Here is a 72,089-nt window from a genome sequence, read left to right as displayed (position 1 = left end):
TCAACCACATATTTGGAAGTAATCATTCCTCAGCAAATGCAAAAGAACAGAAATCATAACAACAGTCTCTCAGACCACAGTGCAATCAAATTAGAACTCAAGATTAAGAAGCAAACTCAAAACTGCAAAACTTCATGGAAAATGAGCAACTGGCTCCTGAATGTCAACTGGATTAAAAAATGAAATGAAGGCAGAAATAAAGATGTTCTTCAAAACCAACGAGAAAGAAGACACAACATAGCAGAATCTCTGGGACACATTTAAAGCAGTGTCTAGAGGGAAATTCATAGCAATAAATGCCCACATCAAGAGCAAAGAAAGGTCTAAAATCGACACTTTGTCATAAAAATTGAAAGAGTTAGAGGAGCAAGATCAAAACACTCAAAAGCTAGCAGAAGACAAGAAATAACTAAGACCAGAGCAGAACTGAAGGAGATACAGACACAAAAAACTCTTCAAAAAAAAAAATCAACAAACCCAGGAGCTGGTTTTTTGAAAATAGAAAGACAGCTAGCCAGACTAATAAAAAAGAAAAGGGAGAGGAATCAAATAAGTGCAATAAAAAACCACAAAGGGGATATCACCACCGATTCCACAGAAATACAAACTACCATCAGAAATAACTATAAACAACTCTATGTACACAAATCAGAAAATCTGGAAGAAATGGATAAATTCCTGGACACTTGCACTCTCCCAAGACTAAACCAAGAAGAAGTTGAAACCCTGAATAAACCAATAACAAGGGCTGAAATTGAGGCAGCAATTAATAGCCTACCAAATACAAAAAGCCCAGGTCCAGACAGGTTTACAGCTGAATTCTACCAGATGTACAAAGAGGAGCTGGTACCATTCCTTCTGAAACTATTCCAAACAATACATAAAGATGGAGTCCTCCCCAACTCATTTTATGAGACCAACATCATCCTAATACCAAAACCACACAGAGACGCAACTAATGAAGAAAACTTCCGGCCAATATCCATGATGAACATCTATGCAAAAATCTTTAATAAAATACCGGCAAACAGAATGCAACAGCAAATCATAAAGCTTATTCATCATGATCAAGTAGGCTTCATCCTGGGAATGCAAGGCTGGTTCAACATACACAAGTCTATAATGTAATCTATCACATAAGCAGAACCGAAGACAAAAACCGCATGACTATCTCAAGAGATGCAGAGAAGGCCTTTAACAAAATCGAGCAGCTCTTTATGCTAAAATCCCTCAATAAACTAGGTATCGAGGGAATTTATCACAAAATAATAAAATCTATTTATGACAAATGCAGAGCCAATATCATACTGAATGGGCAAAAACTGGAAGCATTCCCTTTGAAATATGGCACAAGACAAGGATGCCCTCTCTATTCAATATAGTATTGGAAGTTCTAGCCAGAGCAATCAGACAAGAAAAAGAAATAAAAGCTATTCAATTAGGAAAAGAGGAAGCCAAAATATCTCTGTTTGCAGATGACATGATTGCATATTTATAAGACCAGCAAAGTCTCAGGATACAAAATCAATGTGCAGAACATACAAGCATTTCTATGCACCAATAACAGACAAACAGAGAGCCAAATCAAAATTGAACTCCCGTTCACAATTGCTACAAAGAGAATAAAATACCTAGAATTACAACTCACAAAGGATGTAGAGGACCTCTTCAAGGAGAACTACAAACACTGCTCAATGAAATAAGATAGGACACAAACAAATGGAAAAACATTCCTTGCTCATGGTTGGGAAGAATTAACATCGTGAAAATGGGCATACTACCCAAATTAATTTATAGATTCAATGCTATTCCCATCAAGCTTCCAATGACCTTCACAGAACTGGAAAAACCACTTCAAACTTCATATGGAACCAAAAGAGCGCCTGCATAGCCACAACAATCCTAAGCAGAAAGAACAAAGCTGGAGGCATCATGCTGCCTGATTTTAAACTATACTACAAGGCTATAGTAATCACGACAGCATCGTACTGGTACCAAAACAGAGACAGAGACCAATGGAACAGAACAGAGGCCTCAGAAGCAACATCACACATCTACAATCATCTGATCTTTGACAAACCTGAGAAAAGCAATGGAGAAAGAATTCCCTATTTAATAAATGGTGTTGGGAAAACTGGCTAGCAATGTGCAGAAAGCAGAAACTGGACTGCTTCCTGACACCTTACACTAAAATTAACTCCAGATGGAGTAAAGATATAAACATAAAACCTAACACCATAAAAACCGTAGAAGAAAGCCTAGGCAAAACTGTTCAGGACATAGGCATAGTCAAGGACTTCATGGCTAAAACACCAAAAGCAATGACAACAAATGCCAAAATAGACAAATGGGATCTAATTAAACTCCAGAGCTTCTGTTAAGCAAAGGAAACAATCATGAGAGTGAACCCACAACCAACAGAATGGGAAAAAATGTTTGCAGTTTACCCATCTGACAAAGGGCTGATATCCAGAATCTATAAAGAACTAAAACAGATTTACAAGAAAAAAACAAACAAGCCTATCCAAAAGTGGGCAAAGGCTATGACACTTTATAAAAGAAGACATTGATGAGGCCAAGAAACATGAAAAAATACTCATCATCACTGGTCATTAGAGAAATGCAAATCAAAACCACATTGAGATACCATCTCACACCAGTTAGAATAGTGATCATTAAAAAATCTGGAGACCACAGATGCTGGAGAGGATGTGGAGAAATAGGAACACTTTTACACTGTTGGTGGGAGTGCAATTTAGTGAAACCATTGTGGAAGATAATGTGGCAATTCCTCAAGGACCTAGAAATATAAATACTATTTGACCCATCAATCCCATTACTGGGTAGAATACCTGAAGGATTATAAATTGTTCTATTATAAAGACACATACACACGTATGTTCATTGTGGCACTGTTTATAGTAAAAAAGACCTGGTACCAATCCAAATTTTCATCAACAATAGACTGGATAAAGAAAATGTGGCACATACACACCATGGAAAACTACACAGCCATGAAAAATGATGAGTTTGTGTCCTTCACAGGGACATGGATGAATCTGGAAACCATCATTCTCAGCAAATTGACACAAGAGTGGACACAGGGAGGGGAGCATCACACAGTGCGGACAGCAGGGGTGGGTAGGGTGGGGAGGGATAATATGGGGAGAAATACCAGATATAGTTGATGCGGGGAGGAAGGCAGCAAACCACCTTACCATGTATATACTTATGCAACAATCCTGCCTGATCTACATGTACCCCAGAATCTAAAGTACAATTAAAAAAAAAAAAACCTACTTCCCCAAAGATCTGATTTTAATGTCTTCTTTATACTTCAAGTGATTTTTTAGATAGATGGATGGATGAATGGATGAAATAGATAGATAAATAGATGAGAGATAGATAGATAGATAGATAGATAGACAGATAGATAAAATTTGTCATTTGTTTTTAACTTGGAGAACACATATATATAGTTGAATTGTATTCACCAGTATGTCCAAGTTCTAACATCTGGTATCTGTGAATAAGACCTGATGTAGACATAAGATCTTTAATATAAAAATCTCATTATGAGAGCATAGTGCATTATGGATAAGACTTTATTCTTATTACTGTTATCTTCTTATAAGAAAGGAGAGAGACATTTGAGACACAGAAACACAGGGAAGAAAGCTATCTGAAGATCCACGTGAAGAGAGAGACAGAGATTGGAGTTATACTGCCACAGGCCAGGAAATGCCAGGGGCTACCTGAAGGTGGAAGAAGCAAGAAATCATTCTTACTTAGGGATTTTGAAAGGAGTCTAGCCCTGCCAACAATTAAATTTTGAACTTCTGGCCTCCAGAATATGAAAAAAAATAATAAATTTCTATTTTAAGCCACTTTTTTACAGACATGTTACAGCAGCCCTAAGAAACTAATTACTTGCACGCGCGCATGCGCGCGCGCGCGCGCGCACACACACACACACACACTTTCTTAAAGCAAAGCTATAGAAAATATTTTCTGTTTTTCTCTGCTCATTAACAATAAATTATCAATTTCATTTGATTTTCAAAATTTACAATTATCTTTAATGCTGTATCTTTTAAATTCCTGCAGAGTAATGCCCTTTGATGATATGCCATATTTAAATAATCAGTGTTTTGTTTTTCTATAGGCTGTCAACAATGGCACATTGTTAAACATATAGAAATTTGCAAATATTATATGTGAAACATTACCCAAATGTAATAATTTGGATATATATAATTATGTATGAGATTAAATTTGCTAATTGCTGCTTTTCTTTATCTCTGAACTAATCCTTTCACATATTTTGGTCGATTTTAATTGAGTTATTTGACTTTTATGTTTTGATAGCTATAGATATTGTTAGTGAGAATAGTCAAAAACGTTTAATAGTTTTTCCTTTGCATTTTGAATCTCATTGGAGTGCTATGTTGCCCTATTAGTACTTTTAGTCTTTTTGTGGAAAAGTTATAAAATATTTACTTTATTAATATTGAATTTCATTTAAAAACAATCTCTTTTTTATTTTGTCATTTTTTTCCTTTGCAAGTTCTTTTAACATTTTTAACTAATATTCAATTAAAGATTATGAAATTTTTAAGGGCAGTATCCTTTTTCCAGTATTATTATTAAATTCCACTTTGTTGCTTGAAAATTTTAGATGCTTTGTGTTATTATATAGAAAGTTTCTATATGTACTGGACTATTTTCTGATTCATTAGTGTATATGTACACAAGCATAAACAATGTGCACACATACGTGTCCATGTAGACACACACATACATATTCATAAGCTAATGCCTCAATGTTTCACATAAAGATCTACTCTGGTGGATTTTGTGCTGTCAACTTTACACTAGGAACAATCCCTTATAATTTTGCTAACGTGTTTATTAGAATCTTTTTGACTTTTCTGTTTTTGGTTTAGAGTTGTTCAATGAGAGGAACTCTGAATGAACTTTGGAAGGCCAAAGTTAAATGTGCTTATTCTGCAATAGATGTGGTGGCCAGATATAGCAGCTTCAGAGACCTCTCTATGTTGGTGACAACAAGGCATGGGCAGTTTTCCAGAGTGTCTTAGAATTTCTCTCTGTGGTGACAGTTGCCACATGTGGATCCTGGTACTCAGCCTTCTCTATCAGCTCCAGTGATTCAAGCTGATTTATCAAGTCTTCTTTTCTCTATATGAATTCATTCGGTTATGCTCACATTTCAGTCAGTTTTTCTTTATGCATTAGACACCTTTATTTCTGTAATACATGTGGTGTATTGTAATGTCGTGTAACCCAAACACTTCCTAGTATGCTTTAGTATCCCAAGAGGCTGACCCGACTTTGTTGTTATTTTTTAGGGTTTGTTTTGTTTTGTTTTTTGGCAACTCATAGCTAGCATTTGTACATACAATTTTTAGGTAACATGCATGGCTTTAGAGAGAAATAATTTGAGATTTTATTTGGATTTAATTTAGTGTATAAAGTAATCTTGATAAAAGAGACATTTCCATGTTGTTGCATCTGGTATGAATTTTCCATCATTCAAGTGTACTTTTCTATGTATCATAGGTACTTTAAAGTTTTAGGTGTGTAGACTTTGAACTTTCTACTTCATTTTATTGCTAAAATTTTCACATTTTGTTATGTGCCTTATTTTATATTTTATGACATTATGTATATACATGCATACAATTCATTTCGGTATATAGATTTTATCCTATAACCTTAGTGAATCTTCCTATGGTAGTTAATATTTTGCTTACTGATTTTGTCGTTTTTTCCTGAACATTCTGTTTTGTCATACGTGAACAGAAATAGTTTTGCCTCCTTTTCTAAGCCTTATACCTCCAATGGCTGGTCTTACCTAATTGCATTCTCTAATGCTTCAGTATAGTACATAACATTAAGAATCATAATTTATATGCTTTCTTATCTTAAATATAGCAGAGAAAAATATGACTCCATTTTGGAGATTTTGTTTTGCAGAATGTTAGAGAAATAATAATTTAATTTTAATTAACTGAGAAGTTGACTTACAAAAGGTTTGAAATCTTATAAAATGCCTCTTTCTGAATCCATTAACAGATATATGCTATTTCTCCTGGATCTATTAATATAGTAAATATGATTTTCAATGCTGAACCATGCTTACATTATTGGAATTAGTGTCACTTGTGCAGAGGACATATTCTGCCATTTATGAAGATATATATTTTAGCTATCATAGTTAAAAATTAAACTATACCTATGTGGGCCAAGTATTTTTAAATTTTTTTTCTTAATGATTTGATTTTGATTTTTGAAGTTATTTTTTCTAAAATATTCACTTTTTCTTGTCATTGTCTTCTTAAATGTTAATGCATGTTCACTTCTTGTCACTTGTGGCTAGAGTTCCACAGTGCTCCACTTTAATAAGCCTGAACAATGTATGACCCATGTAAATATATAAGCAATACTTATCTCTGTATTAGGTCATTATATTCAACTACTTGATATCCTTTCTACTCACAGTGGTGAGCAGCAGGTGATAGCAAAACTTATTTTCAGAGCAGACTGTTATGCTCTGAAATGTCTCTCACACATTTTAATTTCTCCAAGCATGGATCTATTTCAGTCTTCATGTGTAGAACCAATTCTAGAGGGTGGTGGTGCAGACAAGGAAAAAATAGCTTTCCTCCAACCTCCTAAGTTATTTGGCTGATCTACAAGTTAAATAGACATAGGACAGATTAACAGGAGAACCCACAATTAATTACCTAAGTACACCTGACAGTCCCTCAAAATATGAGACTCAAAGAACAACCAGATGGTTGAAGCTTATGTAGCATCCTATGTTACAGAAAGGAAAAGGGGATTTGGGCTTCTGGGAGACACAGTGGAGAAAATGTATGAGGAATAAAGTTTATCTTGTTATACAGATAAGACGTCTATCAGGTAATAAAAGTTGTCTGGAGCAGCCTTCCTTCTGAAATAGATACAGTTATTTATGTAGATTTTCTTTATACAAGTAAATTCTCTTTATGAAAGGTGGCTTTTCAGAGCTACTCCTGTGTCTGTAGTTTCTCCATATAACATGCTGAAAATAAGCCTCAAATTTATATTTGGGGGTGCTATATCTGGTCTCCTGCAGTCGCACTTTGGTGTGAGCCCAATAATCGCAGCTTGCATCCAAGTCTCCTATAGGATCTTCCTAACAATAATACAAAGAGAAACTGACAAAAATTAAAACATACATAGATGTCAGAAGAAACTAAATGTCACAATTTATTTCATTCCATTTATTATTTTTGTCATCCTGGCAAATGTTGATGGAACCACAGAGAAAGCGGAGGATCCATGTCATTGAGAAGAAGCTGTAAGTCTTCACCGAGAGTCCATTCTCAAAAAGATAAGCCTCCAGACAGAGTGGAAATAGCTCACAGTACAAATAAGGCCTGAAGGTTAAGATCAGTAAGAAAGTGAAAGGAAGGGGGACTTGGAAAGAAAGCAAGGCAACAATTTGAAACAGAGTACTGTAGAAAGGAGAGAGGTGCTGGAGGCTAGGAGTTTGTGATCAGACAGAGCAAAATAGTGATATCTTCTCTTTAAGAAAAATAAAAATTAAAAAATATAGTTTATTTTTTTTTTAACATTTGAAGGCACTTTTAGAGATAGTCTAAAAGGAAAAGCTGAAGTGGTGTGGCGATAGTAATTTCCTTGTGAATGGGATTATAATTAAGCTCATAATCTGAGCATACATTTTGATTTGATTCATGGTTTTGGATAAAGATTATTTATTTAGAATAGTTTATATAAAAATTTCTTTAGAGTGGCATAGATTTAGAAATGTAGGTTAGTGTATATAAGTAAATATTACAGGTAAGAAATTTGAAAGCTACCTGGTATTATTACCAAGGTTACTAGAACTAAATCAATTCGAGATCATTTCGGACAATTGTTGAAAAGAATCAAAAAGAAAAGAAAAACTATAGTTTTTTTTAAATTGGATATTTTTTGCAATGTCAAGAGCCATAAGCATGTATATTAGTTAATCCCCGAGTATTTTTTATCTTGCTTTCCTCTTTAGGGAAATCTTGAATTAATTTAGTACCCTGTGAAATCAGCTTGCATTCGCTTGCATTCTCATTTTCCTAAAGGTGAAGAAATTCTTAATTTGAACTGGTCCAATTTATCAATCTTTTCTTCATATTAGTGACTTATCATCCTATTTATTAAAACTATTTCTGTTTTACAATGCAGATAATCTCTATAATCATCTATGTCTTTTTATATTTTGATTTACTATTGCATAAGATGAGATGTTTCACATTTTATTCCAAATAAGAAAGCATTATTTTTTTTAAAAAAAAATTCAAAACTTTCCATTGTTTACTGTTTACACCATTATATATATATAGAAGCAACATATGTACAATTCCATTTTTCACTATTCTGTCACAGTAGTGTGTCTCTTCATTTTTGATCAATAATATAATGTCTTAATGTGACTGCTATCCAGTATAGAAAACCCTCTGTCATTTATGGGAATATATGCAAATAAAATTCTGCAATATGTTAAAAGTATTTTTACTTTTGAATTAATTTAGTACTATGTAAAACAATGTTAAGATGCAGCTTTTATCCTCATTTCTTAAAGGTGAAGAAATTTACAACCATATTTTGTTTATTTGAGAGAAGCAAGATGGTCTAAAAATCTAAAATCAGCCAATTATTCAGCGCCTCTACAACTGCAGTTGTCTTCAGGTGGATAAAAGATGTGATAGAAAAATGCTAAATCATATATTCTCTCCCAATTTTTTTTTTTTTTTTTGAGAAAGGGTCTCGCTCTGTCACCCAGCCTGGAGTGCAGTGGCACAGTCTTGGATCACTGCAACCTCTGTCTCCTGAGTTTAAGCAGTTCTTCTGCCTCAGCCTCCTGAGTAGCTTGGACTACTGGCCTGTGCCACCCACCGTGCCTGGCTAATTTTTGTATTTTTAGTAGAGATGGGGTTTCACCATATTGGCTAGGCTGCTATCAAACTCCAGACCTCCTGATCCACCCACCTCAGCCTCCCAAAATTCTGGGATTAGAGGCGTGAGCCACTGCACTCGGCTGTCTCACATATTTTGATACCTAGATTTTTTTGTGATTTCCTAGTTATTTTCCCTGCAGGATCCTAACAGTCACCCAGTTCTTTGGCTACTTCCTGAGAGTCTGTATGTAGTCTCACCTTGATCCTCCATAGAAACAAACCTATGAAAGTGTGCATCACTTGAAGTTTTATCATCTACTGGAATAATTTTTCCTTTACGCTGTCCTTCAAGTCCATCCTGAATGTCACTGTATTGAAAGTACTATCCATCATGGTTAAGAGAATGGTTTTAACTGATAAAAGCTTTAGGTTCTGGGGCCCAGAGAAAATACTATTAACAGGTAATTCCCCTTTGATGTTCCCCAGAGAGAAACACCCAGCACAAAATTTACGTGAGTAAACAGATGTGGAGTAAGCAGATTTAAACTGGGAAGGCCTTTGATCCTAACTCTTTCCTTTGCTAATGTGAATGAGGCAGCTGCCTTCAGGGTGCCTCAATAAAATGTTTTGGCCTCCCAAAAGGTTTGAGATTACAATCTTTAATTTTTTTCTTTTTTTTTTTTTAATTGCGTTTTAGGGTTTGGGGTACATGTGCAGAACATGCAAGATAGTTGCATAGGTACACACGTGACAGTGTGATTTGCTGTCTTCCTCCCCTTCACCCACATCTGGCATTTTTAATTTTTTCTAATAGTTAATATCTTGCCAGCCACCCTGAGTGAACATCAACACCAAGGCACTAGGATTCCAGTTGTACACCACCATGCCCGTTTTCATTCCAGCCTTACCTTGCTAACTCCTTTGCCTCTTTTCATATTCAACTCACAAATATACTTCTTGCATTGAAATCTTTTTTGATGAAATTTAACAGGCTTATTCTAAACTTTAAATGGCAATTTTAGAGGCCACATGTAAATAAGACTCTCTGGAAGTATAGTAACAAGGTTATTTGGAAACTTACACTTGATTTTATTTCACCCAGTTGGATCATTGTCTTTGAAAAATTATTTGGAAAGCTTTCAAGTTTGGGACAAAGAGCTCAAAGAAGATTCCCTGAATCACACAGATTGTATGGATCCAGGCTCCAAATCCATGGGAGACAAATGCCTTTATCTCAGAGGCAGCTATTTCCTTTTATCTCGTTTCCCCTTAGTGAAAATTAATCTTTCTCTGCTCTTCTCTTTGGAAGGGTAAGAGCTAGTTTTTTTCAGATTCAGTTTTAACCTGAGCTAAAATTGTGATAATCTTCCTGTTAGATAAAAGATTCACAAAATTGACTTATCCTATGTTCCCCATCCCAGGGGATCAACAAAACTAAAGCTCAATGTTTGTAATACTAATTTAAAAGTTGCATAAAAAGCTGGTTTAGTGTTCCTATGCATCACTGATTTCTTTCTATTTCTCTTTAATGTAACCTGATTTGTATCTTCAATCTTATACGGTTTGTGCTTTAAAATTTTTAAAAATATTTTACAACATTTGAAGTTTTTTTGCCAGATTTTTCTGAATAATGTGGCCACTAACAGAAATAAAATGAAGAATGTGTACTTTTCTTTTTAATATTTATACATCATCCTTTCATTCTCTCTTCTCTGATGCAGAAAGCTGTACCATATGAACTACATTTTCCCTACTGCTTTTCCCAGAGGCTTCCTCTTGAGTTTGTACCATAGAGACTATCAGTAGAGAGTACGAAGAAAGAAAGAAGCGAAAGTATTTATCTTCCTCTTCTCTATTTCGAGTAGAATTTCTAATAAGTTATTACATTTCCTCCATGATTCCAGCCTCTGCTAGACACAGTAGCTCTCATGTGCCAATAATATAACAAAATGTTTTCTGATTCTTTAGTTCTAGGAGTACCAGTGCCCTCTTGATACTACAAATCTCAGAGTTAACTCACCTTTCTATTTCCCTTTAGCTTTCCAACACCTTTGTCACTTGTTTTCCATATTAAATTTCTGTATTTTACTACCAGGTTTGATAGCTTCCAAGGGTATGTCTTACTCACCTGGCCCTTATGCATTTCAGAAAATTTCCAGGTGGTAGATTTTTGTAATCATGTTGCAATAAGCTCTGAAAGTCATTCAGGTTTCAGAGTTACCAAAAAATTCCCAATACAATTCTTCAAATATTCTCCTAACAAAGTGAAAAGAAGAAACTAAAATCACTAAAAAACTAAGAGAGAGAAAAATGCAAGCAGTGATTGACTGAGCTTAAGATAGGTGCACATCTAAATAGCAGTTTTCATTTCTGCTGCTGTGCAGCAAACCCTTGAAACTAAATCAAAGCAGGAACTGTTATGTTAGCCCTTGTATCAATATTTGAGTTATTTTCTGGCTTTAGCATGCCTCAGTAAAATCTTCTGGCCTTCCCAAACTCTTAACATTGAAACTCTTAACAAAGCATTCTATAGAAAATAAGAATCTCCACATTTATTAAGCCCAGAATCCCCGTGTTCACTGAAAATTAAAATGTTACTATGGTTTATCTAATAATGATTCCTTGACTTCTACTAAATTGTATTGTTTACTTTGTAAGTCTGGTCTAGATGTGATATTATTAATTATCATTTTATTAAATAACTTTATATATCCTCTTGTTTTTAGCTTTGTTTATAATTTTCTTGGATAAATTTGAGCAAATCAACATTGATTGTTTTAGGAGAAAATATTGTTAAATCAAGTTTAGCCTAAAGCTGCCTCCTTACATATTTTAAGTTCAGCCTAAAGGTTTCTTTTTAGACAGTGAAATATAACCTAAATGGAGGTGTACACAGATTGTAGTCCGCTCTTGTGCCAAACACAAAGTTTTGGTCAAAGTTGACCAGTCGTTCAAACCGTGTTCAAATAAGGCAGATGCCAAGCTGTAACCAATCTGGCTGTTTCTGGATCTTGCTTCCATTGTGCGTCACTTTCCTTTTTCTGTAACAAATTCTCTCCCATCGCGTAACTGTGCTGGAATACTGCCCAATGTGTGAATCCTTCTTGGCTCAATTAAACTCTCTTGAAATTAATTTGGCTATAAGTTTTTCTTTTAATATGATGATATAAAGAGTAAACCTTTTATAAAAAATAACATGTTATTATTGATTTAATAAGGTTAAAAATTTCAGAGATGTTTTGCAATAATCAATAAGCCATTTTGATTTGTAGTTCCATAGCTATGGTTACAATGACCTTGTTGAACTACTGTTTTCTCAAGTAACTTATTTCTTTAAAAAATTTTTAACTTTTGTAAAGATTTCATAATAGAATATGCAGAAGTGCACTGTCACCCAAAATAAATTTCAAGACTTGAATTGAACAATTAATCTAATAATGTAGGCTTCATAATTAGATTAGATTAGATTAAAGGCCATAATATATTATTATATATAATATAGTTATATATTATATTAATATTAATATTGATATAATATTAATATATGATATGTTAATATATTAATATTTATTTCCTTTATATATTATAATATATATTTCCTTTAAGAATAATATATAATCACAAATTCTTACTGGGTCAAACTGTTGGATAAATGAATTATCAAGCATTATGTATCCTCCTCATCCATTTTCATTCAGTAGTGTGAAGATCCCAGGGGTTTTAAAGAGTGTGAAAGCCTCTAACAATGTTATTCTCTTCTTTGGTTTTGGGGGAGACCACTTATGATCTAGCTCACTGATCACTTTCAGAAGAGCAGGTTTAACTTTTCCTTGAGAGAAGAGAACAATTATACAAAGTTTTGTTTGTAGAATTAGAAGGCATTGGTGTGGTTGCTTTAAATAACAGTACTTTCTAGCATGGAATGACTATAGCCAAACTTTTTCTCTAATTTCAGTATTTTTTTTAACATTTTTTCAAATATATCAGCATTAAAAAAATACTACCTTTTATTCTTAAAATTGGGGGGGTACATTTTTGTGTACTTTGTGTAATTATAATATAGATTAGACATCTTACTCCTTTTTCTGTTTAAAGAATTTTGATGTCTTATGAAACTTTTGAGTTAACTTTTGTTTTTATCTTATATTTATTTTAGTTTCATTCTTCACTGATTTAAGATCTCATCTGTATTTTTACATACCTTAGGTTTATTCAGTTTTATCTTTCTAATTTTTAAGCTAAAGGTTTATTTTAAGTTAGAATAGTAAAATTAATATTAGAATATAAGTAGTTATTTTCTAATGTTTGCAATATTTTAAATTAAATTTTAATTTTACCAACCTGTTACACAACATGGAAGTAAGATACACTCAACTCTAAACTCCTTATAGCTATTTTGTCTCAGTTATAGAGGGGGCAAAGAAACAATTGCAAAAGTTACATTCCAGGCACATGGGACTACTAAAAGCCTGAGATTTAATCATAAGAAAATTGAATGCTGCTCACTCCCACACCCTGTCCTATCAATAGGGCTCTAGTATTATAACAAAGGACTTCAGTTGAAAGAGTTACAAGGTGCAATGTGTGCTTAAGCATGTATTGCTAATAAAGTATAATCACAAAAGTGGATTAAAAAGAAATAGGAATATCAGAAGAATCTGAAACCTCTGTACCTATAGCCACAGTAAAAAATTAAACCCAGCCTAACTCCTAGAAGATTAGCATAAAATCTGACATTAAAAATGAATTACTTCAATTTCTATTATGTAATCATGTCTGATTACCAACAGAAAAATATAAACTATGAAATAAGCAAGAAAAATATACTTTGAAGAAACAGACTCAGATGTGATACAGATTTTGGAATTATTAGACAAAGAATGTAACATATTATAATGAATCAGTTAAAGACTCTCATAGAACAAATAAACAACATGGCAAAAACAGGTGGTTAGTGAAACAAGAGACATTGGAACTCAAAGTAGCAAAATAAATTGCTAGAAATTTTTCAAAAAACTGCAACAACAACAATAACAAAAAATGTCTTTGATGAACAATTCAGTAAACTAGATATGGCCAAAGAAAGTATCATGAATTTGAAGATATGCCAATAGAAACTTTTCAAACTGAAATGAAAATAGACAAAAGAATTTAAAACACACAACCTAATCCTGAAGAAATTTGGGTCAATTTCCAAAGATATAGCACACAATCACAATTAATTGGAATATCAGAAGGAGGAGAGAGAGAGTGAGAGAGAATGAGAAGCAGAAAAAATATTTGAAGTAAATATGGTCTAATATTTTTTGTAATTAATGACTGACAACCATAGATCCAGGAAATTTAATGGACATCAAACACGATAAGTATGAAACATCTAAAATAATCTAGAAAGAAAAAAAGAAGTATAAAATAAAAATAATTATCATTACATCTGACTTCTCATCAGGAACCATGTAAGCAAGAATAAAATGGAGTAAAATAATCGTATTAAAGAAATAAAAAAAATGCACCAATACAAAATTCTACATCTCATTACGTTATTCTTCAACAGTGAAAAATAATAAAGACTTCCTCAGACAAACTCAAACCGAGAGAATTTTTATTGTGTCTTGACATTACAGAGAGAGAACTTTGGTGTCTCTTCCTATTTTTTTTTTCCTACCACTTTTATTTTCAGTTCAGGATTATAATTGCAGGTTTGTTACACAGGTAAAACTTGCATCATGAGAGTTGCCGTACTGATTATTTTATCATCCAGGTATTAAGCCTAGTACCCAATAGTTATTTTTTCCTGATCCTCTTCGTCCTCCCACCCTCCACCTTCCAAAAGGCCTCAGCGTTTGTTGTTCTCCATTATGTGTGCATGTGTTCTCATCATTTAGCTCCCACTTATAAGTGCAAACATGCAGTATTTGGTTCTCTGATCCTGTGTTAGTTTGCTAAGGATATAATCTTTTTATGACTATATAGTATTCTATGTATTTATATACCACATTTTCTTTATCCAGTCTATCATTGATGTTCATTAAGGTTGATTCCATGTATATGCTATTGTAAATAATGCTGCAATGAAAATACATGTCCGTTTGTATTTATAATAGAATGACTTGTATTCCTTTGGATATATACTCAGTAATGGGATTGTTGGGTTGAATGGTATTTCTCTCTTTTGAGAAATCACCCTACACTGTCTTCCACAATGGCTGAACTGATTTACACTCCCAGCAACAGTGCGTAACTATTTCATTTTCTCCACAAGCTGGCCAGTGTTTGACTTTTTAATAGGGCCATTCTAATTGGTGTTAGATGGTATCTCATTGTGGTTTTGATTTGCATTACTCTAATGATAAGTGAGGTTGAGTTTTTTTTTTATATATGATTGTTGGACATATGAATGTCTCTTTTGAAAGGTGTCTGTTCATGTCCTTTTCTTATTAGGACATCATCAGCTTTACCATATTGGGACCCCTTTTTTATGACTTCATTTAGTCTTTATCACCTCCTCACAGATCTGATCTTGAAATAGAAACACACTGGGGGTCAGCACTTAAACATATGAATTTTAGGGATCACAGTAATCAGTTCATAACAAATGTGAAATCAATAATGTAAAAAGTAATATTATATGTCATGTTCAGTTGTGATTTTTGCAGATATTCAAGGTTGCTTGACCTTTTGAAAAGCAATTGATCTAATCTACCGCATCAATAGGACATAGAAAAATAATCATCAGAATACATCAAGTGATACAAAAACATTGACAAAAATCAAGATAAAAAAATCACCTCAAGACAAAGTAATAGCAAAGAAAATTAAAGCAGAAATAAATTAAATGGAAAACATAAATCAACAGAGATAATCAATTAAAGTAAAGTTGGTTCTTTGAAAGATTAATAAAAATTTTAAGCCTCTAGCCATGCTAAGAAAAAAAAGAAAGACACAAAATACTAACATCAGATATAAAAGAGGGGATATTACTACAAATCACAAGGATAATAAAAGAATAGCAAAGGAATATTATGAGCAACTCTATGCCCCTAACTTGAATGAAATCGACACATTTCTTGAAAGACACAATATTCTAAAATACACACAAGAAGAAATAAACGACCAAAATAGGCATATAACTAATAAAGAAATTGAGTCAAGAAATAACTATTGGCAATTGTGCTCCTAGGTATTTACACAATTGCTTTGAAACCATATATCGGCTGGGCGCGGTGGCTCAAGCCTGTAATCCCAGCACTTTGGGAGGACGAGGCGGCTGGATCACAAGGTCAAGAGATCGAGACCATCCTGGTCAACATGGTGAAATGCCGTCTCTACTAAAAATACAAAAAATTAGCTGGGCATGCTGGCGCGTTCCTGTAATCTCAGTTACTCAGGAGGCTGAGGCAAGAGAATTGCCTGAACCCAGGAGGCAGAGGTTGCGGTGAGCCGAGATCACGCCATTGCACTCCAGCCTGGGTAACAAGAGCAAAACTCCATCTCAAAAAACAACAACAACAACAACAAAAAACATATATCAACAGAAAAACCTACACCTGGCAATTTATATCATCTTTATTCCTTAACCCCTAAAATTGGAAGCAATAGAGTGTCCTCTAATAGGTAAATAGATAAACAAAGTGCAGTCAATCTATACAAGGGTATTATTTGGTGATAAACCAGAAATGAGATGTTGAGTGATGAACATGTAGAAATTCTTATAATTTTGCAAGCCAAAATCAAGATGTTTGTAATCCTGTGCTCTTACCAGATTCTGTAGAGGGACAATTCATTTCTTTCCTCTTTCTCCTACTGAGCGATGTACACATTTCTAAGTTTGTGGTCATATCACTGCAATTCAATGTCAGAATCTTCAAATTTCTGTACTCTCTTTTTTCACATCACCTCTTTTGTGTGTTATTACATCTCACTTTGTCTGCCTCCTATAAGGATACATGTGATTGCATTTAACACCAACCATGATAATTCTGCTGATCTCAAGATCCTTAATTTAGAAACATCCTCAGTCTTTGTCGCATAAGTAATATTTACAGGTTCCAAAGATTGAGACTTTATCTCTTTGGGGACATTATTAACACTACTATAGTCCACTATTATTTAGCTATAATTTTGGACATGTGACATTATATAATTATAAACACCCATATAGGACTTTACAGCACAAAGGGTAAATCATATATATATGATAAATATATATGATATATATGTGTATATGTATATCTCTATAGACACACACATACACACACACACACACACACAATCAGACTGTTCTTAGAGAACCTAACTTATTACAAATGTAGGAATAAACCTTACTGAAAAGGTTGACAGGAAACTGTGCTGACCTAATTTCCTTTGGAAACAAGTGTGATTTATAAAATTAAATAATAAAGAAACTACACATAATCTCTATCATGCAATGTACTATCTTAATGTAAGATGTTTGTGATAGTGGAAACTGGGTGCAGATTTATGGCAACTCTCTAATATATCCTCAATTTTTATGTAAATCTAAAACTATTTTAAACTTAATGTCTTTAAAAAACCATCTACTACAATCAGTTAATTGCAGAATACGTAATGTTTTAAAATGCATTTGACATATGTGTAATAAAAATTTAGCATATTCTTGCCTATAAAATAAGTTTCAACAAATTTCAAATGACTCAACTCATATTTACCACTGAAAAATTATTTTGGAACTACGTGAAAAAAACAGATTAGAAATTCTCCAAAGGTTTCAAAATTAAGAAATGAATTGCTAAAAACCCATTGGCCAAAAATGACATCACAATAGAGAAATAGCTTGAGTTAAAGGTTAATAATAACAAAATAGCTGGAGTGAAAGGTTAATAATACTTCAACATATAAAACATGGACTCAGCTAGCATGTTGATAAAAAGGAAATTTATATCTTTAAAAAGAAAGCAAAATCAATTACCCTAGTTTATAAATGAAGAAGCTAAAAAGGAAAAACAAATGTAACCCAAAATATTTTTTAAGGAGAAAAATATTATCATATATGCAAGACAGGAAATATAGACAATCTACATATTTACACTATTAGAATATTTGAATGCATAATTCAAAACCTCACAAAAACAGATAAAATAAGGCTCAGAGGGCTTCACTGGTATATTATTTCAAACTCTTGAAGAAAATATAATTCCTATATTATGAGCATGTCTTTCAGAAAATAGGAAATAGATACTCTCACCTCTTTTAAAAATACCACAATAATATTCATATCAAAACCTACTTTGATAGCATGAGAGGCCAATATTTTGTCCTCAAGAGTAGACAGAAATGCAAAGAATCCTAAGTAAAATATTAAGAAACTGTGGGATTATTTTCTGAATTATAGGTTTATATAACATTGCAAAATAATTCGTTTAATCATGATACAAAATAAAGGAGAGAAAACTTTTAATAATATTCAACACCTGTCTCTGATAAAAACGCTCTGCCATCTGACACGTTAAGCTTCAGGCAATAATTCTGTGTGTGTGATATTACAGGCTCTGTGTGACAAGCAAATAGTCTCACAGTCTCTCCCCTTTCTTCCCCTTTTATTTAAACCAATTTTTATGCATCATGAATAAAAGTTTTTTACTTGCTTTTCAATCCTGGGACTATTTCTGGTTTCAAAAGGCTGTGATTTTGTTGGCATGTTGTTTGTTTATTGTATTTATCATTATCCCTGGGTTCACCTGGAGGGATTACCAGGATCACTGGCCTTGGGTCGGTGGAGTTCTTCCTGAATGTCAGAACTGAATCTTCTAGTAATTCTTGCTTGGGCTTCTAAGACGCTACTTTGGGAACATAGAAGAAAAGGATTTCACAGTTATAACTACAAATGTGATTAATAAAGTCAAAATATAAAAAAATCATAAACATCTTGAAAAAAATAAATGTTGATTTGATAACCAGGAAGAGATAGGAAGAGAAAGTCACATTATAGATAAAGCCATCACAGTGGCTTAGAACTCTAGATTTGACTTCATAAAAATGAAATGGCTGGACAGAGTGGCTCACACCTGTAATCCCAGCACTTTGGAAGGCCAAGGTGGGCAGATCACCTGAAGTCAATAGTTCGAGACCAGCCTAGTCAATATGGTGAAACTCCATCTCTACTAAAGATACAAAAATTAACCAGGCGTAGTCGTGGATGCCTGTTATCCCCACTACTCAGGAGGCTGAGGCGGGAGAATTGCTTGAATCCAGGAGGCAGAGATAGCAGTGAGCTGAGATCGTGCCACTGCACTCCAGCCTGGGCAACAGAGTGAGACTCCATCTCAAAACAAAACAAAACAAACAAAACTAAACAATGAGCTTCTCTGAAAATAATACAATTAAAAGACCACTGGGTAAACATAGTAGGAAAAATGTGTCAGACCAAGCACTGACTGGCTTAAGATAATAAATTGTGCTAAATTTTTAAAAAGATTATCTTTAATTTGCCACTTAAAAGATGGATAAACTGCTTGATCAGAATATTTAAATAAGAAACAAAAAGACTAGAAATTATATGAAGACATTCTTGACTTTCTTGTAATTTATTCACGCAGGGAAGATGACATAGGCTATATTAACGTTTGTCCCATGTTTTGCATTAATCACAGCTATTTATGTCGGGACCAAACAGAGACCAATGCCTTTCTGAGGAATGATTGAAGGAGATCCCTTAAATAAAATAGCAAATGGCTACGTAGGGATACAAATAAAAATTTTGGAAAAAAAAGAAAGGGTATGATGGTAAGAAATATAACAATAAGGACTACAGTCTTTATGGGTATAGGTATGTTTTCCCCAAATTTTGTAAAGTGCAAACAAAGCAGCCCAAATGCAGTGGAAAGTTATGGCAAACCCTAGGGATTCCAAAGCCGATCACGATTTTAATCCTAATGTGGTAGGAGTTACAATCAATCACCTAGTGAGCAGCAGGAAAGGTAGAAATTCATATTTTAAAAACTACTTTATAGTAGCTACTAGTAGTAAGGGAAAGATCACAATTGTGTAGAAAGAAGAAAGAGGTCTTGTCAGTTTTTGCTTAAAGAACTTAAATGCAAATGCCAATTAATTCTGTTGAAAAATTTAATTATATAAAAGCTTTTGAGAATGGTGTTATGTGCAAGACCATTTTTTTATAATATCTAAGAAAAATTAAAAATCATAGTCACTGTTAAAATAACAGTTAACCAACTGTAATTCTTGACTATCCATTTTGTGTCAACCTTTGCATACAGAAAATATTATTCAGTCTACACAATTTATAAGGCAAGTAATTTTATTATTAACATATAACCAAAAAGGTAATGAGAGATTAATTTGTATAATATTTCACAGATATCTGTTAATAAATCAATATAGTGAAACATTTTTTGATTATGCATTCTTAAACAATGAAGAAATACATTTGTTTTTCCGAAAAAAAAATGAGATGGTAATAATCGTTTTACTACATGATATATGTGACATTGAAGTCAGTTGGCGGTAAAGACAGAATATAAACCTGAGGAAACTAGCTGGGAGTTTAGGGAGCAAAAGAAAAGATAAAATCCTAGAACCTATTTTTCCAACTCATAACAATAAAATCCTGATTAATCTAGGTTAAGATAGCCACCAAGGAGCTTAAAACTGTTGAAAAGCATGTGATCACCCCACTGCCTTCCAATCTGGGTGACAGAGCAAGACTCTGTCTCAAAAAAAAGGCATAAGTAATTTCACTTGTATTCTTGATGTGGATCAAATATTTCTAATCATAACACAATATTTAAATACCCAAAATTAAAATATCTATATATCTAATAAAAAGGAAACCAAAATAACAACAAAAAGTAGATGTCTATAGAATAGTGACAAATGAAGGAATAGCAGTCCAAAAAATATCGTGTATAGTATATGAATAAGTAACTATAAAAAGGACACATATATGGTAATTAAACACATGAAGATCACTTCAACATTACTGATACATAAAATACTACAATAAAAATGTTTAAAAATGTTATATGAGTTAGGTGGTAGAAAAGATTTGAAAATATTCAATGTCATGTGTAAAGGTAAGGACCCTTACATATGATAATAGTGTATGAATATTTAGTTGTAATCTGTTTGGTATGAACTTAATAATAATTTTCAATATAAAAATGCATGAACAACTTTATATAGTCTTTATATTGATTGGAAGTGTCCTAAAAATGTGCAAAAATTTATTGCAGCATTTTTTGTGTGTTAAAAATAAAAAACAGCCCAAGTAAGTTTTAAGAAGAAATGAAATGAATACAGTATGTTCCATAAATAAAATGATATTGAAAAAGACACAGGTAGATATGCCTGTAGGATGTGAAAAATTTGTGATCTCAAATACTAAGCTACAAGCAATGTGGAGTAAAGAGGGTAGACCCTTATAGTTGGGGTATTTTCTAGAAGATTACAGAAAATACACACACTCTTTCTCTTTCTCTCTTTCTCTCTCTCTGTCATGAACTTCAGATGTCAGACACAAGTGGCAAGAAAGAGACAATTACATTTATTTTTAAACCTTTGTAATGTTTACATTTTGGTGATTAGATAACCTCTGTTAAATATGTAGATACAGAAAAATGCATTACCAATACCAACATGTAAAGAGCTTTCTTACAAAAATTCTAAAGCTATTTTTCTAAAAGTCCTTTTATCCATCTAATCTATCATCTACTTCACCTATTTCTTTTTTTTATTATTTTTTCTTGTAGCAGGACAGAAGTACAAGACAGTGCAAAGACTGATTTTGTATAGAGTTGGGGGGATGTGATGAAGTGAACATGCTTAGAAATCCCAGCATGAGCTCTTAGGGTATCATTAAGATGGGAAACTGCAAGAGAGGGAAGACAATGATGAGTTTGGTCTTAAGCAGGCCAGATTTGAGCTGTCGGTAGATATGAAGATAGAATTTTTTTTTTAAAGAAAGAAAAAAGGAGTGAAGGAGAGGAAGAAAGAGGAAGAAAAAGAAGGAGAGAAAGGAGGAATGTAACTTTATTCTAAAAATGGGTATTAATAATGGCCGATCAATATTTTGTATATTTAAGGTGGAGAATGTATATTTTGTGTATTTAAAATGGAGAGCTCTATAAATATTTATTGAGTTTACTTGTTCTGGATCTGAGTTCAAGTCCTGGATATCCTTATTAATTTTCTCTCTCGTTGAGTCTAAATCTCTTTATGAGTCTTATGTATCTCGGTGTTAGAATCGTTAGCTCTTATTTTTGCATTTATCCTTTTACCACTATATCTTTGTTGCTTTGAAATCTATTTTATCAGATGCGAGAATTGCAACTCCTGCTTTTTATTTATTTATTTATTTATTTTTGCTCTCCATTTGGTTGGTAAATCTTTCTCCATCCATTTGTTTTAAGTCTTTGGGTATCTTTGGATGTGAAATGGGTCTGGATGTAGCATATCGTTAGGTTTTGGCTATATCTTTTGATTGGGGGATTTAGTCAACTAAAATTTAAGGTTACTGACATTTGATGTTAACTGGCTATTTTATCCATTCATTGATGTAAATTCTTCTTTATGTTGATGCTCTTTACTTTTTGGTATATTTTCAGAAAGGCTAATACTGGTTGTTCCTTTCTATGTATAATGCTTCTTTCAGAAGCTCTTGTAAAGCCGGCCTGGTGGTAATAAAATCTCTGAGTACTTGTTTGTTCATAAAAGATTTTATTTTTCGTTCAATTGTGAAGCTTAGATTGGCAAGATATGAAATTCCGGGCTGAAAGTTCTGTTCTTTAAGGATGTTGAATATTGGCCCCCACTCTCTTCTGGCTTGTAGGGTTTCTGCTGAGAGATCTGCTGTAAGTCTAATAGGCTTCCCTTTGTGGGTAACCTGACCTTTCTCTCTGACTGCCCTTAGTATTTTCTCCTTTGTTTCAACCCTGATGAATCTAACAATTATGTGCCTTGGGGTTGCTCTTCTTGAGGAATATCTTTGTGGTGTTCTCTGTATTACCTGGGGTTGAATATTGTGCTGCTTTGCTAGATTCAGAAAGTTTTCCTGAATAATATTCTGAAAAGTATTTTCCAGCTTGGATTCATTCTCTTCATCGTATTCAGGTACACATCAAACATAAATTAGGTCTTTTCACATAGTCCCATATTTCTTGGAGACTTTGCTCATTCCTTTTTATCCTTTTTTCTTTATTCTTGTCTTCTCATTTTATTTCATTAAGTAGGTCTTCAACCTCTGATATCCTTTCTTCTACTTGATCAATTTGGCTATTCAAACTTGTGCATATTTCACTAAGTTTTTGTGTTGTGTCTTTTAACTCCATTGGTTCATTTATATTCCTCTCTATATTGTCTATTCTTGTTAGCATTTCATCAAACCTTTTTTCAAAGTTCTTAGTTTCTTTACATTGGGTTAGAACAAGTTCTTTTAACTCCCAGAAGTTTCTTATCATCCACCTTCTGAAGCCTATTTCTGTTAATAGCACACAGTCCTTTTCCATCAGGGCTTGTTCCATTGCTGATGAGGAACTGTAATCCCCTGTAGAGGGAGAGGGGTTCTGATTTTGAGCATTCTCAGCCTTTTTAGGCTGGTTTCTTCCCTTTATTATACATTTATCCATCTGTCGTCTTTACAATTACTGCCTTTCTAGTTGGGTTTCTGAGTGGACACCCAGTTTACTGATTCCCAGCACTGGAATCCGAGCAACCCACTGTGCTGGCCAAAACAGCAGCAATAAGACTGATGGTGCTCTTCTGCCTGGGAATCTCCTCCCGTTTACTCTGCATGAAGAGCTGCCGCACTGAAGCGCCAGCAAAACCACTGCGCCGGCCACAAGAGTCATGCTGGCGACCCGTTGGGCCCCTCCACTGGCAGTCTTCTGGTCCATGAGTGACAAATATTTGTCTGAAGGTGTGGCATCCTCTTGTTCTCTGCGCTTTCACTGGGAGCTACAATCTCGAACTATTAGCGATCAGCCATCTTGGATCTCTCTCCTCTACTTCACCTATTTCTTTTACCTTCCTACCTATCTATTTAAATGAATGTGTGACAATTTTAAAAATAAGTTACAAGTTATAAACAAAAAATTAAATCCTATAATTTATTTTTAAAACTTGTTTTCTATTTTATAATGTAGCTATTTTTAATAATTTTTCAAAACGTAAATATATGTTACATGTTGAAGTAAAATATTTTTTATAATTATCAATTTCATTAGTCTTCAATAAGTTTGATTAATTCCCAAATTTAAATTGATAGATAAACTATCAAATTCATGGCAATCTCTAAGCTAACATGTTGAATTCATTAAAATTTAATAAATATTAGAAATGAAAATCTATATCAGCTTTATGTCTGTGTACAATATAACAATGAAATCATAGAGCACCATTGATTTCTTCACCTGGATTCAGTAGACGTAAAAATATTTCTGCTTAATTACCCTTTTTTTTATTTTAACTGCATAGTACAAATTGTTGTATCTTCTCATGATAAAAATGGCAGAATAAATTCATACAATGTGTTAATTTCATGTTAAAGAATGTGTTTAAATCTGATAATTAAAAAGCTAATTAAATCCCTGAGTTTTGTGTTTATTATATGCAAGGCCATTCAGAATGCTTAGTTATTCTGTATCATATGTAAAAAACACTTTTGATTTCCCATTAAGATTTGCATTTTTAGGTATTTCATATAAATATATGATTTAAATATTTGATATCAGAAAGAATTAGAAGTTGCTTTAAAAATGTCTGGTAATAGTCATGTTGCTAAGTTACTATAAATTTAACTTAAAATTCATAGAAAAAATAAAAACCACATTTTTTATTGTATAACTTCTATGTTTTTGAAAATCCATTACTTAAATTTGTAAATACTTTTGGACAAAATGCCTAGAATTTAAATTTAATATTTTGTATTAAATATTGTTAATATGAAATAAAACAATGCCTATACTTTGCTAAATAAGGCTTATAAAATATAATAAATACTTCATTTATGCATATATTTACAGAGAGAGTATTACATCATGCTAGATAACATGATTTATGCAAATTTTTAATACTTCATGCAAATTGTAATACTCTTATAACTCTGGGACTGAATTGTTTAATAAGTGTTTAAATAAGGACATGCTCATTATCACTGTTCACTGTTATTTAGCCCTATCTTATTGTGAAACTAGTGATAGCACACGCTGGTAGCATAGATCCCCTAGTTCTTTCTGTTACCATGGAAGATTTAGCAATATTAATTCATTTTAACAATAAAAATTATTTTTTCTTTCAGCCTTTGGATGATGCAAAAGAAATATAGAATAGATAGGCCGGGTGCGGTGGCTCAAGCCTGTAATCCCAGCACTTTGGGAGGCCAAGGCGGGTGGATCACGAGGTCAACAGTTCAAGACCATCCTGGTCAACATGGTGAAACCCCGTCTCTACTAAAAATACAGAAAATTAGCTAGGCATGGTGGTGCGTGCCTGTAATCCCAGCTACTCGGGAGGCTGAGGCAGGAGAATTGCCTTAACCCAGGAGGCAGAGGTTGTGGTGAGCCGAGATCACGCCATTGCACTACAGCCTGGGTAACAAGAGTGAAACTCTGTCTCAAAAAAAAAAAAAAATAGATAAGGGAATGAGATAAAAATTGAATAAGCATATTCGCTGCTTGGATTCTAGAGAAATCAGCTTTTATAATTTTTCAAGTTATCTAATTTTAAAATTTTCTCTTTCATATTTGTTTAAAGACAGCCAAGTTTTTGACACACAGAACCATTACCAATCAATTGGCACTAAGAATCTCTACTCTTAGAATTGCTTACTATGCATGGCTTCTGCCTCCTGAGTTACTGGTGACAGTTTTACCATTTTGCCTTAAATGTATAAAGTGCATAAAATTAAATAAAAATCCGCCTTCCAGCTGAAGAAATTCATTGTTTTTTTTCTTTCTACCATCATCTGATTATTAGGTCACTACAAAACATTTTAAGTATTTCGTACGAAAACGTACCATCAAAGATACCACATAATGCTTTTTTTTTTTTTTCCCCAAAATAATGTTGCCCAGACTGGTCTTGAACTCCTCAGATCAAGTGATCCTCCTGCCTTGACCAGCTTATATTATGCATTTTTAAGACTGGAATGCAGAATTTGGGGGAACACTTTCTGTGAATTACCACAGCTACCATTTGCTTTTGTGTCTCTCTCACATGCTACACATTTCAGCAAACTTTTTATGACCAAATTATTCCAATGTGATATGGAAGTGTAGAAGAACAAGTATGCGTTCTATGAACAGTATATACCTCTATGACTTGAACCTTTGCTTCAAATACACATGAAGGGAATAAAAGTAGTGAATACAGGCCAGGCGTGGTGGCTAATCCCAGCACTTTGGGAGGCTGAGGTGAGTGGATCATGAGGTCAAGAGATTGAGACCATCCTGGTCAACATGGTGAAACCCCGTCTCTACTAAAAATACAAAAATTAGCTGGGCATGGTGGCACGTGCCTGTAATCCCAGCTACTCAGGAGGCTGAGGCAGGAGAATTGCCTGAACCCAGGAGGCAGAGGTTGCGGTGAGCTGAGATTGGGCCATTGCCCTCCAGCCTGGGTAACAAGAGAGAAACTCCGTCTCAAAAAAAAAAGTAGTGAATACAAGGAAGCCATGAGAGATAATTTATTTGGAGATAATTTCTGTAGTGCTGTAAAGTACTGAAGTTTGACTAGCATTGCACCTGTGTGTCAAGAAACATGATTTTAAGCAAAAAATACACAGTGCATGATTGGTGTCCCCTGATTTTGGAGGAACAGAGGAATGGAATTTGATGCTATAAAAAGTGAATGTCGAGAAGCTTTTGTTACTGACCAAACTTTGTGAAATTGAGACAAGCGTTCATGAAGAGTAAAATATGCTTTCATTAAATGAGGGAGCAAAGGTTACAGAAGTGTTTCACATGCATGACAGCTATCCATTTTATCCTCACTTTAAGTTATATTTTTCTAAGAAAATGTCCATTCATCCAAATTTTTAAAATTTATGTTTCTTTGTAATGTCTCTTATAGATCACTTTACTCAGCCTTCATTCTTGTTTTCCTTCCTAATATTTGATAATTATCTTTAAGAAAACATTTCAAATGGCAATTAAAACATAAACATTGTATGATTATGTCATTAAGATGACTTGGGACATAGTTATGTAGATATTATCTCTTAAAAATGTCAACTTTATGTTTCCTCTAAGATTTATTAAGAACTAATTTAATGTAGCTGTTTCTTCCAATTCTATCTGCAGAGTATATTTTGAAGTAAATACTGATTTATTAAATGCAGTTCTTATGGCTCATGAGGATACATTTCATTTTCAAATGTAATGAAAACATAATTTTAAATCAATTTTAATGTATATACTTGTGTAAAACACTGGATAAATAATTGGACTAGTGCTATTTCATTGCCGATTTTAATTGCTTTAAAAATCTATTTTCTGATAAATTTTTATTGAGACCAATAATGTGCATATGGCATTACTTTTTTGAGTGCATTGTTATTGAGCTTGACTATTAATCATTAGTTTAACATAACTAGCTTTCAACTATAATCATTTATTTTAATACATTATAAGTTTTCAGGTCTCCTAATTTTTTGAATTTGTCTTCTGGTTGGACCATTTAATGGTAGGAAAGTGTTTTCACTCATCACATGTCATTTTATTTATAACCAGGTTCTTAAGACCGTGGCGGCACACTAGGCAGCATTAATAAAGCATGTCTTGGAGCACTGTATTTGTTTTCACAGACTAGAATCAATTCACCTTGAAAGTGCTGCTCATATAGGATGAATAACTCTGCAGATAAGATCTATCCTACTAGCAATGAAAAAATAGCCGCAGACAGTTATAAATTTAAAAGAAAGTCTGTTTGTTAGAATTCAGTGCCTCTATACATCTTAAACTGGTTTGGCTATTAGTATATTACATGGAGAGTAAGATTTTTTTTTTAGTGCCAATGATGCATTTGTCCCTGCCAGACAGTAGTGCAAGAGAAGAGGAGTTAAATCTCCCAGGCCCACCAGTGTAGGTACACTGAAGGAAATAACATATGAAATTGTATACATAGGGATTAAGATGCAGAAAAGAGTTTTACATTCAGAAATAAATAATGTGCACATAAGATCCTATAAAAATAATATTTTATAGAAGTGAATAAGTGTTCAGGAGGTTTTCAGAGCAGTTAAGAATACTTTTCAATCCTTTTCATAGTCTGAATAGAACCATTAAGAATATAACAACATATTTAGTAAGCACAGTCTTACAGTTTTTAGCTGGAATGTTACTGTCTACATATGTACACATTGATCTTTCCTCCAAACTAATGTAATAATTTTCTTGATTCCTTTACTAATCTTAAGAATTTTCTTGGCCGGGCGCGGTGGGTCAAGCCTGTAAACCCAGCACTTTGGGAGGCTGAGGCGGGTGAATCACGAGGTCAAGACATCGAGACCATCCTGGAAAACATGGTGAAACCCCGTCTCTACTAAGGGTACAAAAAATTAGCTGGGCATGGTGGCGTGTGCCTGTAATCCCAGCTACTCAGGAGGCTGAGGCAGGAGAATTGCCTGAACCCAGGAGGCGGAGGTTGCGGTGAGCTGAGATTGTGCCATTGCACTCCAACCTGGGTAACAAGAATGAAACTCTGTCTCAAAAAAAAAAAATTTCTTAAAGGCAATACAATATTCTCTTCCGATAATTTAAAAATACATTGAATGAACTTAATATTCAAAGTGGAATTCTACCCTCAGCTTCACTATTAATTAAATAAGCTTATTAATAATGCCTTAGAAGTAAATTGTATTAGTCCGTTTTTCACAGTGCTATAAAGAACTTCCCGAGACTGGGTAATTTATAAAGAAAAGAGGTTTAATTGACTTACAGTTTCACATGGCTGAGGAGGCCTCAGGAAATTTACAATCATGGCAGAAGGCATCTCCTTATGGGGTAGCAGGAGAGAGAATGAGTGCCAACAGGGGAAATGGCAGATGTTTATAAAAGCAACAGATTTTGTAAGAACTCACTCACTATCATGAGAACAGCATGGGTGAACCACCCCCAAGATCTGATCACCTCCTACCAGGTCCCTCTCTTGACACATAGAGATTATGGGGCTTACAATTCCAGTTGAGATTTGGGTAGGGACACACAGCCAAAGTGTATCATAAATCAAATTGGAGATGAGAATTAAATTTTAGAGAAAATAAGCTTAATTATGTTCCACAGGAATTAGCCATAGAGCAATCTCAGCTACTGTGTTTCTAACCAAGTCAAATGTAGTTCCCATTTCCCACTGCCTCACTCGGAGGGAGCACCACAGCTGTGTAAGCCAAATTTGTACATTCAGAAGTGAGATGAAAATTATAATATATGATAATTTACATGAACATAAAAACATCTAGAAAAATTTATCATAGTCTATCTTCTAAAATTACAATAAATGATTCAAGACACCTACTTAAGTATATGTTTTAAGTACTTCTGATAGATACTGCTGAGCTACTGTTCTAAAGATTTACACAATCTTAGCAATATACTAGAATATATAACCTTTTAATTCTTTTTCACATTATTTGTTATAAAAGTTCTCATAGGCCAATGGGGAAATATTTTACAGTGAACCTTTAGTAACGACCTACAATATGTTACTATTATATTACTTTACTTGTTTTAGCACATATGCATCTATCTAATTTTTCCTTTCACATATTCATCAATATAACCTACTTTTTGCATTGAAAAGTAAATCACATATATATTTTCACTAAATACTTAATTCTGCACCTAATTCACTGAAACTCAAATTTTTTGTTTTATTGAATTATCTGCATGTAATTAAGTATACTGTACTTTTACTAATGCATACGCTAGTGTGCCAGGAAGAGTCCAGGCTCTGAGATTTTATCCTAATTGCAAAAGCACAGGATTATTGGATGCTGGTAGTAAATGTGAAAGTCATTGTTCAGACAAAAAATATCATTCATCACTCAAAGCAATAGCAATAGCCAGAGTAACACTGTGCTGGTTCCTTAAGCTAAAATTTCCAAATGGAAGAAGGTTAATTGATGCTTGCACAAACAGTGGGTTACATTACAGGAGAGAAACCCTGGTATGAATGGGATGTTTCTGTCCTCTCAAAATTTATATATTAAAAATCCAACCCCGAATATGATCATATTAAGACATGAGGCATTTGGGATGTAATTAAATCACAAAAGTAGAGCTCTCATGAGTGGGAGTAGTGCCCTTATAAAAGACTCAAGATAACTTACTTTCTCTCTCTTTGGTCTCCATCATGTGAGGGTGTAACAAAAAGACAGCTATCTGCAAACCAGAACATGTTCCCTCACTGGACACTGGATCTACGGCACCTTAATCTTATATTTCCAAGCCTCTGGAGCCCTGAGCCATAAATATTTGTTGTTTAAACCGCCCAGAATATGGTATATATGTTATAGCAGCCCAAAATGATCATAAAAATTCCTGAGCTTAGGAAATCTTAACTTTTAAAGGAATTACTAGCAAAACGTTGCCAACCTTTGCCACTTAATTTTGCTAGAGAGAAAACAAATCAGCTGTCTTCCCTAGAGAGAGGTACTATCTTTGTTCAGAACTGCTTGCTATACAAACATTATTTAAAAGATGGTATAGAATAAAAATATTATCCATGCCTTTGCTTAGAAAGCTTGTATACATAGACCTGATAATTGTTTCTCATTATACTTAATCCTTGTTTCTGTATGGAGTTGACTTCTAATAAATTTTCCTCTTTATATATCACTCATCAATCATTATGATTAACCTGAGCAACATGCTCTTAGTTAAAACCCTTAACAACAGTTAAAAACCTGAACTCTGTGTTTTCTACCATTTAATAAAATCTACTATCAACAGGTTTAAATTAACAGAATGGGTGCAAATTCCGGTTAGCCATGCCTCTTGAAGTCTAAGAGGAGACAAAAAAACTTCCAGAAACAATCAAAGTACGTCTTAGAAGGCTGGGTGATTTCTCCTTAAGTTTCTATGTGTAATTTTCCACTTTGCCCAAGTCAGTAATCCAGGTACAGCAGTATATGATAGTGATTACAGAGACTTCAAGTTGGCCCCCAGAATAAGTATAGGGCACTTCCATTATACACAACTACTTGAGTCAGTGAGTTAAAGCTGATCTTAGTGCCTTCCAGGGTGAGGTAGTTTTCTTTAAACATATTCAGTTCACTTATGGTGACCCCTTAAGTGTAAGTAATCTTGTTTGTGAGAGTAATACAAGTAAAATTTTAAATTCCAAGAAATAGGTACAATCCTAAAGATGTATGATATGATTTAGCATCCCCACCCAAATTACATGACAAATTGTAATACTCAGTGTTGGAGGAGAAGCCTAGAGGGAGGTGTCTGGCTCATAGGGGAAGACACTTTGCTGTTCTCATGATAGTGAATGAGTTATCATGAGATCTGGTTGTTTAAAAGTGTGTAGCACTTCCCCCTTCATTCTCTCTTCTGATCTACCAAGTGAAGATATGTCTGCTTCCCCTTCACCTTCCACCAATTTGTAAGTTTCCTGAGTCAACACCAGCTGTGCCTCCTGCACAGCCTGTGGATCTGTGCATCAATTAAATGTTGTTTCTTTATAAATTGCCCACTCTCAGGCAGTTCTTTTTAGCAGTGTAAGAACAAACTAATATAGGGAATTGGTACTGGCAGTGGGGCATTTCTGCAAAGGTAACAATATGTGGAGGCAGCTTTGTAAATGGCTAACAGGCAGAGATAGGAAGAGTTTGGAGGGATCAGAAGAGGACAGGAAGATGTGGGAAAGCTTGGAGCTTCCTACAGACTTGATAAGTTGTGACCAAAATGCCGATAGTGATATGGGCAATGAAGTCCAGGTTGAGATGGTCTTCTCTCAGATGGAGATGAGAAACTTTTGGGGACTGTAGTAAGGGTCACTTTTTCTATGCTTTAGCAAAGAGAGTGGCATCACTGTGCCCTTGCCCAAGAGATCTGTGGAAATTTGTACTTGAGAAAGTTGATTTAGGGTATCTGATGAAATAAATTTCTAAGCAGCAAAGTGTTCAAGATGATGTCTGGCTGCTTCTAACAGCATATTTTTGTATTTGGGAGCAAAGAGATGATCTGAAAGTGAAAGTTATATTTAAAAGGGAAGCAGGGAATAAAAGTTTTAAAGATTTGCAACCTGGCCATTTGGTAGAATACATATACCCCTTTTTAGGGGAGGAATTCAAGCTGGCTGCATAAATATGCAAAAGTAAAGAGGACCCCAATGTCAACAGCCAAGACAATGAGAACAATGCCTAGAAGGCATTTTAGAGACCATTCTTGAAGCCCCTCCCATTATAGGACCTGAGGACTCAGAGCGAAAAATGGTTTCCTGGTGAAGATCCACTGCCCTGCCTGACCTCAGGACACTGCTCTCTACATCCAAACTGCTCCAGCTCCAGCTGTGACTAAAAGAGCCCTAGACACATCTCAAGCTGCTGTTCCAGAGGCTCAAGCCAGAAGCCTTGGAAGCTTCCACATGGTGTTAAGTTTGAAGGTGTGCAGAGGATAAGAGTTGAGGATTGGGAGCCTCCCTCTATATTTCAGAAGATGTATGAAAACACCTAGATATCCAGGAAGAAGTCTGCTACAAGGGTGGAGCCCCCACAGAGAAACTATACTAGGGTAGTGTAGAGGGGAAATGTGAGGTTGGAGCCCTCACATAGAGACCCCACTGGGGCACTGCCTAGTGCAGGTGTGAGAAGAGATCCACAGTTCTTCAGACTTCAGAATGGTAGCTCCACCAACAGCTTGCATTGTACAGCTGAAAAAGCCACAGGCACTCAATGACAGCCCATAAAAGCAGCTGAGGGGGCTGTAGAACTACAAAAGTCGAGGCAGCCAAGGCCTTGGCAGCCCACAGCTTGCATTAGTGTGGCCTGGATGTAAGACAAGGATTCAAAGGATGTTATTTTGGAGCTGTAAGATGTCATGACTGTCCTGCTGGATTTTGGACTTAAACAGGGCCTATAGTCTCTTTCTTTTGACAAATTTCTCCTTTTTGGGGATGAGGACATTTACCCAATGCCTGTACCCCATTGTATCTTGGAGTAATTAACTCATTTTGAAGGCTCATAAGTGGATTAAACACACCTTGTCTCAGATGAGACTTTGGACTGAACACTTGAATTAATACTGGAATGGGTTAAAACTTCCAGAGATTGTTGGGAAGGCATGGTTGTATTTTGAAATGTGATACATGAAATTTGGGAGGGGTAAGAGGCAGAATAATATGGTTTGGCTCTCTGTCTCCACTAAAATCTCATTTTGACTTGTAATCCTCAGTGTTACAGGAAGAGACTACTGGGAGATAATTATATCATGGGGGCTAATGACAAATGTTCCCCTTTCAGTTTTCATGGTAGTGAATGAGTCTATAGGCTATGGTTATTTAAAAGTGTGTAGGAGGGGCGTGGTGGATCAAGCCTGTAATCCCAGCACTTTGGGAGGCCGAGGTGGGTGGATCATGAGGTCAAGAGATTGAGACCATCCTGGTCAACATGGTGAAACCCCATCTCTACTCAAAATTCAAAAAATTAGCTGGGCATGGTGGCGCTCACCTGTAATCCCAGCTCCTCAGGAGGCTGAGGCAGGGGAATTGCCTGAACCCAAGAGGCAGAGGTTGCGGTGAGCTGAGATCGCACCATTACACTCCAGCCTGGGTAACAAGAGCGAAACTCCGTCTCAAAACAAAACAAAACAAAAAAAGTGTGTAGCGCTTCCCATTTACTCCCTGTCTTTTGCTCTGGCATGTGAAAATGAGCATGCTTCCCCTTCCCCTTCCACCATGATTACATGTTTCCTGAGACTGCCCCAGCCATACTTCTTGTATAGCCTTTTAAACCGTGCATCAATTAAACCTCTTTTCTTTATAAATTAGTCTCAGGTAATTCTTTATAGAAATGTGAGAACAGACTAATACAATGTTGCCTAATGACTTTGGAAAGAACCTGTCTTCAATTTTTGGAGTCTGAAGTAGGACCTACAGCCAATAATACTATCCGATTTGTTAGCCATGTAGTTCATAGTCTAGTTCAAATAATTAACTGTAGTTCTTCCTTCCTGGAGGAGTTTCCTGAGGTAGCAGTCAATTTAGGGGGCTCTGTTTGTAAGCCAGATTACATTCCTTTGCCTCAAGTAAAGATTGAAAATAAGACTGGGAAATGCATTGAGAGGTGTTGACTGGTGTGCATGGGAGGTGCAGTTGCTGGCATCATTCTCTGTTACTTCAGATAGGCTTCTTCATAATGTTATTGAAAATACACAAATAGTAATTGAGTTCCTCTACAATTTGAAGTTTCCTAGCACACTAACCTTTCTATTCAAAGTGGCTGAGTTTGGAATATAGAGAGAACAAAGGTTAAGAGAATTTATATACATTACAAATAATCTGTTTTTTAAAAAGGAATTTTTCTGTTTTTACTTACCGATTTGTGAATAATAAAAAATCTCCCTATAAGCCAGTTTTCAAATATGAGGTTTACACATTTTTTTTAAGTGTATGCATCTTAGTCTTTCATTTTTTTAAAGAATGTATTTCAGAAAAATTTTTTAAATTTTTTGAATTAAATTTTACTACTTCTTTCTTTAATGATTCATTGATTTTTTAAGTCTTATTTAAGAGCCATTTGCATAATTATGTGATAAATATTTTTCCATATAGTTTATTCTAAAAGTTTGAGTTTTGGCCTTATGTTTATTTCTATGATCCACTTCAAGTTAATTTTTTTCTGTCATGTGTCTGGTAAGATTTAACTTACTTTTATTTTACCCCATACGACACACAGATATTTCACTATCACTTGTCGAAAAAATTGTCATTTCTCAATTGAATTACATTGACCACCATGTGGAAAATTCACCAAACAGCTGTGTATTTATTTCTGGGTGATTTTATCCTTTTTGTAGTGAACTTTTCCTGTTTCTGTTTTAGGAGATTTACATCCCTATAGATTTCCCTTTTCATTCAATAAGTGGAATCTTGTAACCTATTAATTTTCAAACTGGTTTACTAACTTAAGTAAAATAATTAAATTCATCCATGCTGTATGAATTAGTTGCTTGCTCTTTTCATATAACTAAATAGTAATCCATTGCATGGATATAAAACAGTTTGTTTATTTATTCACTTATTTAAGAACATCTTGGCTGCTTTCAGGTTTTGACACCTATGAATTAAGCTGCTATAAATATTTAAAAGCAAGTTTTCAATGAGAACATATGTTTTCAGTTCACTTGAATAAATGCCAGGAATTGGAATTATTGAGTCTGTGTTTAAGTTCATGAGAAGTCACCAAATTTTCTCCAAAGGGGCTTTATCATTTTTCAATTTCAAAGCAATAAATGAGACTCCCTGTTACTGTGAATTTTCACCAAAAAGTTTTGTCAATTTTCAATTTTCAGGATTTAATTTTTTTTTTTTTTTTTGAGACAGTCTTACTCTATTACCCAGGCTGGAATGCAGTGGCATGATCTTGACTCAGGGCAATCTCCACTTCCCAGGTTCAAGCGATTCTCCTGCCTCAGCCTCCCAAGTAGCTGGGACTACAGTCACCCACCACATCCGGCTAATTTTTGTATTTTTAGTAGATACAGGGTTTCACCATATTGGCCAGGTTGGCCTTAAACTCCTGATCTCAAGTGATCCACTCGCCATGGCCTCTCAATGTGCTGGGATTACAGGTGTGAGCCACTGTACCCCACCGTACTTTACTTTTATATGATGACCTTGTAGACTGATACAAAGTAAACTCACTTATTAGTTTTAGTTTTGGTTTTCCTTATTTTTTTGAATATTCTCCATAGATATTACATTGCTGCAAATAAAGTTTTATTTATTCCTTTGCACTTGAATGTGTATATTTTTTATTTCTGATTTTTCCTGATTGCGCTAACTTGTACTTCCAGTGTGACGTTGAATAGGAATGATAAGAGATAATCTCATCTTTGTCTTGTTCCTCCTAGTGTTAGGGAAGAAAACACAGTATTTTACCATTAATCACCTCCTGCTTACCCCTTCATTCTAAATACATGCCAACATTTTAGACTATCTACTTAATAGTAACACACTTTGTATTTGTTATTTACTGATGTATTACAAATATCTGAAAGCAATCCTAGGGCTTTAACAGATATATATTATCTCACAGGTTTTGTTGGTCAGGAATGCAGAGCTCACTTAGTTGCACATCTCTGACTCAAGGACTCCAAAAGGTACAAGTTATCAGTTGGGGCTGCAATTTTATCTGAAGTCTTTACTGTAGAGGGATAAATATCCTAGCTTATTAACATAGCTGTTGGCGAACTTTTGTTCTTTGCTATGTGATCCTCTCTGCAGTGGAACCTATCAACATAGTGGCTGGTATCTCACACATAAAGTGAGTAATTCAAGACAGCCTGAGACAGCAAGGACCATCAAGACAGACTGCAGCCTTTTGCAACCTACTCTTGGTAGTATCTTTCCATTACTCCTGTCATAGTCTATTCATTAGAATAAAGTCAAGAAATTTAGCTTATATTCAAGGGGATAAGATTACACAAAGTTGTGAATACCAGTAGCCAGAAATTATTGAATGAACATTTTAGAAGCTACCTATCACAGATAGAAATTTCTAATGGTATAGGCACTTTCTCTAAACCTTGCAACACTCAGTGAAAGTGAAACAATATTCTTCTGGTTCTTATTTATGTAAAACAAGTTTATTCTTTTTTGGTTATGAAAGTACAAGTATGCCACTAATCATATCTCAATCCCAAAATATAGAAATTTGTCTTAGATTTTTGAATATATGAAGTTTCAAAAGAGCAGAATTGTTTAGTTTCCCATTTTTATTTTGTATTCATTGCTATTTTATAGAGAAGGAAGTAGGTAAAGTATCAGTTGTTTCCTATTTTTTTGGAGCATTTAAACTAAACAGTTTCTACCATTATACAATCAATCATGTGATTATACTATTTAATTCTAGACATATATTCTAAATATATTCTAAACATATATTCATGAGGTTATAATGAAATTTAATCAATCACAGTAGTAAAAAAAGTCTATTCTGAATTTCTTAACAGTTTCACTTGGTGTGATATCATCTGCTAATTTAATGAACAATCTTACTCTTTTGCTATCAGACTTCCAGGAAAATATATAAATAACTTCTCTTGGTTCAACTATTTTGATACCTTTTAAATATATTGCCTGACTTTGACAGGGTCATTGTTTATTATTATTTGGGCGTAATTCTCCTGTACACATTTTACAATTTATCAAGAATGTTGATGAGAATACCATGTGAGATGATGCCAAAAGGTCTTAGACAAATACAGATTTATTAGATTTTTTTTCTTTCTCATTATCTAAGAAGTCTGGCATCCTGTCATCCTGCATGAGCAATGCTTTCAAGTTGAATGGATTTGAGATAGAAAGAACGAATATGCTGCCACTTATCATTCTTTATAAAAGCTTGGCTAATAGTTAATGCTGAATGTAGTGGAAGAATTGCTGACATGAACTATTTTCACCTTGTAAAGCCTAATTCTTATTCTACATTTTTCTTTGTCTTTAGTGCAGATTGAGAATAAAATCTTCACTGAAGGGGTATAAAATTTACAATTCCCTAAGCAAAAGGTGGTGGCCATAAATTTTTTTCTCATTACTCTTTCTGTTCCAATATCCTGGTCTCTTACATCTGGGAATGCATTATCCCTTCAGTATGACATGTATTGGTTTTCTTATTTGACAGCTATAGCTGACAGATGAGGACATTCTGGAGATCATTGAAGGGCTAATGCCCTTAGGTGAGGCTGAGAGGTAAGTATGTAAAAATTGTTTTATATTTCTACTAGAGAACATGGAAACAAACAATGACCCAGATTTGTAATATTCCATTTTCCACTGTTGTAATGGACAACCTAATAATTAATGTAACTGATCTTCTGCAGAACACCTAACACACATTTAAAAAGACAGAGTTCTATTTTTTTATTCTTTCATATTCACCGAAGTTAAATAATTGTACAGCTTGCCAAATCAGACTGACACCATTCATTGCCAAAAATCTAACCAGAAATTATATTTGAAATGAGTATTGGCAATACATAGTAATACATAGTCTGAGGATATTTCCAGAACAAATTTACATACATTTCTTTATTTAAAAACCATAGTTTAGATAACATTCAGTTTTTTTAAAAATATGTTTTTTAAAAATTCAGTTTTCTCTGAATAACATAAGTCTTTTGATTTATGGCTTACTTTGTTAGCTTTTCATATAGCTTTATCATATCTCAATAATATTTTTCTTTAAAGCCTGTCTAATCCATACTTTTTCAGTAGAAGTCTACTATTTTGTATTTCTTCCTTGGCATAGAACATTTATATCTATTTTGAACACCTTTTATTTATATAATAATTTGTCAATACTTTTTTATTTTAGTTACAATTATCGCATATTATGATGCTTAATTAAATGTGTATTGTTGTTTGTAGATCTATAAGAAGCTATGATGTTCCATTAATTCACACTATCAATGGGAAAAGAAATATTCAGTCTCCAAACTTATAAGAGAAACACAGTAAGTTTTTGGCCATAAATTATAAATAATAAAGTTTAATTTTATGTAATAATATTAGATTTATGACTATGGGTTTCATACTTTATTTGCCCAATTTCTTGCCTAAGAATGTGTAATTAGAAGACTTATTATGTCAAAACATGTTAATAGTAGTTTAAAAAAGTTAAGAAACTTTCATAAACACAAATATGAAAGAATATACAACATAACTAAAAATAAGTGTCCATGCCAAAAAGCCCTATTTTTATTATAAATAACAGTTACTCTATTTATGTCATAGAAGTAAGGAGACTAGTGTTTTATCACAAATTTTTTTTGTATAGCATCAGCTTGCAAGTTATAGAATATGCTATTAATAGATTAAAATTTCTATTTAATAGAATTGAAACAGAAAAAATAAACCTGTGCCAAATTCTGAACATACAGAACTACATTTATAAATAAGTTTATTTACATATAACTATGAAATTAAATGGGAAAATTATACTGTATACACAAGCTTGGGAAATGCATTTGTACTTCTGTTAACTAAAATCTCTATAACAAAAATTTATAAAAATTATTAAGAGAAAGACGCACTCATAGATAAATGAGTAGTATGCAAATACAAATAATCAACATATATGTAAAAAGTTGTTCTTATTAGTTATCAAAGCAATGCATAAAATATCACTTTGAGCTATTCATTCAGCAAAAATTTATATACCAACCTGTCCATCTTCCAGGCAGTTTTTGATGCTAATGAATGTGGGGAGATAAAGAGGGAAATAAATTCTCATAGACTCCTACTTGAAATAAGAATAGTAACAAGCTTTTTGCAAAGCCATCTGGCAATGACTATTAAAACATATGATTCAGCATTGCTGTCTTAGATTTTATTTCACAGCTATAAAAAGCACTTGTGTATAAGGATATTTAGTATTTAGTATAAATTATTATTATTTCTATTTAGCATAATCTCTTTAGGTGTTGTTTATTAACTATATGTAGTACATGAATTTCTATTTTAGTTTTGTAAGAACACTTACCATAAGATCTACTCTCTTAATAAATTGTAAGTGAATATATAATATTATTAATTATAGCCACAATATTGTGCAGCAGATCCCTGGAATTTATTACCTTGTGTAACTGAAAATTTATCCCTGTTCATTAGCAACTTTCTATTTTCCCATTAAACCAGTCATTGGCAACCAATATTCCACTCTCTGTGTCTATGAAATTTACTAGTTTATATATTCCATATAAGTAAAATCATGTAGTATTTGTCTTTCTGTGACTGGCTTATTTCATGAGCATAGCATTCTAAAGTTTCATCCATATTGTCATATATTGCAAAATTTCTTATTTAAGGGTGAATAATATTTAATTGTATGCATATACCACATATTATTTATTTATTAATCTATCTGTAAAAGTACATTTAAGTTGTTTCCATTTTTTAGCTATTGTAAATTGTGCTGCAACAAACATGAGAGTAATAATTAGTGACTTTGAGATTGTAATTTCAATTATTCTTTATAAAGATCCATAAGTGGGATTGCCAGATGATATGATACTTCTTTTTTTCATTTGGTTTTAGGAGCCTCAAGACTAATTTTCATAGCATCTGCACCATTTTGCAGTCCCACCTACAAAGCACAAGGCTGCTAATGTGGCCACATTCTTGCCAACACTTATGTTTTGTCATTTTGATAATAATCATTCTAACAGACATCAAAAAACTGTGGGTTTGACTTACATCTTACTGCAAATGACATGATCATATATAGAAAACACTAAAGACTCCATTTAGAAAAACTTTTAGAACTGACAAATTCAGTAAAGTTCCAAGATAAAAAATTAACATAAAAAATCCATTGTGTTTCTATACACTAAGAACACACTCTCTGAAAATCAAATTAGGTAAATGGTTTCATTTAAAATAGTAAAACAAAAAATGTAGGAATAATCTTATCTAAGAAGATGAAGTTTTTGTATATTGAAAATAATATAGCATTGTTAAAAGTAACGAAACCAGGAAAACACAAATGGAAAGACATCCTAGATTATCTTAAAGTGTCTACACCAGACACAGAAAACTATAGATTCATTGCAACTCTATCAAAATTATAACAGATTTTTTTCTCAGACCCAAAAAGAATTTTAATATCCATTTGAAACAAGGAAGGTTTGTAAATATCCAAATCAATACTGAGAAATAGGAACAAAGCTGACATCTTTACACTTTCTCATATCAAAATACATTACAAAGCTACACACATAAAAACAGTATGGCACTGACATAAAAACAACACAGAGGCCAAATGAATGGAAGACAGAATGCATAAATAAATTTACATAAAATTACATATGGTCAACTGATTATTGACAAGGGTACCAAAAATATATGAGGGAGAATAGACAGTCTCTTTAATAAATGGTGCTAGGCAATTAGTATTTCCCCATGAACAACAAAAAAATTGAGATTGAATGCCTATCTTATATCACACTTGAAGATAAACTAAAATAAATTAAAGACTTAAATGTAAGACATGAAACTGCAATCCTCCTAGAATAAAATGTGGAGGAAAAGCATGACATTGGTCTTGGCAATGTTTTCATGACTATGACATCAAAAGCACAGGCAACAAGAGGCAGAATAGACCAAAGGGACTACATCAAGCTAAAAAGCTCCTTCACAGCAAAGTGAAAATTCAGCAGAGTGAAGGGACAACTCACAAATGAAAGAAAATATTAGCAAATCTATGAGTGATGAAGAAGTAATATCCAAAATATATATCAAACAATTAAATAACAAGAAAACTTGCTCCTTCTAAGACCTGAATAGAAATTTCTCCAAAGAAGAAATATAGTCTACAGATATATAGAAATCATATGTCTAATGATTAGAAATTATATGATCATCTCAATAGATATAGAAAAGGCATTTGATGAAATCTAGCATCCCTTTATGATTAAAACCCTCAGCAAGATCGGCATAGAACGGATATACTTTAAGGTAAAAAAATCATCTATGACAAACCCACAGCTAACATTATACTGAATGGAGAAAAGCTGAAAATGTTCTCCCTGAAAACTGGAACAAGACAAGGATGCCTACTTTTACCACTTCTATTCAACATAGTGTGGGAAATCCTAGACCGAGCAACCAGACAAGAGAAAGAAATAAAAGGCATCCAAATCAGTAGAGAGGAAATGAAACTGTTGCTGTTTTTCAATGATGTGCTCTTATACCTAGAAAACCCTGAAGACTAATTCAAAAGGCTCCTAGATCTGATGAATGAACTCAATAAAGTTTCAGGATACAAAATCAATGTACACAAATCAGTAACACTGCTATACACTAACAGCAACCAAGTTGAAAATCAAATCAAGAACTTTAGCCCTTTACAGTAGCTGCAATAATAATAATAATACCTAGAAATATTCTCAACTTCAAACTATACTATAAGCCTATAGTCACCAAAACAACATGGTACTGGTATAAAGATAGACACACAGACCAATGGAACATAATAGAGAACGCAGAAATGAAGCTGAATACTTGCAGCCTGTTAAACAAATGGTACTGCGATATTTGGCAAGCCACATGTAGAAGAATGAAAGTAGATTCTCATCTCTCATTTTACATGAAAATCAACTCAAGATAGATCAGAGATTAAATCTAAGACCTGAACCATAAAATTTCTAGAAGATAACATTTATTAAATTCCTCTAGACATTGGCTTAGACAAAAACTTCATGGCTAAGAACCCAAAAGCAAATGCAACAAAAACAAAAATGAATAGATGGGACTTAAAACTAAAAAGCTTCTGCACAGCAAAAGAAATAATCAGCAGAGAAAACAGACAACCCACTGTGTGGGAGAAGATCTCTGCAAACTATGAATCTGACAAAGGGCTAATATTCAGAATCTACAAGGAACTCAAATCAGCATTAAAAAAAAAAAAACATGAGAAAGTGAGCTAAGGACAAGAATAGCCAGTTCTCAAAAGATCATAAACGAATGGCCAACAAACATAAAAATACGCTCAACATCACTCTCAGGGAAATGTAAATCAAAACCTCAATGTGATACATTACTTCTGCAAGAATGGCCATAAAAATAAAAATCATAGATGTTGGTTTGGAGGTGGTGTAAAGGGAACACTTTAACACTGCTGGTGGGAATGTAAAGTAGTACAACTCCCTTGGGAAAGGGAATGGCGATTCCTTAAATAACTAAAAGTAGAGGTACCATTTGATGCAGCAATCCCTCTACAGGATATCTGCCTAGAGAAAAGGAAGTTATTGTATGAAAAAGATACTTGCACACACGTTTATAGCAGCATAATTTGCAATTGCAAATATATGAAACCAAGTCAAATGCTCCATCAATCAACGAGTGAATAAAGAAACTGTGGTACATATATATTACGGACTACTTCTCATCCGTAAAAGGGAATGAAATAATGCCATTCAGAGCAATCTCAGGTTCACTGCAACCTCCGCCTCCTGGACTCAAACAGTCCTCCACTTCAGCTCTCTAAGTAGCTGAGACTACAGGTGGGAGCTATCCTTGCCTAGCTAATTTTTGTATTTTTGATAGAGACAGGATTTCACCATTTTGTCCAGCCTGGTCTCGAACTCCTGAGCTCAAGTGATCCACCTGCCTCTGCTTCCCAAAGTGCTGAAATTACAAGTGTGAGCCACTGCACCAGGACTTGAGACCATTAGTCTGCTTTTTCATTAGTCCGTATATCTGCTTTTATGCCACTATGCTGTTATGGTTACTATAGCTTTATGGTGTATTTTAAAGTTTGGTAAAATGATCCTTCAGTTGTGTCTTTTTACTCAAGATTTCTTTGACTACTGGGAATCTTTTTTAGTTCAAAGTGAATATTATAATATTTTTTTCTTTTTCTGTGGAAAATGTCATTGAAAATTTGATAGGAATTACATTGAATCTGTAGGTCACTCTGGACATGATGGATATCTTAATAATATTAATTTTTTCCATACTACCAAACTTTAAAATATGCTATAAATCTATAGCAACCAAAACAGCCGAGTGGCATTAAATCAGATATACAGACTAATGGAAAAGATATATACAGACTAACAGAAAAGTGCACAGAAGTAAAAAGTGCACTTAGAGTCGATTAATTTTTGTCAAAAATGCCAAGGCACACAGTGAAGGAAAGGGCAGTCTGTTAAGTCAATAACATTGGGAAAATTGGATATCCACATTCAGAAGAATGAAATAGCACACTTATCTCCTGTAAAAATCAATTCAAAATGAGCTACAGCCATAAACATAAGACCTCAAACTGCAAAACTAGCAGAAGAAGGCATAGCAGAAAAAAACTATATGACATTAGTCTGGTTAATGATTTTTTGAATAAATATGATCTTCCAAAGACAATCAACAAAAGTTAAAATGGCAACTCAGATTACACACAATGTAAAAGATTCTGCACAGCAAAAGAAATAATCAACAGAGTGAAGATAACACCTATGAAAGAGGAAAGGGATAAAAGGAAATAAAAAGGAATATGTGTATTTATTACCATTAAAATGTACACTTAAAATGGTAAATATGGCAAGTTATATAATATTTTACCTCAATAAAAATGATTTAAAATTAAAAATTAAAAAAATTGAAAAACCAAAATATATTAGAAATTAAACAACTCAATTGCAAGAAAACAAATGACCAATTTAAAAATGGGCAAAAAACCCTGGATAGATATTTCTCAAAAGAAGACATACAAGGTAAAAAGGAAGTTTAAAAAAAAATATTCAAAAGGCGCTATTCAGGGAAATGCAAATAAAAACCAGAGTGATATCACCTCGCTCTTATTAGAATGACTATTATCAAAAAGACCAAAGAAGCGTGGCATGGTGGCTCATGCCTGTGAAGCCAGCAATCGTGGAGGCAGAGGCAGGAGAATTAATTGAGACCAGGAGCTCAAGATCAGCTTCCGAAAGAAAGTGAGACCCCTGTCTCTACAAAATATAAAAAGTAAAAAAAAAAAAAAATTAACCAAGCATTGTGGTGCATGCCTGTAATTCTAAGTATTTAAGAGGCTAAAGTGGGAGGATCACTGAGGTGTGGAGGTCAATGCTGCAGTGAGCCAACATGGCATCACTGCACTCCAGCCTGGGTGATGGAGGGAGTGAGGCACTGTCTCCAGAAAAAGGAAAAACAAAGGACAAAGGAACTCTTGCATAGTGTTGATGGGAATGTAAATTAGTAAAACCATTAAAGGAAATAATATGAAGATTCTTTAAACATTGAAAATAAAACTACCATATACTCCAGCAATCCTACTACTGGGTATACAGTTGACCCTTGAATACCATGGATTTGATGTGCATGGATCCACTTATAAGCTGCTTTTCTTCTGCCCTGCCAACTTTGTCACACTGAAACCATCCCTTTTCTTCCTCTTCCTATTCAATGTGAAGATAATGAAGATGAAGACCTTTAGGATGATGGCTTCCACTTAATAAGAGTAAATATATTTTCTTTCTTAAGAATATTAAGAAAATTAATATACCATAGATATATGTATACCACACAACCATTCTTATATGTAGGTTATTGTAAAAATATAGTGTATGATATATATAAAATACAAAATATCTGTTATTCAACTGTTTGTTATTGGTAATGATTTTTGTCAATAGTAGGCTGTTAGTAGTTAAGTTTTGGAGAAGTCAATATTTATATGTGGATTTTCAACTCTGCAGGGCTTTGGCACTCCAGCCCCCACATTATTCAAGATTGAGCTATATATCCAAAATAAACAAAATCAATATGTAAAAAAAATTACCTGCACTACTTGTACTTTGCAGCATTATTCACAACCAAGATATGGAAACAACTTAACTGTCCATCAGTGCATGAATGGATAAAGAAAATTTCGCATATATACACAATGGAATACTAGTCAGCCTGAGGAACAAAGGAAATCATGCCATTTGTGACAACATGGATGAACCTGAAAGACATTATGTTAAGTAAAATCAGGCACATGAAGACAACTACCACATAATTTCATATATATGTATAATCTAAAAAAGTTGAGCTCATAGAATCAGAGAGTAGAATGGTTGTTAACTGGGACTGGGATGGTTGGGGAGGGGACTACAGAGACGCTGGTAAAAGGCTATAAATTTTTAGTTATATAGGAGAAATAAATTCAAGAGATCTATTATACAGCATAGTGACTATAGCTAAAATCAATGTTGTATACTTGAATATTGCTAAGAGATTGGATTTTTAGTGTTATCACTAAAAAAATGATAAATATATAAGGTGACATACATATTAACCAGCTAAATTTAGTCATTCAGAACATCATGCTATATATCACATATATGCATCTATTTACATTTTCAATTCAAAATAATATAAAACAGAAAATTAACTGAATTACTGGTTTTAAGAATAAAGAAATTAAGAACTGTCTGTTCATATCCTTTGCTCATTCTTTACTGGGTTTGTTTGTTGCTCATTAATTAGTTTACATTATTTTGTTGTCTGTTAATTGCAGAAAAGTAATCAAACACATTATTTTGAAATTGCAGTCATTTCTAAATGATATCAGCTATGACGTCCTTCTATCACTGAACTCTGGATGAAATGCTGAAATTAACATACAGCATCAGTGTTGATATTCAATCTATTTAATATTACAAACAGAGTCACAAACAATGATTGGGTACATGCCCAATGCTAAATCAGATCAGTTACTGGGTTCTGAGGAAACATGGGTAAGAACTCAAAGTCAGGGGAAAGTTGAAGATATTTTCAAGTCAAGGCAAGAACTATTATTATTATTTTGGAAACAGAAATAATCAACAAAGTCCCAGTTTAGTTATCAATGGTGAAAAACTGAGACAACAAAACAATTTAGAAGTTACTTTATCATGAAATCCAATTATATTCATAAATTGCTAATTTTTAGATTTCAGGATCAAAGAAAAGTTTTCACTCAAGTGAAAGTCTGAAGAATTAAGTGTATATTAAAATAATATTAGAGGCCTGTAATCCCAGCACTTTGGGAGGCCAATGTGGGTGGATCATGAGGTCAAGAGATCAAGACCATCCTGGCCAACATACTGAAACCCCGTCTCTACTAAAACTACAAAAATTAGTTGGGTGTGGTGGTGTGAGCCTGTAGTTCCAGCTACTTGGGAGGCTGAGGCAGAAGAATTGCTTGAACCCGGGAAGCAGAGGTTGCAGTGAGCCGAGATTGTGCCACTGCACTCCAGGCTGGCGCCTGGTGACAAAGTGAGACTCTGTCTCAAAAAATAAAATAAAATAAATAAATAAAATAAATAAATAAATAATATTAGAAACATATAAGTGCATATACATGTAAAGTTAATTTTTAAGGCTTTTAAAGATATATGAATTTAATGAGCTTCATTTTTAAATTGCAGCAATAAAATTAAGTTTCCAACAAATTTTTAATTTTAAAAATTATATGAAATATATTTTCAACTTATAGTGCTATCAGTACCAGCAATAGTACCCCATACTGGCAAAATTAGTCAAACATATCTTGCCTGTCAACCTACATACATCTGCTGAGAGTTTTCATCTACCATGTACTGAAATTTTAACCGTAAAGGAGATCAGTGCAAGAGCTGAGTGTTTAGGTATTGATATTTCAGTCGTATTATGCCAAAATTTCACTACTTCAGTAATAAAATGAGTATAATAGTTAATATTTTAATACAATTCAGATTTAATCATCTATTTTAGCAGTTGATTACACAATTGTATCTGACTTATGCCTTATATATATATACACACACACATATATATATACACACACACATTCATACGGAAATGTACATGTACACATACTTATGAAAGCCAAATATCACTTTAGAGAATCTACTGAGAGGAGTCCAATTGGCTGACAACATGTAGCTGCTGTACACTCAGCATCCACTGCAATGTTATTGCTTAGTCCACAGCTTCTCCAGGCTGCCTCCAGTCAGTGGTCATCTATGGTGAGCTTACGGGAATCATCTAACTGGCTGTTTCCCCTTGGCCTCCAATAGGTTGACTAAGATTTCCCAGGGCTGCATTGCTGTCAGTTTTCTATTCAATTCTCAGTTCTCTTTCTTTTCAGAGGTGTCAGGGCAACTCTATGGTTTGAAAACTTTTTCTGCTTACTAGTAGCACTGTCTTCTCTCTTTTTGATTTTTGCAATCTTCCCTTCTCCAAATTCATCTCTTGTACTTTCCTCTCTATCTTGGAGTCTTCTTCCAGGAGGACATAAATTGACATAGTTGGTACCATGAGTGCTCTGAGAAAGCAGGAGATGAGTGGGATTTGTTATTGCACCACTCCCTATCTGGCTGGTGAGGAGAGCTATATCTTTGTGGATATGTGGGGCACATACTTTTCTAGAACAAAGAGTGACTAAATTTTTGATGACTTCACCATTTGTGGCCTGGGAAAATGTCCCAGTACAGCAGAATGTCCTTGTGTAAAAAATTATGTATATGAAAGTAACGATGTATCAAAGGACAGTGAAGATGCCTGGTTATTAGTTGGCTAAAATTGGCTGAATAGACACTCCAGAGAGGAATAATGAAAGCCAACAGGATTAATTATTCGTTGAAGGCTGAGTGTGGGAGCCCCTATGTTTCTTTCCTAGCTTAAAGAAAGGCCTTATCTCTTACAGAAGAATGGGCTGAGCAGAGGTGCAGATGATTATACTTAAGGAATTGTGGAACTCCGGAGGTGTTAAAAAGTTAGCCAAGAAAGGAATCTCTAGTAATATCAGTGACATGTTGGAGAAAATGTTGTACATGGAAACAATAAATAATAACATCTGGGTGGGTACACATGAGTATTATAGTTTTATAGAGTTTTCATTTTTTCTAACACTCAGAACTGAAGAGGTGACCAAACTCTTTGCAGGAAAAACTAGCATTCCTTCTGTGGACCTACTTCCTTAATACATGACTCTGTAAGAACTTAAGACCATCTCCTCCCCTGACTGCATAGGTGATAACTAAAGTTACAACCTGCCTAAGCCAGTTTAAGGATTGCTGGTTTTGATAGAGAAGCCATATATTAGGTCATTATCACATTGTTATACAGAAATACCTAAGAATAGGTAATTTATAAATAAAAGAGGTTTAGTTGAGTTGTAATTCCATACGCTGTACAAAAAGCATGATGCTGGCATCTGCTTGGCTTCTGGGGAGACCTTAGGAAACTTACAATCATGGCAAAATTTGAGGGAAGAGCAATCAATGCCTATGACCAGAGCAGGAGCAAGAGACTGAGGGGGAGGTGCCACATACTTTAAACAACTAGCTCTTGCAAGAACTCACTCACTAACATGAGAACAACACATAAGGGATAGTGCTAAAACCATTTCATGAGAAGACCACTCCCAGAATCCAGTCACCTCCCCTCAGACCCCATCTCCAATATGGGGGATTGTAATTTGACATGAGTTTTAGGTGGAGATACAGATCCAAACCATATCAAACCAAGAGATTACACCCTAAAGGAACTGCAAGAATTACCTGTCTACTGTCTGCAGGAGCCATGGAAGTACAACTGAGATTGCATTTTGTGATTCTTTGGTGCAAACGTCTGGAAAATAATCCTGAATAAGCAAGAATTCTTTGACTTTGGGATATTATCTTAAGACATAAGATGTAACACTTGGAGGAGAATCCAGGAGATGGGAAAAACTTATTGCTTGCAAGGCTCTTATGAGCCTGGTGGAAGCCAGAGCCTATTCTGAGCAGAATGGAAATGTTCAAATTGCCCTGGATGATGGTAGAGAAAGGGAATCACGTAGCATATGTCCAGAAAGAGTTAATCTGATAGAGCATTGAAAGGGTTTTAGAAGGCAAAACTGAAGTACCATCTCGAAACAAATATTTTGTAAGGAAGTGACTGATATCAACTCCAGAAGGCAGAACATACACTAAATGAGAGATGGCCATAAGTATGAGAGATCCATTTTCTCCATCTTGGCCAAAACTGCAGTTGTCAGGTGTTTTTGTTTTGTTGTTGTTGTTGTTGTTTGTTTTCTTTTTTTGGCCAGGCCGATAGATGCATGTGACATCTTAAGGTTTTTATTTGAACTTCTGTGATGACTAATGAGAGCCATCTTTTCATATGCTTATTTGCCATATATATTCTAATTATTGAACTGCTTACCTGTGCCTTTCACCTGTTTTTAATTTGGTTGGTAGTTCTTTACTGTTGAGTTTTTAGAGTTATTTATATATTCAGGGTACTAATCCTTTATCAGAAATGTTATTACCATAAATGTTCTCAAATCTGACATGTCCTTTTGTCTTCTTCATAGATTCTTTTCAGGAAAATATGTTAATTTTATATCAAATTTATCAATTTTTTCTTACTGATTGTACTTTCAATTTCATGTCTAAGAATTTTGTCTATACTTAGATTCTATGATTTCCTTCTTTGTTATAATGAATTTTTTTGTTTTACATTTTGCATTTAAGTCCATCATCTTTTGAGCTAATTATTTTGTACAAGGTGAAGATAGGTCAAGATTTATATTCGCCTTTAAATATCAAATTGCTCAAACACCATTTTTGAAAGACTATTTTCTGTTAACTTGCTTTTGTACCTTTGTGAATATTCAGTTGAGTATACCTTTAGGAGCCTATTTCTATGTTCTCTATTCTGCTGCATTAAATTATGTGTCCATCCCCTTATATAATTTTTGAAATTCAGCAGACCAATAACTCATTTAGCACTATCTCAAAATGACTTAAATGTTACTCTTCCTTTGCCTTTTAAAATTCATTTTAGAATAGTATTTTCTATATCTACCAAAATCTTGTTGGAAATTTGATAGAAAACATATTGAAATGTATCAATTAAAGGACAAAAACATATTTACTATCTCGAATTTTCCAAAGTAGAACACCTAGAACACCATATTTCCCTGAATTGAATTAGAACTTATTTGATTTTTTTCATCGTTTTCAATATAGATGCCCTGTGTATGTTTTATCATATTCACACCAAAACTTTTCATTTTTGAGCAATTGTAAATGATGTTATAGTTGTAATTTTAATGTCAATGAATTCATTGCAAGTATATAGATATATGATTGTTTTCTGAAGATTTTTACAAATATTACTTGGGATTTCCTACATAGATAATCATGCCATCTACAAAGAGGAATAATTTTGTTTTTTCCTTTCCTATATTTGTGCCTTTAACCCTTCTTTTTCCTCTTCCTCCACTGGCTAGATATTCTAGCATTATACTGAATAACTGATGAGAGTGAACATCCTCACATTGTTCCTGATCTTAGGAGGAAGACTTTCAGTGTTTATTAAGTATAATGTTAGATGCAGGGTTTTTTGTAGATGATATCTATCTTTTTGTAGATGATATCTATCAAGTTGAGGAAGTTTTCCTTTATTTCATTTTCTCTGAGCGATATTATGAATGGATGGTGAATTTTGCTCACCTTCTTCCTCTGCATTAATTCATATGGCAATGTAAAATTTCTGCTTTAGCCGGCTATTACGGTGGAGGACATTGATTGGTTTTCACTTATAAGCAACCTTGCATCCCTGAAATAAATAACAATGGTGTATGATGTATAAATATTTTCACATATTACCAAATTTTATGCTAAAGAGTTGCTAAACTTTTTTGTGTATTTATAAGGGACATTGACCTGTTGTTTCCTTCCTTGTTTCTTCCCTTTTCCCTCCCTTCCTTCCCTTCCCTTTCCTTCTTCTCTTCCCTTCCCTTCCCCTTATGCTTCCCCTTCCCTTCTTCTCTCCTTCCTTCCTCCCTCCCTTGCTTCCCTCCTTCCTTTCTCTCTCCCTTCCTTTTCTCCCTCCCCATCCCTCCCTCCCTCTCTCTGTTCCTTCGTTCCTTCCTTCCTTCTTTTATCCAGCTTATGTCTGGTTTTGGAATTAGGGTAATTTTCTAAAACCGAGTTGTAGAATTGATGTTTAATTCCTCTTTAAATATTTGCTAGAATTCTCCAATGAAACTATCTGGGCTTGAAGCTTTCTTTTTTGATTCTTTGAGTGTTTACATTTTTTATTTAATATCTTTAAATTATTATTGTGTTAATCAAAAAATGTGTTTGGCCAGGCATAATGGCTCATGCCTATAATCCCAGCACTTTGGAAAGCTGAGGCAGGTGGATTACATGAGGCCAGGAGTTCAAGACCAACCTGGCTAAAAAGGTAAAATCCCATTTCTATGAAAAATACAAAAAGTAGCTGGTTGTGGTGGTGGCACAGGCATGTAGTCCCAGCTACTCAGGAAAATAAGGTGTAAGAATCACTTAAATGCAGAAGTTTCTGAGGTTGCAGTGGGCAAAGATCTTGCCACTACACTCCAGCCTGGGCAACAGTGAGAGACTCTGTCTCAATATATATATATATTTCATAATATGCAAGTTATGGTAGAATGAAATTTTAAAGAATTGGTCCATTTTATCTCAGACGTCTAATTCATATATTTAAAGCTGTATTGTAGTATTCCATTTTTCTTTTTTTTCTTTTTTACATTTTATTTTCATGTTAATTGGAATACAATAATTATACATATTGATAGTGCATATGTGGTATTTTACTACCTGCATACAATGTGTAATAACCAAATGACGGTGACTGGGATATCCAAGTTAACTGGTTTTGAAAAAGCCGGCTTTTGTTTCATTTACCTTGTGTAATATTTTCTTTGTTTCACATTCATTTCTGTTGTGATATTTATTATTTTTTTTCTTTTACTAGTTTTGAGTTTTGTTTATTCTTGCTCTTCTAGTTCTTTAAGATGCATCATTAGGTTATTTTAAGTTTTTCTTCTTTTTTATGTGAGTACTTATAGCTATAAACTTCTTTCTTAGTACTTTTTTTGCCATGTCCCACAGGTTTTGGTATGCTGTGTTTATCAATTGTTTCAAGACATTTTTCAATTTTCTTCTCAGTTTTTTCATTGACTCACTGATCATTTAGGAGCATATTGTTTAATTTCCATGTATTTGGATACTTTCCAAAATTCCTCTTGCTATTAATTTCTAGTTTTATTTTGTTTTACTCAGAGATGATGCTTGATATTATTTAAATGTTTGAGTTTTTCAGGACTTGTTTTGTGGCCTGAAATATGGTCTGTCATTGAGAATGATCCATGTGCTTTGGTGAAGACTATGTATTCTGCAGCTGTTGGTTAACATTTTCTGTAAATATCTATCAGTTCATTAGGTTTATAGTGCCTATTATGTCCAATGTTTCTGTGTTTTCTGTCTAGAAGATCTGTCCAGTGGTGAAAGTGTGGTGTTGAACTTTCCAGTTCTTTAGCTCTATTAATATTTGCTTCTATGTCTGAGTTCTCCAGTGTTGGATGCATATATACATATTTAAAATTGTTATATCTGCTTGCTGAATTGACCTTCATTATACAGTGACTTTCTCTGTCTCTTCTTATAGATTCTGTCTTGAAATCTGATTTGTTAGGTGGGATGTGTAGCTACTGCTCCTCTCTTTTGGTTTCCATTGACATGGAACATCTTTTTGCATCCCTTTATTTTCTGTCTATGTGTGTCTTATAGGTTGTCTTTCTCGTTGACAACAGATTATTAATCATGTTATTTCATCTATTCAGTCACTCTGTGTATTTTCATTGAAGAATTTAGTCCATTTACATTCAATGTTCTTATCAATATTATTGATAAGAACTTACTCCTGCCATTTGGTTATATGTTTTCTGTTTATTTTTTGGTCTTTTCTTCCTTCTTTATAGCCTTCCTGACTTCCTTTTAGTAAAGGCTGTATTCTCTGGTGATCATTCAGTTTCATACTTTTTATTTTTTGTATCCATTATATGTTTTTGTTATTTTAAGTTATCACAAACAGGCTTGGAAATACTGTCTTGTAACCCATTATTTTAAGCTGATGACAACTTAGCACTGTTGCATAAACAATCAAAAGAAAAACTAATAAAAACTCTACACATTAACTTCATACCCTCATTTTTTAACAATTCTTTTGTTTCTACTTATATACTATTGTGCTGTCTATGGCTTGAAAAGTTGTTATTATTTTCAATATGTTAAGTGTTTAGTCTTTCTACGTAATAGTATTGTACGCACTGCAGTCACAGTGTTATAGTATTCTGTGTTCTTCTATGTACTTACTATTACCAGTGAGTTTTGTTCCTTCAGATTACTTCTTATTGCTTATTAATGTTATTTTTTTATTGAATTACTATCTTTAACATTTCCAGGAGGACACATCTGGTGTTGATGAAATCCTTCAGATTTTGTCTTGGAAACTTTATTTCTCCATGTTTAAAATACATTTTTAACAGATATACTATTCTGGGGTAGAAGTTATTTTCCTCCAGTACTTTAAATATATCATGCTAATCTCTCCTGGTCTTTAAGGTTTTCATTGAAAAGTTTGCTGCCAGATGTATTGGAGCTCCACTGTATGTTATTTATTCCTTTTTGTTTCTGCTTTAGGATCTTTTATTTATCCTTGACCTTTGGGAGTTTGGTTATTAAATGCCTTGAGGTAGCATTCCTTGGATTACATCTGCTTGGTGTTCTATAGCTTTTTGGTACTTGGATATTGGTATCATTCTCTAGGTTTGGGAAGTTCTCTGTTATTATTTCTTTAAATAAACTTTCTACTCCGATCTTCCTGCATCCTCTTTAAGGTCAGTAACTTAGGTTGCACTTCTGAGGCTGTTTTCTGGATCCTGTAGGCATGCTTCATTATGTTTTATTTATTTTTTTTCTTTTGTCTCCTCAAAGCCTTCCAGACTAATGGTTGACCAAACACTGGGCATCATAGCCTAACCAATTTGACATATAAAATTAACTATTACATTTACCTTTAAAATACATAGAACCCAGAGCTGGGTAGAATTACTGAGTGGCTAGACCCAGAAGAGAGACAATAATCACTGCAGTTTGGCTCACAGGAAGGCACATCCATAAGAAAATAGGAAGAATACTGCATCAAGGGAGCACCCTGTGGAGCAAAAGAATCTAAACAACAGTCTTCAACCCTTCCCTCTGACAGAGCCTATATGGAGTGTCTCCCTGGTCCTGCAGGAGCAGCCCACCTGTTTTATTTTATTAACAAAAGATTTAAAGCCTGGATATAGGCTCTCTGTGTGCTCATTACTACTAGCATGTTTTTGTTTCTGGGCCCCCTCAGCTCAGAAAGGAAAGTAATGTATATGTGTCTGATAAACTGTGAATATATGCACTGGAAATGAAGGCCTCAGAGGCAGCCTCAGAAGTAAAAGATATTTTTCTGACCTACGCCTGCCCTCCCTGCTCTCAGACCCATTTTCCCCCAAGGCTGGCCATAAGAAACTAGAATCTCTCTTTCCCAAGGCAGGTCATAGAAATCAAAACACTTTTCCCCCAAAGCCAACCATAAAACCTAAGAATATTACTCTAACTTTTCCTCCTCCTTTCAGTATGAAAACTGGCCGTAAATAAATTATCTGACCTAACTTGTTTTACTGTAGGTCAGGAGACCTCTCTTCTAGAGAGGGCTCTGCCCCACACCCAGAAAAATGGAATGCATGCTCAGAGAGGCCAAGAAGAATCTAGTCAGACAAGCCTTGTTGAGTTTTCCTGGTCTGTCTTTTATCATTAGATTTTACCCTTTTGTCCAGTCATATTTCTACATGGACATCTATACTCTGTTGAACCTAAGCAGAAAATGGACAATTTCCCCTGTATCCTTGAACCTTCATTCTGAAGGATCCTGTGTATTCACATTAAATATGTGCGTATGCCTTTTATTCTTAAACTTCCTTTTGTGAACTGATTTTTCAATGAACTTTCAGCAGGTTAAGGGAAATATTCCCATTTGGCCCCTATAATAGCCATCTTGACAAATGCAGTCATATTAAGAGGATATGTCCGAAAGATTTCAATAAGAATTATGCTATATCCCCAATGGATATGTTACAAATTATGAAAGATAATTGTGTATTCTTCATTGGATAAAATAAATTTAGAATTTAGAAATTTAGAATATAGGAGTCATGCTGTTTTTTAACTACCTAGACTATATGCCCTAGGTATGCCTATATGTATGTATAGATGTATACAAGTTAATATTCAAAGAATATTTATAACTTCTTAAATGTTGGTCTGGCAGGATTCCTGCTTTGAACAGGTCAGGTTTGGTTTTATGCTGACCCTTTATTTCTGTTTTGACCTCCTAGATTCAGAAATGGAGGCTCTGAAAAAAATCAGTCTCCCTGCTAAGCATATCCCAAAGTGAAGTCTGTCAAATACAGATGCATGATGATTTCACTCTAATCTCTAGTATCATGTTCCATTGTTATTCTAAGCCTCTTCAGAAATGAAGCCATAATGACTATAATTTTACTTGAATGGAACTTGATTTAAATAAGAGCTGCATGACTACTTTTCCACTCTTTCTTGAATATGTAAAGATTGTCTTGCTTCAGACCTTTCTATTGCCTATCTTTCTGCCTCGGATGCTTGACCTCCTCCAATTCAATTGTTCAGCTCTTTCATGGTCACTCCTCTGACTTCTGCCACTGCCCCTGAAATTGTATTGTATTTCTTTGTTATATTTTATTCACATATAGTCATTTGAGGTATTTTGTTTATTTGTTTGTTTATTATGCATCTTCAAGATCAAATGTAAACTTCATGAAAATAAGGGCTTAGCATTGCTTATTCTCTGCTTTAAAGCCCAGTATAATGCCCTCCAGAGGATAAGTGCTCAAAACTATTGGTTGAATAAAGAAATTTAATGGACATAATGATCATTATACAACCAGTAAAATCTGCTTCATAAAACTATAGAGTAATTTTTATTACTGATATTCTCATGTTATAGGAGTTTACTTCACAGTAAATTTTTGGCTTCTTGCAGCTTCTGGTACATAAATGCATAAACAAATATATTGATATGACAGGCTCAGCAATATATCTTTAATTATAACAGTTTAACCTGTGTACAAAGAAAAGTATCTTTTAAATATTCCGACTAGGACTTGTTCCACAATAAGTCTGCTAAGGAAAACATGTTTCAATAAATGAATGGCATTGTTAATCATACCATCTTTCAAAGAGTGAGAATAAACCAGGCTATTTATGCTAAATCAACATTAAATTATCCTCCCCTAATCACTTTAGCTAATATTTCTGTACATGTCTGAAAGAAACTATTCAAAGTCTTTTCATAAAGTTTTCTTTTGTTCTGCAAATAAATGTGAAATTTAAAAAATAAACCTATCTCAAATTCAATCAGAAATTAATCCATTTTATTAATGTCTTCAGAACTTGGTGAGATCAAGACATTATATCAATTAGATATCAATTATTTTCCTAAAGTTGTTCAATATTTTTCATTATTCTTAAGATAAAACTCAAACCTATTTGCAGTATATAAAAGACTGTCAACATCAGCTTTGCCTGCCTTTCAGCATCATCAGCTGGTATACTCACTTCCCACCAAACCTCATGCTGACTCTGTTCTAGTCATAGTCAAGCTGAAGTATGTCAAGTTACATGAACCTCGTATAATAATTTTCATCTCTTCTTGAATTTCACTTTAACTAGAATCACTTTTATTTCTCAGATATCTATCCTTCAGGACTTAGATCAAATTAACCCTCATCTATGAAGAACTCCCTGACCTCCTTGTGCTTCTGCTTATGGGATAGAACTTTGGAAAAGCTTACATGAAATTAATTGTTTACAGGTAGACTCCCTCAACTTCATGAGCCTTGGAAGAATAAGAAATTTCTTGTATTCTTCATTAAATACCGAGGAGTAATGCATTGTGAAGTGAATGATCTTAAAAGATGCAATTAAGTAGATGGCTTGGGACTAAGTCTACAAGTATATAGGTAGGCTCTCCGTCTCTTAGGTATTTACAATCCTTATATAGGAAGAAAGGGGGTACAATATAAACACAAGGATATAGACATAGATAAATAATGCATGAGTGGAAAGTTTAGTGACACACAAAATCAGAAGTGTCTTTCACAGAGGAAGTAGAAATTCAATTGTGAAAGATCAAAACACTACCTATTGAGTACTGTGCTCACTACCAGGTAGCAAAATAATTTGTACACCAAACCCCAGCACCAAGGAATCCATGTAACACACATGCACAGGTGCCCCCAAAACTTAAATAAAAGTTGAAAGAAAAAACCAAAACCAAAAATAAAATAAAACAAAATAATCAGTAGGACACTAAAACAAGAAAAAAATGAATTATGAATTAAGCAAAGAACTCCTTCAGATATTGGCATATCTGAGGCCAATTTTGGGGAAAGCAGGAAGAAACACAATTTTACATGTAGAGTTGGGGAAAGATTACTGTTTTACTAGGGAGTAATGAGGGATCAACTAAATAATAAATAGAAATGGATCTGACTGAAGGGTTTTATATAATAAAGGAATTTTTAATAAAAATGATTGCTTATTAATATAAGGATAATATGGACTACTTTGAGGATCCTACTTTGAAGATTATATATCAGTTTTTATTCCATATAACTATTTCTCTCTCTTTCTCCATAGATATATTCCTCCTCCCAATAAAATTGGACGTATCAACCTTAAATTGTAGTTTACTGGCATAAATATCAAGAGCATCTAATTCATAGATGAAAGCTCTGGGAATCTATGTCAAGTCTATCTGCATCAAAAGTTGTTTTAAATGAAAATTCTCTCAAAGACAAAACTGTTAAGACTTCTGTTATTTGTAATCTATAAATTAAATATGGACAACATATTTTTGCTTTGAAATATGTTAACTAAAAATACATACAGCTTTTTAAACCCATATTTTTCTTTTAAAATCCTGTATTCACTTGTTTCTGAACTGGATATATATAATATTATATAACCATGAAGAGATGCTTTACCAAATAATCACTTTAAGTATCCATTATATAAATAAAGATAGAATACATTTTTTCTATCTTTATATGAGGCATTTTATAAAGTATTATTTTATAGCACATATAACTGTACTATTCTATAAATTGAGCTAATTTACATATTATTGACAATGTATTTTTAAAATTTAATGAGTATTTATTAAGTGTTACAGTATTCAAGGCATGGTTTGGAATCTAGGGTTGCTTTGTTTCATGTTTTTAAAAAATATATTGTTAATTGTTCTAAATATATAATCAATGTACATATATTTGCAGTACTTGATAAAAGCATACAATGTGTAATGATCAACAGAGTAATTGAGATATCCATTACATCAAGCATTTTTATTTCTTTCTGTTAGAAATATTGTACTCTATCTTTTTGAGTTCCCTTTTTTTAGCTACCACATGTAAGTAAGAATACGCAATATGTGTCTTTTTGTGCCTGACTTATTTCACTTAACATAATGACCGCCAGTTCCATCCATGTTGTTGCAAATGACAGGATCTCATTCTTTTTTTATGGCTGAATAGTACGCCACCCTTTATATGTACCACATTTTATTTATTTATTCATTCATTGATAGGCAGTTTGCTTTCCTATCTTGGCTATTATAAATAGCGCTGCAATAAACATGGAAGTGCAAATATCTCTTTGATACACTGATTTCCTTTTGTTTGGGTGTGTATCCATCAGTGGGACTGCTTGATCATGTGGTAGTTCTATTTTTAGTTTTTGAGTAACTTCTTTACTGTTCTCCATAGTGGCTGTACTAATTTACATTTCCACCAAGAGCAAGAGTTCTCTTTTCTCTACATCCCCACCAACATTAATTACTGCTTCTTTTTTGATAAAATTCTTTTTACTGTGGTGAGACAATGTGTCATAGAGGCTTTGATTTCCATTTCTTTGTTGAGTGATGATGTTGAACATTTTTTTCATTTGCCTATTGGCAAGAGGAAACAAGCAACAAAGTGAAGAGACAATCTATAGAATGGGGTAAAATATTTGCAATCTACACATTTGACAAGTAACAAATAACCAGATTATATAAAGAGCTTAAATAATTCAACACAGAAAATAATAATCTTATTTTAAAATGATCAAAACATCTGAATAGACACATCTCAAAAGAAGGCATATGAATGGCCTATAATACACATTTTTAAAATGCTCATTCTATGACATACAACTGTCTATAGGGAAAAACAAATTTGCATTTTGTCTTAGACTTAAAAAAATGTAGCTATTAAAAATTAATCCATTTGCTAGAAAACTCTTTAATATATTAGCAAAAAAATTGTTTACAGGTCAATCTCTCTCAACTACACGAGCTTTGGAAGAATAAGAAATTTCTTCTATTAATTGAATGCTGAAGAGTAATAATGCATTGTGAAGTAAAAGGTCTTAAAAGACACATCTCAGTGGATGGCTTGAAACTAGGTCTACAAAGATATAGGTAGGCTGTATTTACAATCCTTATGTAAGAGGAAAGGGGGTACAATACAAACACAATGATCTCTCTGTCTCTCGCTCTATATATACACACACACACACATATTATATATATATACACACATATATATAATATATATACAACATATATAATATACATGTTATATATGTATATAATATATATAATATACATGTCAATTGATTTTTATGTAATTAGTGACTTTTGCCACTTTTTACTACTTAGGCAATTTCCATTTAATGACTATGTTGGGTTGTTAAGGCTGCCATTAAAAAACTCACAGACTGTAATTAAAACAACGGAAACTGATTTTCTCATTGTTCTGGAGACTACTAGAAACTAGAATTTCAATATCAGATTGGCAGCAGGTTAGACTAGAATTTTAATATCAAGGTGGCAGCAGGTTTTGCTTTTTGCAAAGCCTCTGTCTTTGACTCACTGTGTTCTCGCATGGTCTTTTCTCTATACATTGACTTGTCTTCTTATGAAGACACCAGTCACTGGATTAGAAGACACCTGTATGGCCTCATTTTCCTTTAATTACCTCTTTAAAGCCCCTATCTCTAAATATAGCTACATTCTAAGGTACTGGGAGTTAGTAATTTGACATATACATTTAAAGACAAAATTCAGCCCAAAACTCTATCTTCTTGTCCCACGTAATTTATGTATTTCATATATGAAAAATATAATCACCCTATCCCAACAGCCTCACAAATCTTAATCCATTTAAGCATCAACTCTAAGTCCAAAATATCAACTAAACCTCATCTAAGGTATGTGTGATATTTAAGGTCTGATTCATTTTAAACCAAAATTACTCTCTAGATATGAACCTTTGCAACCAGACAATATAGAATGCTTCTGAAATACAACAGAATAGGCATTAGATAAATATTACCATTCTAAAAAGGAAAAAGAAGAAAAGAAGAAAGAAATCACGGCTCATAGGCCTATCTGAAACCTAGCAGGGCAATTTTTATTAGATTTTAATGCTTTTAAAATCCTCTTTTGCTCAGTGCTCTATTCTCTTAGTCCACAAAAATCCATGCCTTCTGTGCCCACAGAGGTGATGGCCCTTGGTGCTAGCCAGTGCCTTCAATGCTTTGCATGTAAATCTCCTCAGCTAAATGTCCAAGTTAATCACTTGAAGTTATGTCATCCACTAAGTACTGGAAAACACTTCAGCCAAGTTATTTGCCACTTTATCATAAGGATCATAATTCCTCCAGGGTACAATAAGTTATATGTTCCTCATTTCCATCAGAGGACTCACCATAAGCACTTTTAACATCCAGATTTCTACCAAAAGACTCTTCAGGGAAACCAAGGCTTTTTCCAACATGCAGCTCAAAACTTCTTGCCTCTACCTGTGAATCTATTTCAAAGTCACTTCCACATTTGAGGTGTTAGTTACAGCAATGCCCTACTTCCTAGTACCAACATGTATCTTAGTATTAGCTCTCCAAATAAACAACCAAAAGGATGTATATATTTATAGACAGAGGAATTTATTTTTAAGGCTTTGACTCACACCATTGTGGAGGCTTGGCAAGCCCAAACTCTGCACAGTAAGCAGCGGACTGTAGATACAGGAAAGAGTTGCAGTTTGAGTCCAAAAGTAGCAGGCTGGCAGATGTCCCTCTTCTTCTAGAAGGTCAGTCTTTTTCTATAAAGGCCTTTGATTGGTTGGATGAAGACCACACACATAATGGAGGATAATCTGCTTTACACAAACTCTACTAGTTTAAATGTTTATTTCATCTAAAAAATCACTTTGCAGAGACATCTGAAATAATGTTTGGAAAAATATTTGAGTACCATGGCCTAGCCAAGTTGACATATAAAGTTAACCAGGCAGTCTTTGTGTTTACTCCCTATTTTTCCTATTAAGCAGACTCCTGTCACTCAAAGTAATGTTAACTAACATAAAATCTATGCTTATAACCACAAGGTACATTACCATTTGGAAATGAAAAATATTTTCAAATAAAAAGAACTGTTAAAAAATCATGATATTTTGGAGAAAGAAATTATTGAGATAAATTTAGAACTTCAATATTAGAAAAGTCCCAATCTAATAACTTGATTTGTTAATTACTATAATTGTGTTTCAAAGATACTACATGAAATTTATAATCTTGGCAAAGACATATAAAATATAATTTTTTTCTACTGTAGACTATACCAATAAGATAGATAAAAATTAATTGATTTTCATATTGTAAAATAATAAGAAATAATATGCTTTTAATGAATTAGCTGAATAAACCAGATGTCTCTGCTACATTTTAATTTTATTTTTATTTTCATTTATGTGTATCAACTACTTGATTACTGTAATTTGTTTTTATTATACTATCACTTTAAAACTCTTGTTAGCTTTTAAAATAATTTTCCTTTGCTTTTATTATTTATTCTATGGTTAAAAATAGTTTTTGTTATTTAGTGTTGATAAGATGATGACAGTAGTCAGTGGTGTTTAATGGACTTTTCTAACTTGTCCTTCATTATTCTTGCAGTGCTTTCTGACACCTGATAAATGGAAAACAACTTCAAAAGCACTTAGCCATGTAAATAACTGTGCTAAAAGCATTATTAAAAATTTTGAAATCCAGAGCTGCATTTAGTCACAACTATAGAATGCAAAAGTTATCAACCCTATAATCAGTACTTAGCTACTTGTAAATGATGACTTTCCAAAAATGTATTTGATTCTGAAAAACAAGTTGCAGACAAAACCAAGTTTTTGTGTATGTGTGAAGTGTTAAAAGTAGTTGAGAAAGAAGTGACTCAAGAAAAACATATTTCTTTGAAGCACAGCATTTATATTTTTATAAGATGTAATAAATTATTCTGTTTTCCAAATATTTCTATTTATTTTCACTGTGAATTACATTTAATTTTTCAAACTATTATTTGAATGTCGTGTGTGTCATTTTTCATGCTATTTTCAGCAAAAGTTATACCTAGTCATTATCAGATTTTCTGTGCTTATTGAAAGATTAGGTGGGAGAAGATACTTTAATAAGCCAAAAATCAGTAGGGCAATTTTTGACATTATTGGTCTTGCAAGAGCATCTCTCAATGCTGATTGTTAAGTGTTTATAAAAAATGAACACCTTTGAGATAAAGATGAGCACACCTTTCTTATTATTTCCTTTTGAGTTCTATTTTGTTTGAAATACATAAAATATAAGTACACAAATGCTAGAAACCTTCTCTACATTTTTTTAATGATAAGGAAATATGTGTGGGAACCTTACTGGAGATTCCTAGTGATAAGCGTCATGGGATTACGTCTCAGTTTTTAGTCAAAAAGAAGAAACAGGATATGCAGTGTTGAAAATAATAACTATACATGGATATCTCTTTAACTGAAATGCTTCATTCCCTCCACATGCAAATCCACAGTAAACAATAGTTCAGATCAATTTGCTTTCATTGATCACAGCATAACTTTGGGTTGCAAGATTTTTAGTTTGAATCTGAAGTACACCCCTTACTAGTGGATGAACTTATATAAGTCAGCTTAATTTCTCCATTAACCTGTTCCCCGCCCAAAATAATATTCACATTTATGTGAATATTCATGTGGTTGCCATTGACAATATCTTGTTCAATTTCTTTGATGGATAGTATTCCATTGTGTCAACATTTCCTATTGTTGATGAAAATTTGTGTTGTTTTCAATTGAGGCTATAGAAGTGCTGCTGAAAAATGTTTTGTTAATGTTGTAGCAGACACTGTTGATGCCCACTCAATATTATTTGGCCCACCTCTGTTTTCACTGAAAGTTGTAAAATATTAGCTATATATACAGTTTTTAAATCTCATCCATCTATATATTTTGATTTATCTTTCCAGAGTCTTTTTCTAGAATTGAGTAGGCTTTTGCAATGGAAGTATGGAAGCTTGGTATACCAAGAATTTAACACCCAAGGAAACCAGCTACAGTGATGGGTAGAGGTTGGTGGATACATACTCAGTTTTTCTATCCAGTGGGAGGTAATTCTAATGTATTTCAACATAGTACCCAGGAAATACCCAAGAGGATGGTGTCTTACATTCCCCAACAATATCCTACTTATTAAAACATTTATTGGCTTTAGTATTACTACATTTCTGGTCTGCCTTCCACAGGCATTCACTTGTTTTCAAGACCATCATTCATGTAACTTGTCTGTACATTAGTCCTTGTCTCAATGTCTTCTTTTAGAGAAAACTATATGTAAGACAATTGGCATTAAAAATAGCCCTAAAATTTACCACCTCAGAAGTAGATATTGTACTTTGAAGTCAGTTGAAATAAATGATTCCTTATTGGTAGTAAGTAGGTAGATTAGTTAGTTAGGAGTCTCCAGAAAGTAAATGTATTTAGTTAGGGGTCTCCTGCAAGTAGGAGATAAGGTTACAGCAGAGAGATGTAGTCCTTTTTCCCTTGCTAGAACACAACAGTCTCCTGCTCCTTAAAAATTTTGTTATGTACTCTCAGCCTCAAGATAAATACCTCAAGAGATGATATCCTCATTTTGATTCAAGTTACTATCCTGCTTTACTCTTTGGCAGACAACTGTGTTCTTAGCATAGTCTAAATAGAGAAGTGCAGTCCTACCTATGGGGCAAATAATTTACTTACCAAAAGAACTGTATGATCTGGCTAATATCCATCTGTACAGGTCCAGGGAAAGGGTATGAAAGTGGGTCTTGAGAATGTTACACAGAGTTGCCATGTGATATTAGAGAGATGCTACTGATATGGGAACATTCACATTTATATTCACACTCAAAATCTAATATCCAATACATTTGAATGTTGGAGAAAATAATACCCTACAGTGAATTCATTTAGTAAAGAGATTGGGGCTTTTGTTGGCAGAATATTGCAGAAGGAAGGGTTAGAAAGCTAAATGGTGTTAGTATTTCTTTATAAATTAAGAAAAAGGATATCAGTGGCTGACTCCCTTCTCCAGCAGGGCTGGGAGTACACATTTTGTTTCTAAAACAGTGAGGAATGCAACAAACAAAAAGACATCAGAGTAGTTGAGAAGCCAAGTCGTGACTCTGCTCTATATAAAGGCACTATAGCAGAAGATGTTGCCATGGAACTAATGTGCTCACTAATAGCAATATTAGGTGTGACAAGATTTGTAATAGCAGAATTCAGGCATGAATTTTACTGCCAGAAGCAAGATGGATATAATTACTAAAATGAGTGACAGGGCAAGAATGACAAATAGGAAATGTGATCCATAGAAATTTTTGGTAATAGCTAATAGAGCATGGTATTAATACATGGAATGATAATGAAGATGCCATTTATTTTAAATAATCTAAAAGAATCAAAAGCTAGCAAACATAAAACAACTAACTGCTACAATAGAAGATCACAAAGCAGCAACCAGTTTCCAGAGCTGAGTCCATTTTACACCTAAACCATATAAAGGGAGGTTAGACCTCTTTATGGATGAATCACATAATACCTACTGCAGGTATATAGAAAAATTATTCTTAATCCTTCTACAAAGGAGTCAGTAACTATTTACTATAGTGACTGTAAAGTGCAAAAAGAGGAAACACAGACCCACAAGGCCTGTTGAATACCATGTCAAATTACAATTGATATCAAGAGACTTGGAATAACTGAATGTACCCCAATTCTCACACATCAGATGCAGTCCTCTCTGGAGGCCATGTCTCTATGTGTGCCATGTATCTGTGAAACTACTCTATAATTGTTTTGCTATCTCTGATTGCATAGGGGCAATGGATATACATAATAGTTGGCAAAACTCACACTGGATTTGTAACTCAGGGACTAACAGGCATTCTGGAAGGAAAATCAAGTAGAGTGCATAAAACTGTCCACAGCCCCTTGTCAAGAAAGTAACTCAGAAGCAAGATGGCATCCACTTATGCAATCTTATTACATATGACCAGAGACAGATGAAGGAGAAGGTACTGTCAGTTCTGTGGCAGTCTTCTGACTGAACTTAATAGTACTACCCTCAGTATGGGGAACACTGTATGAAAACTAATGACAAATGGAAAGAAGGATAAATGGTTACTAATAAAAAGAGAACAAATATGAACAAAATTGAAACAGTATGTTGTGAAAGGTTCTGAATGAGATACTATTTCTGAGCTGTGTTTACAGATGCTCAAAAATGTCAGAGTATTTCCTTCTATTGATTAAAGTTGAAGGTCTAGAATGGCTCCATGAATTTAATTATTCAATTGGCAGTCATCTATGTGATGTGTCTATGTGACACTGCCAATACTTTAAAGTGAACACATAGAATAATTCTTTTGTTGATTTGTATTTCAATTTTTATTATACATGTTATAGCTATTACAAAAGACTTTGGTGGGAGGTAATGTGTGGGAGCTCATATGTGCATAACATATTTCACTGAGTAATAAAAACCCAAGATTACTGTGTAACTATTAACCTCAGTAATGACCTGTGGATAAAGATGTCTAGATTTGGTGTAAATATCTAGATGTCTATTCAGTTGGAATATCTATTGAATGCCTGACTTGTCATAGTATTATGTGCCTTAATATCAATAGTCCATTGTGTGTGTGTATGTTGGGAGAAGGTGTGGATAGAGGGAAATAATCACCATAAAGAATAACTAGCCTACAAGTCAGTATTAGGCTCAGGGTCAATTTCTAAGTTCATATACCTTCTTCTAATAGTCTCAGAATCCAGAAATGGTGCCTATGGGAATATTTTGGGCATGCATAGACTAAAATATATTTTGGGTTGACTGCTGCCCATCTGATATTATCCTAAGAAATGATTAGATTTACCAATCTCATATGAAAAAAGGAATACAAGTACATCCAGAAAAGAATTGGAATCTGGGGTTTGGAAGATGGCATGGTAGGAGCAACACAGGATTTCAGCTCTCAGTGAAGGCACAGACAGTGAGTCCAGGCCGTATCTCCAGAAGGATCTTTGTTGCCCACAGAACAAGAAAATTCCCAGGTGTAGGAGAGACATGGGACACCAGTGCAGCTGTTTCAGCTGGCACGGCAGTTTCGACTGGTGCCGCAGCGCAGCGGCACGCCGCACAAAACGCACTGGTCTGGGTGCTCTGTTAAACCAGCAAACTGAGACTTGGGAGGGCAGAATAGCATATCCTTCTGATTAAATGGGACTTGGACAGTGAACCAGACCAGGAGATTCCCGGGAAACGATGCTTGAGCCGGTGCAATGGGTCGCTGCATGGGAAATCACACAGATCCTGGTGCCTGATCAGCAGGCAGCTGAAACACCTGGGAGAGAGTCAACCATTCAACCTAAAAAAAAAGAGCTCTGAGGCAGGGAGCCAGGTGATCAGGCCCGGCAGGTCCCACCCCCACAGGAACAAACAAAACGGCGATTCAAAATGCTTGGTGTTGAGAGTTTCACTGTGGGCACAGCTGAACCCAGGATGGTGCAGCGTGGTGGGGGAGGCACGTCCACCATTACACTGAACCCAGAATGGTGCAGCGTGGTGGGGGAGGCACGTCCACCATTACCAAGGCATTCTGCCCCTACTGAGGTACACTCCCATTGCTGAGGCAGCCTGCCATTGCCGAGGCAACCCACCATAACAGAGAGACTCCGCCAACAAGGCGGAGCCCACAGCAGCAGGGCAGAGCCCAGGACAGCAGGGCAGAGCCCATGGCAACAGGGCGGAGCCTCAGCAGGCAAATAGTGACTAGACTACCTCCTAGCTGGGCAGGACAGTGCAATAGATAGTCATAAAGAAAGCCCTAACTCACCGAGACAGAGCATCTGAGAAAAAAAGGGGCTTTATAAGTTCTGCTGCAGCAGACTTAAACATACCTGCCTAACAGCTCTGAATGAACAGCACTTGAGCTCCTATAAAGTACAGACCATCTCCTCAAGCAGCTCCCTGACCCCTGTATATCCAAAGAGTCACCTCAAAAAGGACTGACCAGATTGACATTTGGCAGGCATCATTCTGGGACAAAGATAGCAAAAGAAGAAACTGGTAGCATCCCTCACTGTTCCACAGCTGCTACAGGTGTACCCCAGACAAGCAGGGCTTGGAGTGAACCTCAGCAGTCAAAAAGCAGAGGGGCTAGACTGTTAGAAGGAAAACTAAGTAACAGAAATACTTCAGCATCAACAATCTGGGCATCCACTCAGAGACCCAATTGAAAAGTCAGCAACTACTCAGACGACAGGTGGATAAATCCACAAAGATGGGAAGAAACCAGCGCAAAAAGGAGGAAAACACCGAAACCAAAACACCTCGCCTCCTACAAAGGACCAAAACTCCTCACCAGCAAGGGAACAAAGCTGGGCGGAGAATGAGTGTGACAAAATGATGGAATCAGACTTCAGAATGTGGATAATGAGAAACTTTCATGAGCTAAAAGAACATGTTCTAAATCAATGCAAAGAAATTAAGAACCTTGAAAAAAGATTCGATGAAATGATAACAAGAATGGACCTCTTAGGAATATGAATGAATTGAAGGAGCTGAAAAACACAACACAAGAACTTCACGAAGCATGCACAAGATTCAACAGCAGAATTGACCAAGCAGAAGAAAGAATATCAGAAGTTGAAGATCAACTCAATGAAATAAAATGAGAAACCAAGATTAGAGAAAAAAGCACAAAAAGGAATGAATAAAGTCTCCAAGAAATGTGGGACTATGTGAAGACACCTAACCTATGTTTGACAGGTGTACCTGAATGTGACAAAGAGAATGAATCAAAGCTGGAAAATACTCTTCAGAATATTATCCAGGAAAATTTCCCCAACCTAGCAAGGCAGGCCAACATTCAAGTCCCGGAAATACAGAGAAAACCACAAAGATATTCCGCAAGAAGAGCAACCCCAAGGCACATAATCGTCAAATTCACCAGGGTTGAAATGAAGGAGAAAATGCTAAGGGCAACCAGAGAAAAAGGTCAGGTCACCCACAAAGGGAAGCCCATCAGACTCACAGCAGATCTCTTGGCAAAAACTCTACAAGCCAGAACAGAGTGGGGGCCAATATTCAACATCCTTAAAGAAAAGAACCTTCAACCCGGAATTTCATATCCCACTAAACTGAGCTTCAGAAGTGAAGGAAAAATAAAATCCTTTGCGAACAAGCAAGTACTCAGAGATTTTGTCACCACCAGGCCTGCTTTACAAGAGCTCCTGAAAGAGGCACTACACATAGAAAGGAACAACCAGTACCAGCCATTCCAAAAACATACCAAATGCTAAAAAGCATCAACAAAATGAAGAATCTGCATCAACTAATGGGCAAAACAGCCAGCTAGCATCAAAATGGCAGCATCAAATTCACACATAACAATATTAACCCTAAATGTAAATGGGCTAAATGCACCAATGAAAACACAGACTGGCAAATGGGATAAAAAACCAAAACCCATCGGTGTGCTGTATCCAGGAAACCCATCTCACATGCAAGGATAAAACAAAGGCTCAAAATTAAGGGATGGAGGAAGATTTACCAAGCAAATGGAGAGCAAAAATAAATAAATAAATAAAAATAAAAAAGCAGGAGTTGCAATTCTCATCTCTGATAAAATAGACTTTAAAGCAACTAAGATCAAAAGAGACAAAGAAGGTCATTACATAATGGTAAAAGGATTGATACAACAAGAAGAGCTAATGATCCTAAATATATATGGACCCAATACAGGAGCACCCAGATATATAAGGCAAGTTTTTAATGACTTACAAGAGGACTTAGACTCCCACACAATAATAGTGGGAGACTTTAACACGCCACTGTCAATATTAGACAGATCAACCAGACAGAAAATCAACAAGGATATCCAGGGCTTGAACTCAGACCTGGAACAAGCAAACCTGATAGACATTTACAAAACTCTCCACCCCAAAACCACAGAATATACATTCTTCTCAGCACCACATCACACCTACTCTAAAATTGACCACATAATTTGAAGTAAATCACTCCTCAGCAAATGCAAAACAACTGAAATCATAACAAACAGTCTCAGACCATAGTGTAATCAAGTTAGAACTCAGAATTCAGAAACTAACTCAGAACGGCACAGCTTCATGGAAACTGAACAACCAGCTCTTGAATGTTGACTGGATAAACAATGAAATGAAGGCAGAAATAAAGAAGTTCTTTGAAACCAACGAGAATGAAGACATAACATACCAGAATCTCTGAGACACATTTAAAGCAGTCTCCAGAGGAAAATATATACCAATAAGTGCCCACATGAGAAGAGTGGAGAGATCCAAAATTGACACCCTATCATCAAAATTGAAAAAGCTAGAGGAGCAAATCAAAAAAACTCAAAACCTAGCAGGAGACAAGAAATAACTAAGATCAGAGCAGAACTGAAGGAGATAGAGACACGAAAAACCCTTCAAAACATCAATAAATCCAAGAGCTAGTTTTTTGAAAAGATCAACAAAATAAACAAACCACTAGCCAGACTGATAAAAAAGAAAAGAGAGAACAACCAAATAGATGCAATAAAAAACGATAAAGGGGAAATCACCACAGATTCCACAGAAATTCAAACCATCATCAGAGAATATTACAAACAACTCTATGCACATAAACTAGTAAACCTGGAAGAAATGGATAAATTCCTGGACACCTGTGTCCTCCCAAGCCTAAACCAGGAGGAAGCTGAAACTATGAATAGACCAATAACAAGGTCTGAAGTTGAGGCAGCAATTAAGATCCTACCACACAAAAAAATCCCAGGTCCAGATGGGTTTACAGCCGAATTCTACCAGACACACAAAGAGGAGCTGGTACCATTTTTTCTGAAACTATTTCAAATAATCCAAAAAGAGGGAATCCTTCCCAAATCATTTTATGAGACCAACATCATCCTGATACCAAAACCTGGTAGAGACTTCACAAGAAAACTTCAAGCCAATATCCATGATGAATATAGTTGCAAAAATCTTCAATAAAATACTGGCAAGCCACTTGCAACAACACATCAAAAAACTTATCCATTATGATCAAGTAGCTTCATCCCGGGGATGCAAGGCTGGTTCAACATATGCAAGTCTATAAACGTAATTCACCACATAAACAGAACCAAAAAAAAAACCACATGATTATCTCAATTGATGCAGAGAAGGCATTTGACATAATTCAACAGCCCTTTATGCTAAAACCCTGAATAAACTCGGTATTGATAGAACATATCTCAAAGTAATAAAAGCTGTTTACAACAAATCTACAGCCAATATCATACTGAATGGGCAAAAACTGGAAGCATTCCCTTTGAAATCTGGCACTAGACAAGGAGGTCCTCTCACCAATCCTATTCAGCATAGTACTGGAAGTTCTAGCCAGAGCAATCAGGCAAGAAAAAGAAATAAAAGGTATTCAAATATGAAAGGTGAAAGCCAAATTGTCTCTATTTGCAGATGACATGATAGTATACCTAGAAGACCACATTGCCTCAGCCCAAAAACTCCTGAAACTGATAAGCAACTTCAGCAAAATCTCAGGATATAAAATCAATGTGCAAAAATCACAAGCATTCCTATACACCAATAACAGACTTAAAGAGAGCCAAGTCAAGGACAAACTGCCATTCACAATGCTACAAAAAGAATAAAATATTTAGGAATGAAACCTACAAGGAACATAAGGGACCTCTTCAAGGAAAACTACAAAACACTGCTCAACGAAATCAGAGGACACAAACATACGGAGCAACATTCCATGTTCATGGTTAGGAAGAATCAATATCATGAAAATGGCTATACTGCCCAAAGTAATTTACAGAATCAATGCTATCCCCATCAAGCTACCATTGACATTCTTCACAGAACTGGAAAAAACCATCTTGAACTTCATATGGAACCAAAAGAGAGCCCACATAGCCAAGTCAATTCTAAGCAAAAAGAACACAGCGGGAGGCATCACACTACTGGACTTCAAATATACTATAAGGCTACAGTTATCAAAACAGCATGGTACTGGTACCAAAACAGAAATATAGACCAATGGAACAGAACGGAGGCATTGGAGGTAACACAAC

Source organism: Callithrix jacchus, chromosome 1 (genome assembly GCF_049354715.1).
Source record: "Callithrix jacchus isolate 240 chromosome 1, calJac240_pri, whole genome shotgun sequence".
Classification (NCBI taxonomy): Eukaryota; Metazoa; Chordata; class Mammalia; order Primates; family Cebidae; genus Callithrix; species Callithrix jacchus.
This window is presented reverse-complemented; position numbering follows the sequence as displayed.